The sequence below is a fragment of the Zea mays genome, chromosome 8 (genome assembly GCF_902167145.1).
Source record: "Zea mays cultivar B73 chromosome 8, Zm-B73-REFERENCE-NAM-5.0, whole genome shotgun sequence".
In the NCBI taxonomy this organism is placed as follows: Eukaryota; Viridiplantae; Streptophyta; class Magnoliopsida; order Poales; family Poaceae; genus Zea; species Zea mays.
This window is the reverse complement of record NC_050103.1, coordinates 124,492,995-124,565,083: the sequence shown is the minus strand read 5'-3', so window position 1 is coordinate 124,565,083 and position 72,089 is coordinate 124,492,995. Positions and strand designations below refer to the sequence as shown.

At 47.5% G+C, this 72,089-nt stretch overlaps 1 protein-coding gene, 1 long non-coding RNA gene and 3 other non-coding genes across 5 annotated transcripts; 4 read left to right on the top strand and 1 right to left on the bottom strand.

The window, feature by feature from the left end:
- Positions 1 to 15,504: 15,504 nt before the first annotated feature.
- LOC100278747 (21.7 kDa class VI heat shock protein) lies at positions 15,505 to 17,485 on the bottom strand. The gene is made up of 2 exons (NM_001151924.2): positions 17,013 to 17,485; positions 15,505 to 16,021 (listed from the first exon to the last, which is right to left on the bottom strand). Exons 1-2 carry the CDS (start codon positions 17,329 to 17,331, stop codon positions 15,768 to 15,770), a joined length of 573 nt encoding a protein of 190 aa, NP_001145396.1. The 5' UTR covers positions 17,332 to 17,485; the 3' UTR covers positions 15,505 to 15,767.
- A 636-nt stretch (positions 17,486 to 18,121) lies between these two features.
- Positions 18,122 to 19,031, top strand: LOC103635823 (uncharacterized). The gene is made up of 2 exons (XR_557645.4): positions 18,122 to 18,490; positions 18,676 to 19,031. It is a non-coding gene; the product is annotated as an uncharacterized lncRNA (long non-coding RNA).
- A 26,964-nt stretch (positions 19,032 to 45,995) lies between these two features.
- On the top strand, positions 45,996 to 46,093 carry LOC111590054 (small nucleolar RNA snoR31). The gene has a single exon (XR_004852344.1). It is a non-coding gene; the product is annotated as a small nucleolar RNA snoR31 (small nucleolar RNA).
- Positions 46,094 to 56,735: 10,642 nt separating this feature from the next.
- On the top strand, positions 56,736 to 56,817 carry LOC111589998 (small nucleolar RNA R41). Its single transcript, XR_004852295.1, has one exon. It is a non-coding gene; the product is annotated as a small nucleolar RNA R41 (small nucleolar RNA).
- A 112-nt stretch (positions 56,818 to 56,929) lies between these two features.
- LOC111590028 (small nucleolar RNA Z155) lies at positions 56,930 to 57,003 on the top strand. The gene has a single exon (XR_004852321.1). It is a non-coding gene; the product is annotated as a small nucleolar RNA Z155 (small nucleolar RNA).
- The last annotated feature ends 15,086 nt before the right edge of the window (positions 57,004 to 72,089 follow it).

Sequence of the window (72,089 nt, the reverse complement as noted above, 5' to 3'; positions counted from 1 at the left end):
CAGTGGAATCCACGATTTGATCGATGCGAGGCAGAGGGTAGGGAACCTTCGGACATGCTTTGTTTAGACCAGTGTAGTCTACACACATCCGTCATTTCCCTCCTTTCTTTCTCACAAGCACAGGGTTGGCAAGCCATTCGGGATGGAATACCTCTTTGATGAACCCTGCCGCCATCAGCTTGTGGATCTCCTCGCCTATGGCTCTGCGCTTTTCTTCGTCGAATCGGCGCAGAGGCTGCTTGACGGGTCAGGCTTCGGCTCGGATATCCAGCGAGTGCTCGGCGACATCCCTCGGTATGCCGGGCATGTCCGAGGGACTCCACGCGAAGACGTCGGCGTTCGCGCGGAGAAAGTCGACGAGCACTGCTTCCTATTTGGGATCGAGCTCGGAGCCGATCCGGATCTGCTTGGAGGCATCGCTGCCTGGGTCGAGGGGGACGGACTTAACCGTCTCCGCTGGCTCGAAGTTGCCGGCATGGCGCTTCACGTCTGGCACCTCTTTAGAGAGGCTCTCCAGGTCAGCGATGAGGGCCTCGAATTCGGCGAGGGCCTCGGCGTACTCCACGCACTCGACGTCGCATTCGAACGCGTGTCGGTACGTGGGGCCGACGGTGATGACCCCGTTGGGGCCCGACATCTTGAGCTTGAGGTAGGTGTAGTTGGGGACGGCCATGAACTTCGCGTAGCATGGCCTCCCCAGTACTGCGTGGTAGGTTCCTCGGAACCCGACCACCTCGAACGTGAGGGTCTCCCTTCGGAAGTTGGAGGGTGCTCCGAAGCAGACGGGAAGGTCGAGTTGTCCGAGGGGCTGGACGCGCTTCCCGGGGATGATCCCGTGGAAAGGCGCAGCGCCTGCCCGGACCGAGGACAGATCAACACGCAGGGGCCCGAGGGTCTCGGCGTAGATGATGTTGAGGCTGCTGCCTCCGTCCATGAGGACTTTGGTGAGTCTGACGTCGCCGATGACGGGGTAGACAACGAGCGGGTATTTCCCCGGGCTCGGCACGTGGTCGGGGTGATCGGCTCGGTCGAAGGTGATGGGCTTGTCGGACCAGTCTAGGAAGACTGGCGCCGCCACCTTCACCGAACAGACCTCCCGATGCTCTTGCTTGCGGTGCCGAGCCGAGGCGTTCGCCGCTTGCCCACCGTAGATCATGAAGCAGTCGCGGACCTCAGGGAACTCTCCCGCCTGGTGATCTTCCTTCTTGTCGTCGTCGCGAGCCCTGCCACCCTCCGCGGGTGGCCCGGCCCTGTGGAAGTGGCGCCGAAGCATGGCGCACTCCTCAAGGGTGTGCTTGACGGGCCCCTGGTGATAGGGGCACGGCTCCTTGAGCATCTTGTCGAAGAGGTTGGCACCTCCGGGGGGTTTCCGAGGGTTCTTGTACTCGGCGGCGGCGACAAGGTCCGCGTCGGCGGCGTCGCGTTTTGCTTGCGACTTCTTCTTGCCCTTCTTCTTGGCGCCGCGCTGAGTTGACGCCTCGGGGGCATCTTCCAGTGGGCGGCCCTAGGGCTGCTTGTCCTTCCGGAAGATAGCCTACCCGCCTCCTGGCCAGAGGCGAACTTGGTGGCGATGTCCATCAGCTCGCTCGCCCTGGTGGGGGTCTTGCGACCCAGGTTGCTCACCAGGTCACGGCAGGTGGTGCCGGCGAGGAATGCACCGATGACATCTGAGTCGGTGATGTTGGGCAGCTCGGTGCGCTGCTTCGAGAATCGCTGGATGTAGTCCCGGAGAGACTCTCCCGGCTGCTGTCGACAGCTTCGGAGGTCCCAGGAGTTTCCAGGGCGCACGTACGTGCCCTAGAAATTGCCGGCGAAGGCTTGGACCAGGTCGTCCCAGTTGGAGATCTGCCCCGGGTGCAGGTGCTCCAGCCAGGCGCGAGCGGTGTCGGAGAGGAACAGGGGGAAGTTGCGGATGATGAGGTTGTCATCGTCCGTTCCACCCAGTTGGCAGGCCAGCCGGTAGTCCACGAGCCACAGTTCCGGTCTCGTCTCCCCGAGTACTTTGCGATAGTAGTCGGGGGTCGGAACCGGGTCGGGAACGGCGCCCGTCGTATGGCGCGGCTGAAAGCCTGCGGACCAGGTGGTTCGGGCGAGGGACTCCGATCCTCCCCGCTGTCGTAGCGTCCCCCACGCCTGGGGTTGTAGCCTCGGCGCACCCTCTCGTCGAGGTGGGCCCGACGGTCGCGGTGATGGTGCTCGTTGCCGAGGCGACCCAGGGCCGCAGGCGCTGTGTTGCGCGTGCGCCCGGTGTGGACCGAGGCTTCCCGCATGAATCGGGAAGTCACGGCGCGATGTTCCGAGGGGTACCCCTGCCTTCGGGAGGCGGAGCTTTCGGCCCGTCGGACCGCGGCGTCCTCCAGGAGATTCTTGAGCTCTCCCTGGATTCGCCGCCCTCGGTGGTGGATGGCTCCGGCATCGCGCGAAGGAGCATTGCCGCTGTATCCAGGTTCTGGCTGACCCCACTGGAAGCGGGTGGCGGCCTCATCCTGACATCGTCGGTGATGCGGTGCTGGAAGCCCTGGGGTAGATGACGCATTTCTCCGGCCGGAGGTTAGCCCGCCCATTCCTGCCCGACGTCCCGGCGGATCGGCTCAAGTGCTCCTGCTCCCTCGTCGAGCCTGGCCGGCACCCCGCGGATTTGCTCGAGCTGTGGGTCATGACCCCCCGCCTGAACGGGGACCACTGCTAGCTCTCGTAGGATGTCAACGCGAGGCACAGGCCTAGGGAGATCACCGTTCTCCGGCATACCAAGATGGTTGCCTTCGGAGGGACCCCCTAGATCGACGTGGAAACATTCGCGACTCGGGCCGCAGTCCTTGTCGCCGAGGCTGCGGCTACCGTCGGAACAGTCGGAAAGGCAGTAGTCGCATGCGGTCATGAAGTCCCACATGGCACTGGGGTTACCAAGTCCGGAGAAATCCCAACAGAAGTCGGGCACGTCGTCTTCCCCGGACCCAGAGGACCCGTAGGTCGAGACGTCCGTCAACCGGTCCCAGGGTGACCGCATACGAAACCCCAGAGGGTTTGGACTCGCCTCTACGAGGGCGTCCACCAAAGCGAAGTCGCTTGGCGGGTCGAGGCTGAATCCAAGAGGCGTGAGATGGGAATCGATCGGTACCTCTTGGTCGACGGGCGGTGATGAAGTCACATTAGGACTGACTGCGCCGTCGTCTCAGGTACGAGGGTGACGCCCAACAAGCCTTTCGCGAGCGTGCTGGCGTCGTCCGTTTGCTCGGAATTGGCGTGTTGCGGGGAGACGGCGCTCGTCTTCGTCTCAAACGCGAGGTCGATGCCCGACGCGCCCCCCGTTGGGGCGCTGGCGCCGTCGACTCGCACGACAGCCGACGAGGCGCTGCCTCCTGCTTGGCCTTGGTTGCCCCGCCTCTTCCTCCGTCGGCGGGGGAGAGGACGGGGTGAGCTCGAATGTTGTCCTTCCGCCATGCGGGGAAGACACCGTCGATTCCGCCGCCGGCGGGCGGGCTGTCGGCCGCCATTGTCGTTGTCGCACGGCGGGGGAAGGAGTATCATGTCGTAGCTGCCGTCGAGGGACATGAACTCAAGACTCCCGAAACGGAGCACCGTCCCGGGCTGGAAAGGTTGCTGAAGACTGCCCATATGGAGCTTGACGGGAAGCTGTTCGTCAACACGCAGCAGGCCCCTACCTGGCGCGCCAACTGTCGACGTTTCGACCCCGGGGGGTCCCTGGACCGACGAGTAAATTGTCGCCGCGTGCCCCAGCCCAGATGGGTCGGCGCGAGACGGAGCACGAAGGGGGATCCAAAGGAGGGAGACAGGCGAAAAGGGGAAACCCACGGCCTTCGTGTTGTCCTGCGCCTAGGTCGGGTGCGCTTGCAGTAGGGGGTTACAAGCGTCCGCGGGGGAGAGAGCGAGGGACTACGCGTCGTCCTGTCCTCCCGTGCGGCCAACCCTCTGTAAGAGGGCCCTGGTCCTTCCTTTTATAGGCGTAAGGAGAGGATCCAGGTGTACAATGGGGGGCGTAGCAGAGTGCTACGTGTCTAGCGGAGGAGAGCTAGCGCCCTAAGTACACGCCATCGTGGCGGCCGGAGAGGTCTTGGCACCTGGTTTGTGTGGCGTCATGGCCATCGGAGGAGCGCTGGAGCCTGGCGGAGGGACAGCTGTCGGGGCTGTCGAGTCCTTGCTGACGTCCTCTTGCTTCCGTAAGGGGGCTGAGAGCCGCCGTCGTCATGGAGCGTGCGGGGCGCCATCATTACTTGTCTGGCGGAGTGAGCCAGATGTGACACTGGTCTTGTTCCTCGTAGCCTGAGTCAGCTTGGGGTAGGATAATGATGGCGCCTCCTGTTGACGTGGTCGGTTCGCGCCCTAGGTTGGGCGATGTGGAGGCTCTTCCGAGGTCGAGGCCGAGTCTGTCTTCCGTGGCCGAGGTCGAGTCCGAGCCCCTGGGTCGGGCGAGGCGGAGACCGTCGGCTGAGGCCAGGGCTGAGTCCGAACCCTGGGGTCGGGCGAAGCGGAGTTTGTCGTCTTCCGGGGCTGAGCCCGAGTCCGAGCCCTAGGTCGGGCGGAGCGGAGTTCGCCGTCTTCCGGGGATGAGCCCGAGTCCGAGCCCTGGGTCGGGCGGAGCGGAGTTTGCCATCTTCCGGGGCTGAGCCCGAGTCCGAGCCCTGGGGTCGGGCGGAGCGGAGTTCGCCGTCTTCCGGGGCTGAGCCCGAGTCCGAGCCCTGGGTTGGGCAGAGCGGAGTTTCCTATGGTGCCTGAAGCCGGGCCTGACTGCCTGTCAGCCTCACTCTGTCGAGTGGCACAGCAGTCGGAGCGGCGAAGGCGGCGCTGTCCTTCTGTCAGGCTGGTCAGTGGAGCGGCGAAGTTACTGCGGTCACTTCGGCTCTATCGACTGGAGGACGTGTGTCAGGATAAAGGTGTCAGGCCACCTTTGCATTAAATGCCCCTGCAATTTGGTCGGTTGGCGTGGTGACTTGGCCAGGGTTGCTTCTTGGCGAAGACTGGGCCTCGGGCGAGCCGGAAGTATGTTCGTCGCTGGAGGGGGCCTCGGGCGAGACGGAGTTCCTCCGGGGTCGGTTGCCCTTGCCCGAGGCTGGGGTCGGGCGAGGCTTGATCGAGTCCCTCGAATGGACCGATCCCTGACTTAGTCGCACCCATCAGGCCTTTGCAGCTTTGTGCTGATGGGGGTTACCAGCTGAGAATTAGGAGTCTTGAGGGTACCCCTAATTATGGTCCCCGACAACTAGCCAATTCATTCATCATGGCTTCTAGAGGCGTAGCACAAACATGGTATTCATCACTTTGTCCAGGGTCAATTAATAGATGGCAACAACTCAAAAGGCAGCTACTCACAAGCTTTTAGGATTTTCAGACCCATACTGCTAGTGCGACTGGATCCGTCGCTATGATTTCTTACTTCGAGCAGCCCCATATTAACGGACAGTAGCTTCGTTAAGATTGGAGTAGTCATTGAGGAGGAACTTGGTGGCACTATCGACAAACATAGCGAGCGTATCACTGATGTTGCAGACATAGAAGGCCGGGTGATCATCGAGCAACACCAAGCCATTCATGTACTTCAAATCTATGACCCCGAGAGCAACGAGGAAGAAGACGCTAGAAGCAAGGTTTGTGTTGTTTTTCACAACTATAATGTTGATTATTTTTAAGCTCTATTGTTCGATTTGTGCACAAAGAATTTATATGGCAGTTAGAAAATTTTTAAAAGACGCCAAATAAATCTTGTAGGATAATCATGAAAATTAAAAAGACTATAATTGATTACTGGTACAAGAAGAATTATGTTGCCCCTTTACAAAATGAGTAGATGGTTCCTTGTGTTGAGGTAGATGAAGTTGTTGAATAGCTTTCTGCACAAGAAAATCAAGGAGAAGAAAATTCAGGGTGTATTGTTTAATCGATAGGTTATGGGCCTGTTTGGTTCAGCTTTTTTCTGACCAGCTTTTCTTAAAATCTGGCTGTGAGGAGAATCTGGCTGTGGGGAGAATCCGAGTATCATTACTGTTGGGGGCCTTCGGCTTCCGAAGGTCCTCAAAAACGTGATTTGACAATGTTTCTGGAGTATAATACATGAGCAGGTACCTTCGGACATGAACCCTTCGGACAAGTCAAAATTGTTGTATGAAGAAACACAAAGAGAACGAAGGATGGAACAGAGCCGAAGCTGTGCACAAGGAAGCTTCGGCATGATGGCAGAAAAGTGGAAACCGACTTAAAGAGGAAAAGACTATTTAGACCCTGATAGATTACTATAGAGTTATTATCAAAAGCAAAGGGCATGAATGTAATTTTACATGGGCTGCGACCCGTGCCTATAAATAGGTGAACAGTACTCCCGTACTGTTCACGCGGACTTGGCATTTGCTTTTGCATCACGCTTGTACTTTTACCTTCTTTCAAGTCAAAGGTATATTTGTAACCCAACATTATTCCTATTCTACTATAGCAATAAAATAAAAATGAAAATGAGTTGATAATAATACATAATTATTCATGTTATCTTTTATATTCCATGTAATTCCCTTTTCATTATGATATGTAATGTTTATGAAGGTATGTCCTTCATAACCTTCGTCCGAAAATCATTATATCTCAAGGGAAATAATGCTTCGAAGGGCGAAGGACTTTAACGTTTAACGTTTTCTGTGTTGCCTTGTTCTTAACTCTTAGCATTTGAGAACAAGTCCCCAACATTGGCGCCCACCTCCGGTGAACTCACTTCCACTTTTTGAGTTTCGAACACCTTCGGCAAGCATCGACCTCCGTCATGCCGCCAAAGAAAGCTTCAGCGACAGGGGCTGCAGCTCTGCAGCCGCTGGACCCGAACCAGGAGACCCTTTCTCTTCGAGAGGCCCGAAGCCAGAAGAGGAAGGCCAACAGTCCAACGCCCCAGGAGGACGACTTGGACCAAGAGATCAGGAATATGGAGATGCTCCATTAGCAAGTACAAAGGAAGAAGGAAAAGATGGCTCGGCTAGCTGATCTGCAAAGGCAGATAGATGAAGCTTCTGAAGAAGTTCGTCATCTAGCTCAAGATGAGCAGAATCGAAGGCCTCAGCACAGAGAGCTTCATCAAGAGGGCTTCTTCAACGAGGATGACTGGTATGAGGATTTCCATCATGGAAATTTTGCTTTTGATGATGCTTCTCCTCTGTCAGCAGAACTGCAGGCTACACCTTGGCCCCCGTCTTACAAGCCACCCCAGCTTCCCATGTACGACGGACACTCAGACCCGAAGCAGTTTTTGATGAGCTACGAAGCAACCATATCTTCGTATGGTGGCAATACTGCAGTCATGGCGAAGTCTTTCGTCATGGCTGTCAAGAATGTTGCACAAACCTGGTACTCCTCTCTTCGGCCAGGAACAATCACGTCATGGTAGAAGCTGAAGGACATGCTGATTACCAGTTTCCAAGGGTTTCAAACGAAGTCGGTCACCGCTAAAGCTTTATTCCAGTGCACCTAGGATCACGAAGAATACCTTCAGGCGTATGTTCGAAGGTTCTTGTGTCTGAGGGCACAGGCACCAACGGTGCCCAATGAAATTGTCATTGAGGCCATGATCAAGGGGCTTCGGCCAGGACCTACGGCCCAATACTTTGCCAGGAAACCCCCTCAGACCCTGGAAAAGCTGCTCCAAAAGATGGATGAATACATCCGCGCTGATAATGATTTTCGTCAAAGAAGAGAGGAAGCTTACAGGTTCTCCGAAATGACCAAGGGCTTCAGAGGGAGAATCCACCCAAGACATGTAAGATCAATCCATTCCACTCAAAATGATGACAGAGGAAGTCAGCAACATCGGCCACAATACTCCTCTCAGGCTTCGGGGCAACAACAGAGCTATCTTCGGCCGCCAGCTCCAAGGGGTAGAGGCGCCAGGGGCTTCGAAGGAAGATTTGGGGACCAGCCCAGGAAAATTTATTGCTTATTCTGCGGTGAGGACAAGGGCCATACTACCAGGATGTGCCATGTCACCATCCAGAAACAGAAAGAGATAGCAGAAGCTGCAGCCCAATAGAGCCAGCCGAAGCAAGTTATGCATACTACTTCATATCACTCACCGTACATTCCAGAGTATGTGGGTAACCATCCTGCAGCTTCTGTTGCTTCGGCAAGCCAACCTCAGGCGTCTTGGCAACAACCTCCACCTCCACCACCAATGTAACGAGACCAGCAGCCAGAAGGGAGCCAACACTCTCATCAGCAACGAGACTTCAGAGAGGAGTCCGAAGCTCGCACAGTCAATAGTACTGTGCCAGAGTCGAAGCACATCTACTAGAAGATATCCTACCTCGGCAACAGTTCTTGCATTCGTTTTCATTTTTCGTTTAAATAAGGAACAATCATTAAAGCTTAAGTTTTTCTTCTCACTTTCAATTTCTTGTAACAGCTTCGTTTTTTACCATAGTGAAAATATATCTTCTCCATAGATTTACGGCGTCAGAAAAATTGCCGAAGAACGAAAGCTCGGTCTTAAGAGCTCGTGATTACAGAAAAAGTCATTCTACGGAACGCAGCGTAAGTTGCCAAAGTTACAAAAAGTCGTTCCTAAGGGAGCGCAGCGTAATTTTTTTGCTCAAAAGTCGTTCCAAAGGGAATGCAGAGCTTACAGCGAAAAATAAACGCTGATTCCGCCGAAATAGAAGGCGAAGAAGCTCCTAAGGGAGGCTTACAGCGAAAAATAAACGCGGATTCTGCTGAAATAGAAGGCGAAGAAGCTCCTAAGGGAGGCTTACAGCGAAAAATAAACGTTGATTCCGCCGAAATAGAAGGCGAAGAAGCTCCTAAGGGAGGCTTGCAGCGAAAAGTCAGCACTGATCTTTGACACAAATATCATTTTGCATAACATCACATCATCACATCATTTGCATAGCATAACATCATACATCATATTGCATCAATGACGCAAGAAGGGGGTTCAATGTTGATCTTCGGAGATTGTTTCGAAGAAGCAGTGCCAAGGCACAAAATAATTATTGAAGAAGCATACCTTCGTCAAACTCTAAAATGAAAAGACCTATTGCTTACGAGGCACAATATTTTTTACGAGGATTGAATGTTTTTATGAAATATGGATATTCTTCACGAAGAATGAAAAGAAGGGAAGGTGTTTTTTCGCCGAAGGCTCAAAAACGGTATGTACGTAAAGTTTCATGTATCGTAAAGAATTGAGTTACAAGCAGCTTATATATTACATTCAAGGTTATAAAAATATTACACACTTTGTCCAGCAAATATTACATTCTCAATGTCTTTACAATAGCAGCTAATCTTCTCTTAAGACTACTTCCGCAGCTTCGTTTAGTAGTTGATCAACAACCTTATCCATAATAGCTTCGGCCATTTTTCTAATTTCGTCATCCCCCTTTGCGTTGGGGTCCGCCAATGGCTCGGCGGGCTCTGGGGGAGAAGATAGTGCGGCTGTGTTACAAAGTGTAAATAAGTCCAAAATCATATAATTACAACATAAAGTCAAAACTTAGTAGTCAATACCTATTCGCCTCTCGAGATCCGCACTTTTCTCAGCGGCCTCTGCTACATTTCTAGCGTCGTGAATACCTTTTTCACTTTTCCTTATAATTTCTTGAGCCATCTCCCGGCCACCATTTTCCCAGATGTCGGTGAAAAATTTACCACCAACCAAGCTTGCTTCGGCCGAGGGGTCTTTTATATCTTCAGAAGATAAGGCGGCCTCGGCTTGTGCCAAGGATTTCACATGATCGCAGCCTCTACTCTCCAAAATAGTGGCAATCCCCCTAGCACCCGAAAAGGCACATACGTCTTCGCGGCCATTCAAAACTTCCTCAAAAGCTTCGGCTTCGTGGCTGGTCCATTCAATTGGGCCCTCGAGGTCGCCCTTTACGAAATTTTCCTCGCTTGAATACGCGCCAACGTTGGTGAAGCTAGTTTTTATTTTCTTTACACACTCTATAGACTTTTCATAACACCTTTCCTTGGATGCACGAAGTTCTTCAACGTTTTTCTCTAAATGATTTGTCCATTGTTCACTGATTTCTCGTTTAGCTTCTGCAACTGCGCATTTTTCTTTAGCTTCGGCTAGCTGTTTCCGAAGATCCTCAATTTCGCGCTTCTGGGCCTCAGCTTGAGCTTTGGAAACAGCTTCGTCTTCTTTTATTTTAATCACCAATGAATGTAATATTTTATCTTTCTCAAGACCTTCGTTCCTTAGCTCAATTACTTCGGAACGAAGGTTGTTTAAAGCCATGGCGCACCCTTCATCTTCGGCACTTTTTTGCGCTCTGAGGGCATTGCTGAGAATAAGGCCCTGCAAAAGGAATGTGATATTAAGAAATAAACACACGAATTTTTAACCACACAAAAAGTGTATTTTCTCACCTTTAAGATGTTATATGCTAAGTTGTCGACCAATTCATCTTTTGACAAAACTGAAAGCCCATCTTCTAGAGTTGGGAATCCGAAGTTTCTTGCCATCTCCCGGCAGACGGAGATCTCCTTGCTGTCTGGGAGGCAATACAAGAAGTCTTCTTCTCCGCTGCCATTGAATATCAACGCCCCTTTCGGATATTTCAATTTTTGCGCATAAAACTGAGCTTCTCGCTTTTCTTTTTCAGTCAGATTTTTACCCGAAGCATGACGTAAGACATAGTTGGGAGCTTCGGAAGATGCTTCGGGAATAGGGATGGCGGTTTTCTCAGATAAAATTTCTTCTACAGATTCTTTTTCTGTTTCTTTTCCAATTTCCAAGAATTCCCTCTTGGCAGGCTCTGAAAGCCCAGTTTCAGTTTCCACTTGGTTTTTGGCAGCTTCGGCCTCAATTTCTGTTTTTGGAGCTTCGACAGCTATCTTCGAAGTAGAGCTTGAAGATTTTATTGTTTCTAGCACATCTAGCACGTTAACCATTCTCTTTCTCTTGGGAGTTGTTGTAAGGTCCTTTTGTGCCTTCGGCGTTGGCATTGGCACCTCAACTCTTGCTGAAGGACTTAAAACTTCCGACGTATTTGTTTCTTCAGCCCTCGGTTCTTCCATTTTTTCCGTCTCTGGCATTGCGGCCAGCTCTTCAATATTCTGTAGATGAGTAGGCTCTTTGGCTTCAGTGGCCGAAGAGGTTTCACCGACAAACTCAGGCACTGTGGCCGTCTCAATATAGCGTGGTCGGTGCGTAAGAACTTTCATCTTTTTTCTCTTCGGCGCTGGCTCACTAGGAGCGGCCGAAGCAACTTCCTTCACAGAAGCCGTACCTTTTCTTTTTTGACCCCGTATTGGGTAACGATAGTCAGGATAGACGAACCCAATAGCATCAAAAACTCGGTTGAGTCTTTTCTTCTTCCGGCCTCCGAAGGCCGCAGATAGTGCAGTATCTTCTGCCTTCGAGTATGGCCCAAGCAGTTCATTGCTTGTAGCTTCAACGCATTTCAACCAATCGTCTTCTTGCTCGATAAATTGGTCTACGAACCTGAAGGTATATTTTAGTCGAACCAGGCCACCTTCGTGTGGGTTGTTGATGGTTTCCTTCGGCATTTCCCAGTTAGCTACCAATAGCCATATCCTGTAGGCCACGTGCTCTTGAACTAAGTCCCTAGTCCCGATGAAAGAGCAGACTATGCTGAAGGCCCTCTGGCACTCTTCGGTTGCTTCATCCATTTCCACCTTCGGTTTCCGAAGGCCGAAACGCTGCCAGATAGGGCGCATAATGATATCTTTAGTATCTTCTCGTGCCTTCAAATCGTTTTTCACATAGAACCATTCCTTCATCCACTCTCCAGGCCATCTCTTTCGAAAGGTTGGCACGGGACAGCTTGACCCAGATCGAGCACCGAAGCTATAACAGCCAAAATTGTTATGATATTGTTCTTTACCCCAGGGTTTCGTCTCATATAATAGCTCATGCATATTGCAGAAACATTTTGCATTTGACTCCAAACCTTGGCTCTTCACGGCCCATACAAAGATTCCCATCCTTATGATTGCTTCGGGAGTAATTTGATGAAGGCAGATTTCAAATATCTTCAAAACTTCAACCACGAAACTGCTTAGAGGAAACCGAAGCCCAGCCTTGAAGAAGCTTCGGAAGATCACGACTTCATTTTCCTCGGGAGTAGGACAAGTTTTCTCTCCTTCGTTAGCCCTCACAATAGACAAATCCCGAAAATATCTACCTCTCATATTGGCAAGATGGCTTTGTTTAATGGTTGATTTTCCAAAAACTGCATGGCTTGGCCACCAGGGTCGATCTTCCGAGTCTCCCCCCCCACTTTCAGCATCATAACTGTCACTATCACCAGTATCTTCAGATAAACCTTCTAAAATTTCCCTTGTAATCTTTTCTGTATTTGTCTTTGATATTGATTCAAGAAAGCCAAGATTCTTCTCCTCAAGAAGGCTCAGCTTTGTTTCAGCAACAACTTTCTTATCTTCAGACATCTTCGGAAACGCTAAAACCGCTTTTAAAGCCGAAGCTTAAAAAACTTACAAATTAAGCAAGACTTGTTGCGTAGGAGCTAAAAACTGAGTAAGCAAGGGCAGATGGCAAAGAAAGCATACCAAATGACATTGCAGTGTGCTCTTATTTATACATCTGGCGCATTGAGAACAGGTGGGCCCCGCTTGACATTGACTGTTGCTATTCTAGCAAGAGGATGAAGGTGTTTTTTCGGACCTTCGGCTTAGGCCCTTCGTCCATATCGCAATCTGAATTTATTATCCTAATAAATTAATATTGCGAGGGGCTACTGTTGGGGGCCTTCGGCTTCCGAAGATCCTCAAAAACGTGATTTGACAATGTTTCTGGAGTATAATACATGAGCAGGTACCTTCGGACACGAACCCTTCGGACAAGTCAAAATTGTTGTATGAAGAAACACAAAGAGAACGAAGGATGGAACAGAGCCGAAGCTGTGCGCAAGGAAGCTTCGGCATGATGGCAGAAAAGAGGAAACCGACTTAAAGAGGAAAAGACTATTTAGACCCCGATAGATTACTATAGAGTTATTATCAAAAGCAAAGGGCCTGAATGTAATTTTACATGGGCTGCGACCCGTGCCTATAAATAGGTGAACAGTACTCCCGTACTGTTCACGCGGACTTGGCATTTGCTTTTGCATCACGCTTGTACTTTTACCTTCTTTCAAGTCAAAGGTATATTTGTAACCCAACATTATTCCTATTCTACTGTAGCAATAAAATAAAAATGAAAATAAGTTGATAATAATACATAATTATTCATGTTATCTTTTATATTCCATGTAATTCCCTTTTCATTATGATATGTAATGTTTATGAAGGTATGTCCTTCATAACCTTCGTCCGAAAATCATTATATCTCAAGGGAAATAATGCTTCGAAGGACGAAGGACTTTAACGTTTAACGTTTTCTGTGTTGCCTTATTCTTAACTCTTAGCATTTGAGAACAAGTTCCCAACAATTACGATTACGTGTGGAGGAAGATAAAGTTGTTTATAGGGCTCAGGATCTAGAAAATGACAGATTCGATTATGTGTTTATGTTGATTTTTGATGTTTTTTCTCCAACGAATTTTATAGAAACTGGCTGAAAAGCTGAGCGTTTGGCAGTCCGCAACAACTTTTGGTGACCAGAAGCTGCTAGAAGCCGAAACAAACAGGGCCATGTAGCATTTTTTTCTTTAATTTACGAATTTTTAATTATTTAAATATGTAAATGTTGTAATACCCATAATCCTTCATTTTTAGGCTTATTTGGCTTGTTCTAACTCTACCAGTTTCTATTGCTACAACCGAGCGCACATTCTTTGCAATGAAGATTGTTAAGACAAGGTTGCGGAATAGAATGGATGCTGATTATCTAAAAGATTATTTGGTGCTTTACGTTGAGGAGTTTGCCATAAAGTATAGATGGCTTCTATGATATAAAGACACACAAATTATGTCTAAAATAAAAAAGTCTAATTTATTATAAAATTTTAAATTATAAATCTCTCAATACATGGTGTATATATAAATTATAACTAGCACATATTATATGTTACATATTTTTGTAAACACGTAATGATTTGTAGACTGACCGACCGACAGGACAGGACGACTAGGAAACCTCAGTTGATCCTGGTAATTCAGCAGTTCCACGGACGTTGAAGGAGTGGAGGAGGCCCATAACATCTGCCTTCACCGAAGGCCTAGCAGCCGTGTAGAAACTGGGCCCAAACCCCAAAGCCGCCGAGGCCGGGCGCGCTGGAGGGGTTCATGGACTTGACGGCGACGACAGCTTCAGCCTCACTGAAATCGGCCCCTGGCAACAGGATCAGCCAAAGATACATTGCTGCTGGCGATGCGCATGGAAGGAATTCTCAAGAACAGCCGCCGACTGCTGGATATTTAGGTCCGTTAGGCACAGCTCCAGCTCCTGATTCTAAGCGAGGATCTGGAGGAGCCGTGCCAAATGGGTATATTTTTAAACTGATTCTCATGTGAAGCTGAAAGATCGGGAGTCGTTTTTGTGAAGAAAGGTGGGATCTAAGAGCAACTCCAGTAGTTCTCTAAAAGACTTCCTAAATCAATAATTTAGATAGTTAACATGAAAACTATTCTCCAACAGTTCTCTAAATGAACTTTCTAAATTTAACAACTTGTCATCTAACCTCATTTTCTCTCTACATTTGGCAACCATTTAACAACTCTCTAAACAAAAATGTTGACTGCATTATATAGTTTTTGTGACTTATTTTTTAAGTGGATAGGTACAAAACAAAATTACAACCTATATTTATTATTGGAGAACTCATATTTTTTTACTCAAAAGTTATTTAGCAACTTCTTAAATCTGTGATTTAGAGAGCTAAAATTTACATGACTATTGGAGTTGCTCTAAAAAACCTGCTCCACCATCTCTTAAAACAGCTCCTCAACCAATCAAATATGGACCTCCTCTTAAAGTTTGATCGAAATTACCCGCAATTGCCATTAGACAAAAACATAACGAGCTAATTTATGGATTAAACATTTGAAACCATTTTATGCACTATTATGATGGGAATATTTTATATGTTATTGTTTCATATTTTTTTTCCGTATATACATCCTACTTATTGGTTTGTAACAAAGTTGAACTGCAAAGGGTAAAACAAATAATCGCCACAGACGACCAACTCTCAGAAGACAAGAACCAGTTTACTTACCAAACGGTTTAAAAATGATTCTGATTTTCTAGAAGAATCAGGAGGATCAACTCTTCACGAGAATCAGGATCTGGAGCTAAAGAAGTAGGAGCTGGAGCTTTGCCAAACCACCCCTGAAAGATGTTTGGCTAATGATTTCTCTGAAGAATAGTAGAATATATATCCTGACGAACCGAAAGCGCCGGTCTTCCGTCAGAGCTCTGATGCTCGATCATGTGCCTGATTGGAGGATAAAAACGACGAGCTAGGGCGATAGATAGCCTTCAGGCCGAAAGAAACTGGAGAATCTGAATCCGCCTTTCGGAAAACCGCGACCTGTGAATTTATAAATTCACGAACTCATCGATCTACCGATCCCGGAATCATCTCTATACGGAACAGTGACACTGCTAATTAGCTAGCCAATTGAACAGCTGGCACTGAAGAACATATCACATGCATCGTTTTTCAGTGACACGCACGCATGCAACATGCTGCGACGATCTCTATCTAGTTCGCTCCATCTCTGCGTCTCCGTATCTTGCAAATTTTTTTATCAACAAGATTATGCCGTCGTTTTCCATTTCTGCCTGCTGCTGTTCGAAGAATAAGCTGTCCTCCTCCAATACCGCGGCGAGGTTCCGATTCTCGGCGGCGTCAGGCCGTGGCCTGGCGGGCATCGGCGGTCTTGGGAACCCTGATCTCCAGGGACCCCTCGCTGTCGTCGAAGCATGCCTCCACTTTCCTCCACTCCGCGTCCTCTGGCAGCTCCACCCGCCGGACGAAGCCGTGCTCCCACCACCGGCCCGCGCGCCAGTCCCGGCCGTCCGCCGGCGGCGCCCGCCAGAGGCCGCTGATGTCGACCACCTTCATCGCGTCCCCGCTCACCTCCACGTCGCATCTCCTTCCACCTGAATAAAGAAGGAGAGGGCGGAATAAAAAAAATCCATCTTTTTCACCAGGGCCCACGATGATCGATGTGGACTGCGGTGTGCCACACGCAAACGCAACGAATAATTCTTGCGCAAAAAAGCAGTGTTCTAACGTTTCTGTAAACGATAAAGCAAAAGGAAGGTAGTGGGGAAGAGGATGATACACATGACTTAGGCCCCCTTTGGCAGGGTTTCTAACAGCTTCGGCTCTGGCTCTTCTGGCTTCTTGGCTTCTATAGAGGAGCCAGAGCCGTTTTGTAATTCATTTGGTAAAACAGCTTCTCACGTGGAGACGGTGGCAGAGACTGTAATTTCGTGAAACATTATTGTGTGCCGGATAGAAGGAGCCGTTAGAAGCCTGTTTTCTCGTGCTTCGGCTCCCAATAGCAAAACGGCTCTGGCTCTTTGATGGCTCTCGGTGAGGAGCCGTTTTTTTAAGACCGTTTGGTACGGCTTCACGAAGAGCCACAAAAAGAGCCACCGAGAGAGCCCTGCCAAAGGGGGCCTTATTGTTGCTTTCACCCTCTCTTTCTGGGCTCTAGCAATAGCAACCGCTAGTTGCAAAATATCTATCTGGAAAGCTGTAAAGCATAGCATTTGAATACTGAAGGATGGATGGATGGACGGCACACTGCCAATGCGATTTTACTGTCACGCCGGCTCGCTCAGTAACGCATTAGCTGGTGGAAGCGGAACACGCAGCATCAAAATTCACAGATACTAGCAACTACACGGAAGCATATTGTCACAGAGTTCTAAATCTAATCTACAACCGCTGAATGGAAATAATCTCATATCAATTTGCAATCTGAACATTTCAGAGGAATATTAAATGTTGATGTTTCTTTCTGCTGAGTGTTCTAAAACCATAAACCATTATTTCGCGTCTTGTACAAGCATATCCGTTAATCCATGAACAATGTGCACAGCCATGTGGAAAGCATGGAGCTAGCAGTAGCAGCGATCGTACCTGGCACGTAGGCTGTGAGGTAGTACTCGGAGTCGGTCTCGGCCCAGTCGACGGCGGTCCTGGCGTTGCCGCGGCGCAGCGCGGCGAGCAGCACGTCCGGCTCGAACTCCCACAGCGGGAACGGGTCGGCTGGGTCAAAGAACTTGCCGAACAGGAACGGGCTGAACAGGGACCCATCCGCGAACACGGCTTCGGCGCCGGCGCCCTGCACGAACCCGCTGAACGTGTTCTCCAGCAGCGACATGCGCCACCTCGGCGTCGCGGCGTCACCGCCGGCCGGCAGCAGCTGCCGGACCTCGATCGCCCGCCGCCCCGGCATGGCTGGCTGCTCAGGCTGCCGCGGGGAAAGCGCGCCTAGAGGGAACTGACGGTTTATAGGAGCGGCGCCGCCGCGGTGGAGCTGGCCTTTGGGGAAAGCAGAGGATGGGAGGCGCGATTCCGTCTGCCGTTCGCTGGCTATGCCATCGATGATTCCCGCCTTTTCTTATTTTCGCCACATATATACTGGACATACTGGGCTGCTAAAGTGTGAACAGATTCTTGCCCGGTCCATTTGTAATCCCTTATCAATTTCTCAATGCGCTACATTTTCAGAAATGGAATTCACAAAGCCAAGTTTTTACAAAAGCTTTTACCTAACCAGCTGAACAAATAAAAGGGCGGAAGTATGACATAAACTAACTAAAAAAAAATACTAAACAACATTAACTATTGTTTTTGGTCTATTCATAGTGACAAGATATCAAGCAACAACCTCCAATGTTCTTTATCATGAAAATCGACTGATAGTTCACCAATCTACGAGCCCCACGATCTAACGCTATGATATGTGGCTATATTTTTACGCCAACAGTTGGCAACCATCATATAAAACTCTAATCAACAATGGCGAGCCAACGCCTATGCAACATTGACAGTACAAGTATAGGAATAAAATTTGAAATTATAATAAACCTTATAACCAGAGGCGGATATTGGGTCTGGACCACCTGGGCTGTGGCCCGGGTCGTAGCCAAAAACAATTTTATATAGGTAGTAGACATTTTGGCCCATAAAAAACTCTAACAGGCTTCTATCTGTTTTCTGCATCCAGCGTCGTGTCTGTCACCGTGCGAGGGCACCAGCCGCCAGCCGCAACCCGCAGGGGCGCTAGCAGACGAGCAGAGCAGGCTAGCAGCACTGCAGCAGTACCACAGCGGCGCAGCGCAGTCTGCAGCCGGCCAGCCGCAGCCCGCAGGTAGGGGCGGTAGGCGCATCGAGCGCGTAGCCGCCAGGCGCCACCGCGCCAGGGGCAGGGCACGAGCAGCGGGCAGCGGCCAGTCGACCACCGGCCACCGGCCAGGCCAGCGACGCGCACACGCCGACGCCCACTACACTCGACCACTCGCGCAGGCCCAGTGACCAGCCGTCCAGCCGCCAGCGTGCTGTACTGCTGTTTCACTATTCCAGTTCCAGGCTTCCAGGTTTCAGGCCAGCGTGTAAGGGCTTCTCATTTTCTCAATTTTTTTTACTAATTACTAGTGAACAACGAGGTAAATACTAGATTGTTAAATGTTTCTATGACTGATAGTAGTTTGACTCACTTATATATTTTTGCAATCATTAGTTATATTGTCATGTTGTATCTCTTATTTTATACAAATATTGAACCTTTAATGTGTAGGTTAAAATTCACGTGCTAATGTTGATGAAGTTATAGAGACGGAGAAGGACCAAATCGTCTCTAATTAGGTACTTTTATATTTTTAATCAAGTTTATTGTATTTTTAGATGCTGAATTGAAGTAAATATTATCTTAGTTTATGTTTGTGGTATATTTAGTTTTAGCGGTATAATTAGCCGCACAATATATTAGGGCTGTTTAAAGTAACCTTCAAGTTTTATAGAGTGGCCCGGGACGTTAATTTTATAGAGCTCCGCCACTGCTTATAACTTTTTTAGATACATTAATTTTATGGGACAATTGTGATTATACTCTTGTCCGACATTGCAATTGTGATTTTATCCCTTATTTTTCAACTTTGTGATTTTACCTACTTGTTTTGAAAACAAAGTTGTTGTTTGTCCCTCCTCCTTAACACAGTTTGTCACACCCGGATTTCGGGGCACCAAGACCCGGGCGCGAACATAATCACCAGGTGTGCTGGGACCAAGTCTCACACATATGATGAATCATGGCACATGATCGAATGTCACATCTTTACTATATAATCGGAGTTTTGTACAAAATAAATAAATAATTACATTATATGGAGACAACGGTCCAGCAACCCAGAGTTGACTGGGAGACGACGGCCTAGACCACTCACGAACTCATCGCAGCATCCTCCAAGCGCCTCATCCTGCGGTACCTGTTCTTGACCTGTGGGGGGTGTGAGACAGCAAGAGTGAGCTCACATACGTTCATCGCTCAACAAGTTGTGGGGAATAATGTGCATGAACTCGGCAAAGGTGGGAGCTCACGTGAAGTGTAAGGCTTACCAAAGAGGATGGTTAGAGCTGAGCATTGCTTTTAAAGTTGGTCAAAATTTTATTAGCAATTACTAAGTATAAGTAAATACCAACCCAATTAAGTAGTAGAACAAAAGTAACAACCTCACCTGGGATGTAATGCATATGACAAATTGAGTTTAAGTTCCATAATTTAATCATGTGAGTGTCCGAGCCGCTCATGACCGTGAGCACGGCTAGTATACCAGTTTTACACTCTGCAGAGGTTGCGCATCTTTACCCACAAGTCATGTTACCCATCTGCCAAGGGATCGCGACTTCCCATACACCTCTACCGAGGAGGCGAGGCAGGGTAACACTACGAGGCCTTTACAAAGTTCCACTAGCTTCAGAAAACCCGCTACAGTTTATAGGAAGCTCCAATGCAGGAATCCCTTGCAGGACCGCCATCGCAGCAAAATCCTCCTGAGGGCCTCCCTACACTGACCACTCCCCTACTGCCCTTGCCCCTTTCGGGTAAGGTAGTCTTCCACTAGCTTTCCTAATTAATCGGCCAAGGGCGTCCCATTAAACCCTTGTGGTAGCACTGTTTTCCCGAGTGGTTCTCCATGTTCCAATTAACATAATGATCTTATCATGAACAGTAATAATAAACAGATAATAACAGTGTGATCATGAATAATGTATCTTCATACCCAAAACCACATAAAAGCACTAGCAAGTACTACCCAAAAAGTTCAGTGGTAAACAAGGTATAAAGATAATCAAACTAGGGTAACCTATTGGGTCCCATCAAAATTAACCTATGCAGATCATTATGATTAATTAGAACATGAGTGGGTAAAAGAAGTGATCAAGGGCACAACTTGCCTGGCACTTGAGATTCCAGTTACCAACTTGCTCTTCAGATGACACGTGACCTCGCTCTAGTCGTAGCAATACAAACAAACATTGTATAGGCAAAATTAACATTACACCAAACATAAGAACAAACTGCATAATAACAATCTACGCGTTGCTACGAGACTAACGCAACTGGAACGAGTCAAATCGGATTTAAAACGGAGGAGATACAAATTTTCTAAGGTTTATGTATTTGATACGAGATTAATTAAGAGATCAATTTTATTATTGTTTTCATGTCAAAACAGAGGCATTAGGTGATAAACAACATTATTACAAAATTATAACAATTAAAATGGATTAATTTGGACATCATATGAATTTTCTATGAATTAAACCAATTCTAGCATTTATTTCTACATTAAAAATCCAATTCTATATTTGTTTTTCTGATTTTTCTGACTCTCTGGACTGGGCGCACTAATACAGAGAAGTTCAGGGGCTCTGGCGCAAGAGTACCGAGACACATAGAACAGCACCCGAGGACTGCGGGTTGATTCAGTAGAAACAGGAGGTCTCTTTTGTGAATTTACCACGGTGAAGGGGTATCGTCCACCGTGGGCCACACGATCAGGTATCAGTGGCCAAGATTAGAGCAGCGCGATTATGAATCGGTATGAAGCCGGAACCCTCCGATCCCGATCCTGCGATCTAGATTCAGCGCCATCCTATCCCTATCGTGAGCCGCCGGATGAAGCACACACGACACTGATTAACCCGATCGCTACCAAGGTCGGTACAGAGTAGAAACCGTATGATCCAACATCGACGACTAAGATTTTAAATACTATGATCTACTTGGGTGCGTACGATCTGGGTTCGACGGTCACGATCCAAGACCCGAACCGGTATTCCCCAATCTGATCTAAGGCGTTAATTTACGATCGGACGGTGCCCGATCGACGTTTAGCTCACACATCCACCCTTCCCCCCACACGGCCAAAACCAGCCGGACACGCTTACGTCTACGGCGGCGCCATGGCCGGCGCGTGACGAGCCAGCGATTCCGTGGCGAAAATTCCCATCCGAGTCCTCCTACATCTAGAATAGCCTTAGAAGAACTCGAAAGGGCAACTTACCAGCGGTGGTTGTCGCCGACGCAGGCCAATCGCGAGGATGGGCGGACCCGCAACTCTGGTGAGCGATTGGTGGGCGCTGAGTCAGCGTTTCCGCACGCCAGCGCCACAGACAGTTTCCCCAAGGGTCCGCGCAAGGCTCCAGTCAAGCCCAGGGTTCCGGCGACGGTGAGGAGGTGGATTCCGCGACGGCGCGGAGTGGATTCAAGGCGAGGTCGTGGCTATCTCCCTCCTTACTGGTTTGGGTTCCGATTCGTGCGCAAGGCCGAAGCAGGGACGCGGCGCGGCGTTTATAGTCGCGGGGGTGTGAAGATTGTAACAAGAATCCCAAGATTAGTGGATCACCAGTGCCACGGCGCGCGGAGATATCGCGATTCTGTTTCGAACGGAGGTGGAAGACACGCTGATGTGTGGGACCTGCTGCTCAGTGAAGTGGAGGGTTCAAGTCGTGGGCACGGCCGCTTTGTGGGCCCAGCACGTCAGGCAGGTGCGGCATTCCAGTGGGCCCGCGTGTCGGCACAGGTATCCCCCCGGCAGCGCGCATAGGGCCAAATGGGCCGCACAGAGAAAGTGATGAAGTGGGCCGAATTCGTGGGAGCCAGCCCCAAACAGGGTTTCTTCTTCTCTTTTTTTCTATTTTCTTTTCTTTTCTTTTCCTAATTCATTTGAATTTGAATTTTGAATTCCACTTAAGTGCAAATTCAAGTTCATGTTAACTATGCAATTTAGTCACACCATCATATGGTGAAGTTATTCAGTTTTAATATTATTTTATATTGAATAATATTTCTTTCTTTACATTTTTATTCCCAAACTCTAAGATTTGAATTAGGTTTTAATCCTCAATTCACATCATTAATGTAACCTTATTAATATTTTCTTTATTATTAAATGCACAAACAATTAAACTCCAGCATGATGCATAATTTAATGGCTTTTATTAATCCTTTGTTTTTAAATGAGGTGTTCACTTGTGATAGTAAGTAGATACAACACACACATATAGATAAAGGAAAATAACTTTTCTCCTTTTATTTTATATCTACAAATTGGGTATTACAAGTTAGTGAGAATCTGAATCAGTGATTAAAAATTTAAAAACGAGAGGTAAAATCACAATTGAAAGGTGAGAGAAGATTATAATCACAATTGAACCTAAAAATAATGTTGAAATTTTCAGGGTTAATTATAATTATACCCTCTTTTTTATTTTTTAATCAATAATTTTAATTTTCACTAACGGTGTTAAGGAAGAGAGGCAAGCAGCAACTTCGTTTTCAAAATATTGGGGTAAAATCACAAAGTTAAAAAACGAGAGGTAAAATCACAATTGCAATTGCAAGGTTAGAGGAGTGTATAATCACAATTATCCCTAATTTTATTCAATGGAGGACCCAGAAATCTTCGAGAGTCTGTGCAAAGATAATACTCATACTGTAAACATATAACTTTGTCTAATTTTTACCTTGTTTAACTATATTTTACTGTTTGATGCATGTGTATAAGTTTATATTAACACTAATAGAGGAGCATGGGCAAGAGCCCAGGCTTGCCCCGACATGGGTCCGCCACTGATTTTATTATGCGGACATCAATGTTGTTGTTCTCACGAGAATCACTAGTGGCTTCTTTTCGTTACTTATACTTGTCAACCTCGTATATTCTCTTATTTTTCACTTTCGCTTCTCTCTAGGGCAACTTTAAGAGATTATTCATATGCTTTTTATATGGTCATTGAAATTTTGGTAAAAACCTTTAAACCTGTGATATCTTAGTCTCTGGGATGGTGATATCCTGACCCAATGCTTAATAGAATTAATAGAGTATTCATATCAACGAGGTGCATTTTTTTCAAAAGCATATCTCGTAAGAATCTTCAAATTAAGCGTGATTGGCTTGAAGCAATTTAGGATGGGTGACCGACCGGGAAGTTTTCTCGGGTGCACATGAGTGAGGACAAAATGTGCATAAAAGGTTCGTGTTGGTCTGTGAGGACAATATATGATCATAGAGAGCTGTTAGGAGTAAGTACCGCCGGTCCGGAAGTGGACGAGGTGTTACAAATGGTATCAGAGCCGACCCCTGCGGTTTCACGGGACGTGTGTGGGTTAGGGGTTCGGGTATATGGCGCATGGCGCATGTGGGCCCAGAGAGGTCACATGACATGGCATATGGCGACACTAGACACACAGATGTGGCTAAGAGGGGAGGTTCCTGGGTTGGGGTTGACCGACGAGGACGTCGGTCTTCTATAGGGGGTGGATTGTGATATCCTGGCCCCTGAGATGGTGATATCCTGGTCCAAGGCTTAATAGAATTAATAGAGTACTCATATCAAAGAGATGCATCTTCTTTTTTGAAACCTATCTCGTAAGAACCTCCAAGTTAAGGGTGCTTGGCTTGGAGCAATTTAGGATGGGTGACCGACCGGAAAGTTTTCTCGGGTGCGTATGAGTGCTATAAGAGCTCTTGACTTGGAGGTTCCCGGTCGGTCACCCATACCAAATTGCTCCAAGCCAAGCATGCTTGACTTAGAGTTTTTACGAGATAGACTTCTGAAAAAAAGATACACCTTGTTTTTGTGTACTCTATTAATTCTATTAAGCCTTGGGCCAGCATATCACCATCCCAGGGCCAGGATATTACAAAACCACCTCTTGAATTAGATATTTAAATAAAAATCTTCAATTGTAGATTTCTTGTTAGCTAAAGATTTAGAGAAGGATGACTAAGAGTATCTCCAACAATACCTCAAACTGGTGCCTTAAATTGAAATATAGGGCTCTGCATAGTAAAAACTACTCGAACAGTGTCTCATTTAATAAAATTCGGTAAAAAAGTTATAAAGCACTCTCTCGAGTGCCTCAAATATACTGTATCGTAGTGGGCTGCCCTATAATATATATTTGGGGCTTTACTATTGAAGCATAATATTTTGGTGGCGCCCTAAGTTTAATAAAATTTACTCATTTAGGGTAGTTTTATAGATCGCGCTGTTGGAGATGCTTTAAGCAGAGTTAATATATGACACATAAAAGTGTTAGATTTTTTATGGAAATGAGTTTACAAACAATAATTTAGAAAATAAATATCAAGAATGCTACTACATCCGTTCTTAAATATATGATGCTGGATAATTTATTTTTAATAAAACACGTCAAGTCAAGTAAAATCCCAATCCACCACACGCGTTTTCGATCTTAAAACAAGGGAAAAATACTGGAGAGGATGTTTGGTTTTATAGCTGCATTCGACCATGCCAAACAACGCCATCAATAGCTATAGTTTTTGTGACGGTGAATGGCTGCTAAAACTGATTGATCTATTGAGAACTACGTTACCACGAATCATCAGATCCGCTCCCTTCCCTCCCGTCAGCAGTAGAGGCGCAAGAAGATGTAGAGAACCCGTCTCCCTTCCCATAAGCACGACAGAGGAAACACACGAGACACTGGATATAGGGTTGGGCCTCTGGCCTCTTTCTGATCTCCATTCCATATGAGGGGTACAGGTTCTATATATAGAGACGTGATAGCCCTCAGGGCTATATTCGGTATTTGCCCACATAACCCTTCATTAGGGTTTCTCAACACTCCCCCTTAGGCGAATACCGCGACCAACACATGCCTCGTTAAAACTCCAAAAAACCCAGTGGGAAAAATGTGGAGAAAGAGTGCATGGTGATACAAATTGCATTTGCACTTTGTTGCCTCGTTAAAAACCTAATGTGAGAAACTTCAAGAAAACTCACCAAGGGAAAAAGAGTACAACAACTGTGATCGGGACAGATTTCGATCCTTTGGGATCTAGATTCTATCGAATCTTCTACAAGGGCTAACTTTAGAAATGTGCTCCCCCTGATCCTTACAAAAATGTATCAATAAGGCAAAACATCTTCTTCTGGAAGTATATGCACATAAAGATTTAGCAAACGGATTGCATATCTTTGCAAGGACTATTTCAGGAACTTTACCTCTACTCACTTCTAGGACATACGAGGTAAGTGCACGTATCAATATAAATAAGCCACTTTGACTGATGGTGTTCGATCGACTGGATCTATATATTTGATAGAAAGTTCCATAAATGTTCACATATTGATCATCAAGCTCACGCCTTCAAGGCATAGAATATGACATTTCTTGTCTCACGGTTGTGATCAATATAAACATTCGCTCCCCCTGACGATGACATCTGTCAAAGTCGTTATCCCTCATTATTCAAGCATATTCTTCAAGATATATGTCTCATTGTTCATCTGGAATAACGAGAATGGATGAGGTTGAGGTGCTATCATTTTCTATCTTACACCACAATTTATACATAGTTGTGCAAAGCAAATAACATGTCCTTCAATAGGACTTAGGGGATAATATAGTTGCAATAGTACATATTCTAAATATGACATATCGCTCGAGGCGTTCATCCATTGCAACATCTATGATGGTGTAACAAAAGTCCATCTAAGATCCTAATCCATCAGGGATTTTTCATCGATCAGATATATCGTTATAGTCTGTCATTCTGGCATAATGGGGATATTTTGCCAGTAACACCTAAACCTTATAGGTTTCTGCCATCGGGGCTTTAGAGGATACCGTAATTCCACATCTAGTGAAAATACCATGAGTAAAACTCGTGGAATGCACATGTGCTTATTCGGTGAACTTCAAATCCTTTGGTACCTCATCTTATACCTTTTTGGGTCTGTATGGGTCTTTATCCCTTTATAGGGATTATCAAACTTTGGTGTTTAACACAAACTTTATTTCTTCTGGAAGGTTCTAGCTGGGAACTATAATCTCAACTATGAGATATTCTCTCTACACTGGAGAGTGGTCATTCATCAGGAATGTATTATCCGGTATGAGATTTATATGTTGCATATTTATAATTCAAAGATATGAGTCCTCCTAGGATCTCATGACGGATCTTTAGAATCCTATTAACTGCATATTATAATTCATGCCATTTGCCAGATATATTACATAGTGGAACTGTGTTTATTCAACACATATGTGGGATGGGTCTCTCACTAGACCACTTGAACCATCGCATTCACCACACATTATTTCAATAGTGCCCATAAATGTCCAAACATCAAGCTCGCGACTTTCATTTTGCGATTCTTGGTTCAGCCTCGATTGCATTTATCAATGACCCGATAAGAGAGCTTAAAACACTCATGCCTAGGACTTTGTTTTGGATCCATTTGCAATCTAGAGAGGCAATATAGGTGTCGACATATTTGTCTCCCACATTTAATAATGATCTCCGTTATTTCCCAAAACGAAAGATTCATTGTTCCGTATTCCCAGCACAATGATATTGCGCGCATTGCTAGGAATTTCATCAAGATGAACCTCTTCGTGAGGCAAATCACCATCATGGTGAACTAATCGGATGAGAGTTATCACAGACCACGTGAATCTGTAATCAGAACATATGCTTTGACTAAGGCTAATGAACCATATTCGCAGGCGTCCCCGAGAATAGATCAAATACCAATAAGTCAAATGTGGATATGATATTAATCCCGGGTATATCCACATCTACATCAGGTAGAAGCATTCAGACCAATATGGTTACTCCTCAACGATTTCTGGCAAACTCCATATACACAGGAGTACACACCGAACGACATATTCAGTTTGACTTTTGTGCGTTTAATAGAATATTGAGGCATTACACTATATGGGCATTCCTCCCCCTAATGCCGAGATGTTCTAAAAGCATACATATAAAATCCCCAACCACAATCATCCAGTTGTGGCCAATGTATGCTGTTGTGGTGATTTATTTGGGAAATCTTACGCACAATACAGATAGGGGTTTTATGCAGTGAGCTTTGGACTTAGATTAATGTAGTGGCATGAATACTACATATTTGTCCTTCACATGAAGGGTTAGTCTCAACATCCAGCGAGACACGCAACAACAAGTTGCTTCATGGTTACAATTCTGCAAACTTATTGTTATTATTAAAAATGCACAGTCAATCATTAAGATTTAGACTAACATGCACAACACTATTTTATCCATAAGGCTTCTTCAGGGGCTCATGAATACCATTCGTCATTTGGAGCCATTAGTTGACTTCAGATCAACAAGTAAAATGACCATCAGAGTCTAACGCTCACAAAGACATTCACTGGTTGCATTGTGCTTTGAGGCACATAGGAAAATGTGTGTTTATATTGGTAGTAAAGTGCACGACATCAGGCCAATGCTGCCAAGCACAGATTTTTATATGCAGAGATGTATAGCCCAGCTCGTTTTATTATTGCCCATTGTTTACCCAATTACTCATACCGATCTGAAATTGGGTATCAATTTATGCAACATTTTTAGGTATTATAATTGTGAGAGAGAATTTATAACAATAGTTAATAATTTGTGATGATGCCAGCAGGACAAACATTTCTCCTCATATTATATACCAATTTGTTCTATAAAGCATTATTTCGATCTCTTCGTTGTTCGACAAAAAGAGAAGCTTTGGAATAGAACAGACAAGGCCAAGAATTCATTTTATCTGGGAAAATCACCATATAACTAGCTTTTGATGAAGCAAATGATGATAACTGCTTGGCAAGAACGAAACAATACTGGTATCCGCCTAGGATCCATCTTCAACAACAGATAGTACTGCTCTCGTACGAAGAAATCATCAGGAGTAGAGAGGATACAACAGGTCTCTACAAGATCTTCATATTTCTATCACAAATTACCATCACTAGTAGTCTAGTGGTCAAGACATATGACTCTTCTGGCTCCAAGGACCAAGGACATATTAATGTCTAATTTAGCTTCAAGCTCTGTGTTGATGTGGGATTTCATGGCTATTTTTCTACTCTTCTTACTTCTGTTAGATCATATATAGATTATGGTAAGCATGTCAAGGGGTGAAATCCAATGTAGTTCTGCTACATAAACCCCAATTTTATTTCCATTAAGTATTGACCTTTACCATTTGGCTTACTGTATACCATAGCAGTGAAAGAACTATCCCAAGTCAATTCAACGACTATAAGTATTTACAATTCTGAGAGATGTATGCAACACAATCATAGAGGTCCTGGATAGGACAAGTAAAGTGGTTCGACGGGAACACACAATGGTTTTTTCACACAAACATTGTGAAAAAAATTCTCAGAATTACCTTTCGATGTACTCGCAACTTCGTGTTGCTAAGGTACTAGCCATTTATCTCAAAGTTCGCTTCATGCCGTTCAGCGACAAATAGCAATGTGCCAACATCTGGTTGAGCAATGTATGACTGAGATTCTAGCATTTATTCATCTGATAAGGTCTTATTGCTTACTAATAAAATCCCAATTTGTGATGTTTTCTGTGCTAAAAAGGCTTTCATGCATTAATATTGAATTTCTTCAGATTACTTCGGGTAAAACTTTATGCACGAGGAGAGAGCAGAGATTTAACTTATCTGTGTTTCATTGTATTTCGATTTAATTTCCCAGATTTAATATAGTTGTTATGGCCACTTGGCGATATATATAAATATACGATGCCACACAACACAATCAAACAAAATATAGAGCGAAAACAAAATTGTTTACGAAGGTTGCACATAATGTGACTTCAGGACCTTGAACAACCCACCACAATCCACGCGAGTACAAGCTCTAGTGTATCTGGCGTCAACGCGTGTGCGACCATCAGGACTACGACAATATAGCAAGCCTTCGTAATAAGCGCAACAGGCACAATTATGGCTCGGTAATTGGGGTACACGATAAATCCACGCAACGTGCGCAACAGTGTGAATCATCTAGGCCCCTTTGGTAATGTTTTAGTAATTAATGACAACTACTTGTGGACTAACGATTCTTGGAGAAATAAGAATGCAGGGTTGGACCACATAGAAATAAGAATGTTGAAGAGTCATACGCATTGGTTGTGGATCAGATGAAGGCAAAGGTATAATATAGGTTTTACTTTTGCCGGTCTTGAGGAGTTTAGAGAAGATACCTGACCGGATTAGTAGGCTAGATAGCCGTACTATTAAGAGGGGTCAATGACTTAGATCTGTGTAAAACTTAGTGCCTCATAGAGCATCAAGTAGTTGCATTTGCATAAGGACTAACAGCGCTTCTCATTTCGTGAGTTAAAAGTTCATTCAAAAGCTTGTTTGAAACTTGAGAAGTCTTGGTCGCGCGGACTGTCCGGCCCTTGGGGGCGGACCGTCCGCGATCCTCCAGAGGGTCCGAGGTTTGACCATTTGTATTGACTCTGTGTTCTTTTGCACTGCGGACCGCCCGGGCCTTAGGGCCGGACCGTCCGCAGTCCTGACCAAAGGAAGGTGGCTTCGGGTCAGTCCCTGAATTATAGGCGGACGGTCCGCCTGTGAGGCGCGGACGGTCCGCACGTGTCTAACTCGTTTTTGGACAGGGACTGTGTGTTTTTATTGATTTGTACTACGGACGGTCCGGGGGACCAGTCCGGACAGTACTGTCTCTGGTCGCGGACGGTCCGGGATTTATAGCCGGACGGTCCGCGTGTGTTAACTCCGTTTGGTCCGAGGCTGGGGTGTTTGAAATTGCCAGGTCGCGGACGGTCCGACCTTGAAGGGCGGACTGTCCGGACCCACCTTTTGAGTCAACTCTGACATGTTCCAACGGTCATTATAGCCGTTATGGTGTACGGCGGACCGTCCGGCCCTAGGGCGCGGACGGTCCGCGCGTGCGCAGAACTGCCCTCTTTTGCACATAACGGTTGGTTTTAGATGGGGGACTATAAATAGAAGGGTAGCTCGTGTGTGAGACTTCTCTTGGCCATTCCTTGCACACATTGAGCTCATTTGTGATCCTCCAACTCACTCTCTCACACTCTTTGCTTGAGGTTGCATTCTAGTGAGAGATTGAGGGTTCCTAGTGCATTTGCATCATTTGGTGATTCTTGAGGCACTAGGTGGTACACCGAGCAAGCGTCGTTGGCTTGTTACTCTTGGAGGTTGCCGCCTCCTAGACGGCTCGGGTGATAGTCTCCGACGAGCTCTCCAAGAAGATTGTGGAGAAGCCGCGATGTTGATTGTGAGGGGTTCGCGCCTACCTCGCCGGAGCGGCAAAGGTGACATTAGTGGAATCGAGGTATTGAGTGATTTCTTGTCCACTTGGCTCAAAGATCAAGTCGTGTCTTGATAGAGGAGCAAGTGAGAGCTTGAAGTCCACCTCAACGTGGATTAGGGGTGATCGGCAAATCACCGATACCACGGGATAAATTTCGGTGTCTATTCCTTCTAGCATTACTTATTGCCTTGCAATTGATTAGTGTTTTGCTTATTGTTCTTCAAGTATTCAATCTCCGTAGTTGTCTTTCATACATTGTTTACTTATTGACACTAGTAAATTTATTCCCCTTGTTGTATTGATTAAATTTACTTAGTATTGTTGTTTTTAGTCAAAACCGTCTATTCACCCCCCCTCTAGCCGGTGCCCTAGATCCTACAAGTGGTATCGGAGCCGAGGACTCCATTGTTTGTGGATCTAATCATCCCGGAGTGGGACAAAATGGCTAGTAACAACAATGTGCACATTGGGAAGCCACCGCACTTTGATGGAAACAATTATGATTATTGGAAAATAAGAATGTCAATGCATCTTAGAGCAATGGGTGGAAAAATTTGGCCAATTGTCAGAGATGGATTTGTTGTATTGAAGGAAGATGAACCATCCGTTAGTGATAATGAGAATATCCTCACAAATGATCAAGCCATGAATGTCTTTTATGATGCTCTTGATATAAATGAGTTCAATCGTATCAAGAATCTCACAACCGCTCATGAGATTTGGGTAAAACTAATGGAAATTCATGAAGGAACTACAATTGTGAAGAGTGCCAAACTATATGTGTGCAAAGGGAAGTTTGAGCAATTTATTATGAAAGAAGATGAGAGTGTATCCGATATGTTCAATCGATTGAATGAGATTGTAAATGAACTCAAAGGACTTGGTTTTAATGTTCCGGATGTGGATTTCACACACAAGTTCCTTAGATCACTTCCGGAGAAATATGAGACTATTGTGACAATGCTAGTAAGGAGTGATCTATCTACAACCTCTCCAACCGAAGTATTGGGAGAAATTCTCACTCAAGATATATTTAAGAAGTCACAAGTCGATGCTTTAAGTTTGGCAAAGAAGGTGAAAAATGAATCTATTGCTCTCAAAGCAAAGGCCTCAAAGGCAATTGAAAAGGAAGATAGCAATGATGAAGAAAATGAAAGTGAGAGTGATGGTGACATGGCTTTATTTGTAAGGAAATTCAATAAATTCATGAAGATGAAAAGAGGTCAACCTAGAAGAGGTCAAACATCTAGAAGAAATGCTTTCAATGATAGAAAATGTTTTGAGTGTGGGGAACCCGGTCACATTGCCATGAATTGTCCAAGCAAGAAGAAGAAGGGCAAAGATGAAAGTGACAAGAAGAAAAAGAAATACTATAACAAGAAGAAAGATGGCAAAGCCTACTTAGTTGAATGGGACTCGGATGATAGCTCGGATGATGATGATGATGACACCTCATCCAAGCTTAATGCCGGAATTGCCATCAAGGAAGCTCCCTCACTCTTCTCATCCCCCCATTGCCTCATGGCAAAGGGAGATGCTAAGGTAAAAATCATCACCGATTTAAATGATATAAATGATGATGATGATATCGATGATGTTGATGATGATGGCTATTCATATGATGATCTTGTTAGAATGTTAGGTGAGGCCGATGACTACATGCACAAAGAAAAAGAAAAATTTAAGGCCTTGAAGGAATTGTATAAAAACCTCCAAGTGTCTTTTGAGGAGCTCAAGATCTCTCACAATGATCTCAAAGAAAATTGTGAGAAGCTTGCGGATGCTCAAAAATCATCTATTGTGCATGAAGTTGAGGTGGTCACTAAGGATGTTGGAGTCACTTGTGACTTACTTGATAGTCTTACAAGTGAACCACTACCTACTAACTCTATTTGTGATAAATGCAAAATTTCTCTCAATGATAATATTGCTCTTGATGAATCAAAAATTATTGTTGAGAATGAAGTGTTAGTGGATAGAATAAATACTCTAACTCATGACCTAGAAAAGGCATATGGTGGTAAGAAGAAGTTGGATTTCATATTGGGAAGTCAACGATGTTCTCTTAACCGTGAAGGTCTTGGATATGTTCCCAAGAAAGGAAAGAATGCTTTTGTAAAGCAAAAGACATTGTTTGTGAAAGAATGTGACAAAGTGTGTCACAAGTGTCACAAAAAGGGACATGTTAAGAAAAATTGTCCCAAGTTCAAACATGTATCCTCCACTTGTTTTGAGCATTGTTATGTTCTTTCTCATAATGCAAAAGGTGTTCATGCTAAATTTGTTGGTACTTCAATTGTTGGAAACAAAAAGAAAGCTATTTGGGTGCCAAAGACCTTGGTCACTAACATCCAAGGACCCAAGCAAGTTTGGGTACCTAAAAGAGATTGATTTCCTTTTGTAGGTAAACTACAAGGCGGGAGGGAATCATTGGGTGTTGGATAGTGGATGTACTCAACACATGACCGGGGATATGAAGATGTTTACCCAAATGAGTGAGGAAGATTGCTTAAATTATGATAGTATCACATTTGGAGATAATCGTAAAGGAAAGGTTAAAGGTTTGGGTAAAATTGCTATTTCAAATGATCATTCTATATCAAATGTGCTATTGGTTGAGTCTTTGAATTTTAATTTACTTTCCGTAGCTCAATTATGTGATTTAGGATTTTGTTGCAATTTCACAGTTGAAGATGTTATTATCTCTAGTGTTGACGGTAGCAATCTTAAATTTAAAGGTTTTAGACATGAAAATCTTTATCTTGTTGATTTCTCATCTAATGAGGCAAAGCTCACAACTTGCTTATTTTCAAAAGCTTCACTAGGTTGGTTATGGCATAGAAGACTTGGTCATGTTGGGATGAAGCAACTCAATCGGTTAACCAAGCATGACTTAGTTCGAGGCTTGAAAGATGTGAAGTTTGAAAAGAACAAATTGTGTAGCTCTTGTCAAGCCGGTAAGCAAGTGGCAAATACTCATCCAAATAAAAGTCAAATGTCCACTCATCGACCTTTGGAATTACTTCACATGGATTTATTTGGGCCCACATCTTTTGTAAGTATTGGTGGTAACTCTTATTGTCTTGTGATTGTGGATGACTATTCAAGATTTACTTGGGTTTATTTTCTACGAGACAAATCCAATGTGTTTGAAACATTCAAGTCATTTGCTATATTGGCTCAAAATCAATTTGATTTCGACATCAAAAAGGTTAGAAGTGATAATGGGTCGGAATTCAAAAATGCAAGGATTGATCAATATTGTGATGACAAGGGTATCAAACATGAATTCTCTTCCAAATATACCCCGGAACAAAACGGTATTGTTGAAAGAAAGAATAGAACTCTTATTGATATGGCAAGGTCTATGTTAGCGGAATATAATATATCGGATTCTTATTGGGCCGAGGCAATAAATACCGCTTGTCATTCATCAAATAGACTATATTGTCACAAACTCTTGAAGAAAACTCCATATGAATTGCTCATTGGTAGAAAGCCAAATATCTCATATTTTAGGGTATTTGGTTGCAAATGTTATATTTTGAGAAAGGGAAGCCGACTTTCTAAATTTGAGAAGAAATGTGATGAGGGTTTTCTTCTTGGATATTCATCAAATAGTAAGGCTTATAGAGTCTTCAACAAATCTCATGGTATTATTGAGGAAGCATATGATGTTGAATTTGATGAAACAAATGGGTCTCAAGATGAGAGTGATAATCTCGATGATGTTGGGGGAACTCAATTGATAAATGCAATGAAAACAATGGCCATTGGTGAAATAAAACCTAAGGAAGATGATGATGAAGATAGTGTAGTTGTTATTCCTTCATCCTCAACTATAAATGAGGAAGATCACCAAAGCCAACAACTCGATGAAACCTTGGATACTCATGATCAAGGTACTTCAAGACCTACGGTTCCTCCCAATGCTTCAACAAGCAACTATCAAACGGTATCAAGAATTCATCATTCCATTGTGAAGGATCACCCGGTTGATCAAATTGTGGGTGATATTAGTAAGGGTGTTCAAACTCGCTCTCGCATAGCTTCATTTTGTGAACATTTCTCTTTTGTATCTTGTATGGAACCTAACCGTGTAGATGAAGCTCTACTTGATGTTGATTGGGTGAATGCAATGCATGAAGAATTAAATAACTTCGCTCGAAATGAAGTTTGGGAGCTTGTTGAGAGACCAAAGAACCACAATGTTATTGGTACAAAATGGGTGTTTCGCAACAAGCACAATGAAGATGGTGTGGTAGTAAGAAACAAGGCAAGATTAGTTGCACAAGGATATACTCAAATTGAAGGATTGGATTTTGGGGAGACATTTGCTCCCGTAGCAAGATTAGAAGCAATCCGGATTCTACTTGCTTATGCTTGTGCACACAATATCAAGCTCTACCAAATGGATGTAAAGAGTGCCTTTCTAAATGGTAAGATTAGTGAACTAGTGTATGTTGAACAACCTCCCGGTTTTGAGGACCCCAAAAGACCTAACCATGTGTTCAAGCTTTCTAAAGCTCTCTATGGGCTTAAGCAAGCTCCACGCGCTTGGTATGAAAGGCTTAGGGATTTCTTGCTTTCCAAAGACTTCAAAATTGGGAAGGTTGACACTACTCTATTCACTAAAAGAATTGGCAAAGATTTATTTGTTTGTCAAATCTACGTTGATGATATTATTTTTGGATCTACTAATGAATTATTTTGTGAGGAGTTCGGAAAAATGATGTCAAAGGAATTTGAAATGTCTATGATAGGAGAATTGAGCTTCTTTCTTGGCCTTCAAATCAAACAATTGAAAGATGGAATTTTTATAAGTCAATCAAAATATTTGAGGGACATGCTCAAGAAGTTTGGCTTAGAAAATGCTAAGCCTATCAAGACTCCAATGGCAACAAATGGTCATCTAGACTTAGATGAAGGAGGTACAATAGTTGATCAAAAACTTTATCGTTCAATAATTGGTAGTTTGCTTTATATTACCGCATCTAGGCCCGATGTTATGTTTAGTGTATGCATGTGTGCTCGATTTCAAGCTTCTCCTAGAGAGATTCACTTGAAGGCCGCTAAAAGAATTCTAAGATATTTGAAGTATACTCCCAATATTGGTCTATGGTATCCCAAAGGTGCTCAATTTGAATTAATTGGATATTCGGATTCGGACTATGCGGGGTGCAAAGTTGATAGAAAAAGCACCTCCGGTTGTTGTCAATTTCTTGGTAGATCTCTTGTTTCATGGTCTTCTAAGAAACAAAATTCGGTTGCTCTATCTACCGCCGAGGCGGAATATATATCGGCCGGAAATTGTTGTGCTCAACTATTATGGATGAAACAAACCTTATTGGACTATGGAATTATTTTCAAGAATGTGCCTCTCATGTGTGATAATGAGAGTGCGGTGAAATTGGCTACCAATCCGGTCCAACACTCAAGAACCAAGCATATTGATATACGGCATCACTTCTTAAGAGATCATGTTGGCAAGGGAGATATCTCTATTTATTCCATTGGCACCGATGATCAATTAGCAGACATTTTTACAAAACCTTTGGATGAAACAAGATTTTGTTCTCTAAGAAGTGAAATGAATGTGATCGATATCTCTAATGTGACTTGAAGTTGATCACACATGTGTCGCCTTGCATCTTGGGTCTAAGTATGCTTTTTTTTATGCTATTTATTTGGTATTATTTGTGCATTTTTCATTTCTAATTGCTCTAGATAGTTTAGTTCAAAAATCTTGCATTTCTCAAATACATCATAAGTATATGCATGCATACCAACTTTTGGATTGGTCAAAATGTCCATATATGAGCACCAATTCGGATTCGGAATTCAAAATCAGAAAGTGGACAGAAATTGGAAAAATGAGTATCAGGCCGCGGACCGTCCGCCCATGGACCGCGGACCGTCCGCAGCATCAGGAAATGGACAGTCCGAGCAGCCTCGCAGACCGTCTGAGATCTTCAGGGCGCGGACCGTCCGCCGCCCCCGCGCGGACCGTCCGCGACAGGGCAGAAAAAGGGACAGAACCCGCAGACTTGCCAGTTGTGCCTATTCGGTTGTTCTCTTTTGCTCTCCTCTCGCATAGACTCTCTTGTGTCGAGTGTGCGCGGACCGTGAAGTGAAGTTGCGTGCGGACAGTCCGACAGCTTTCAGCACCATTCCCTCAACATGTCTTCATCACGGTATCTTCAAATCTTGTGGATTTAATCAAATTTCATCAACTTTGAGATTATTTGGGTTTCTTCTCTGATCTGAAATTGAGCAGTGGGTTTCAAAATCTGATTGGTGGGATTGTTAGTTCTTCTCAATATCAATGCTATGCAAAATTTTCAACTTATTTGGCTGGGTATTATCTGCAAAAACATCAAATTGAACACTTGTGGCGGCTAGGGTTCTTGGAGTCGCCCCTGGTCGGTCGCGGACCGTCCGCCTGGTGGACGCGGACCGTCCGGGCCTCTGGCGCGGACCGTCCGGCCCCCTAGCGCGGACCGTCCGGACCCTGGCAGAGTATTACCATTCCATTCCTTTTTATAAGTGGCGATTGGTATCAATTATTTATCTCTGGATGTCTGTCACCTTGTTGCAGTGGTTTTGGTGGTCTCCGCAAGAAACTTGCAGGTCGCTTTAAATCAAAGCGCCCTCGTGGCAATGATGATGATTATACACCGACCACTGATTCAGAGGCCCAATCCTCAGCTGGGGGCACTGAATCCATGGATGCTGAAGATTTTCTTCATGTTCATCCAGATTATCCCATTGATATCCAAGGATGGACTTATCCCAAGCGGCGATTTTCTATGGCTGAGTACTGCTCTAGACGGACTGTGAACCAATATGCTCTGCCATCAGATACCAATATTCAGTTTTTTCACACTCAGCTGCAGCTTGATGTCTTTTGGGGCACCCTGGTGGATACCAACTTTCATAAGCATCAGGTGATTGATTGGTCCTTCTTGCTCAGTCAATCAGTCATGGAGGGTCTTATCCCTAAATTTGAAACATGTGGGTTATATCAGTTTATGGGGCAGCGCACCGATTTCAATGAAATGGCAGTTAAGCAATTCTTGGCTACCTCAGAGATTGATGTTGCAGAAGAATCTATCACCTGGATGACTGGCTTCAAGCGATATTCTGCTTCTTTTGCTGACTTTGCTGCTGCCAACAGTCTGGACTATGGCACTATTTCTGCTGGGGTGGATCTATATACTGAAGATAACTTTGAGGATTTTGTGCAGTTTTATGAGCCAGCCAGGCTAGGTATACCCAGGAGATTTGGAGAAACAGCAGGACTCAGACATCATCCTGCTGTCATCAACAAGATTGCCAGAGTCACCATTCTTCCCAAGAGTGGTGATAAGAGTAAAATTCGAGATAAGTTCTGGAACATAATTCAGCACATCATGAATGGAGAAGTCATGAACATTGTTCTTTTCATGATGAGGCAGCTTAATGATTTAAAGATGGACAAGAATCAAAACTTGGCATATGCTCCATACATTATGGCTCTTATCAAATCCAAGACAAGATTTGAGGGCCCATGTGAGATTGTTCACACTCCATTCAGGCCTTTTAAGAATGAGATAGGGTTTCTCACCAGGTCACTCACTCCATTCCTAGATGATGAGGAAGACCCTGGCTATGAGGGTGGAGCAGCGCCTAATGTTGAGGAACAGCAGATGCCTCCTCCTCCACCTCCTCCTCAGCCTCAGCACTATTGGGAGCCTGCTCCAGGATATTTTGATCCTTATTTTCAAAACATGCAGCAAGGGCTGGAGACTCATATTGATACTCGATTTGAGGGGTTGATGTCACATGTGGATCACCGCCTCGATGACATGCAGTCTCGCTTTGACAGCAACTGGGATGCGCTCAACTCTGAATTTTCTGACTTTCGTGATCAAATTCACACTAATGTCACTGATCCCATCATGTCCAGGCTGAATAATATGCAACAAAGCTTTCAAGATAACATGGGTGCTCTCTCCAGTCAGTTTGATAATCTTTCTACAACTGACAACATGCATGATATCAGTCAGAGGCAGCAGCAGCTCCAGCAGGACTTTGGCCAGTTCTCCTCCCTGTTTGACACCTTCAGCACTCATTATTACAACATGCATCCTCCGCCGAGTGATCAGTAAGGCCTCTCCTTTGTGGCAATTGATGCCAAAGGGGGAGAGAAGTGATGAGAAGTCAGGCGTCTCCTTCAGGGGGAGTTGGTGGTTCTATGTGGACACTAAGACCATGCATATGCATTTTATCTTTTTCGTGCTGTTTTAGTTCATGTCTTATGCATTTGGAACTTGGTTTGATCTATTAACTCTATGTCGTATGTCTGTGGATTATTATCTGTAATATTCTGTGGGATGAACTATGTTTTAGTTCAAATTACTCTGTGTGTGGTTAATCGAGATGTGATTATAATTGCTGCGCTCACTCTACGAATCATCTCTTGTATGTCTCGATAACCATGTTTGTAGGAAAGTCTCCATCAAGCTCCAATATATTATGTGTGTTATATCTTCAACTTCAAATAATCCTGCACACACTTAGGGGGAGCCTTTCTTGCATACTGAGTTTCTATTGGGATTTATCTATCTTTTGGACAGAACTTCAATTCAAGATAAGTCCTATGAAACTCATCTCCAAAATCTATTTTATACCTTTGGTATGAGAGAGATTTGGAGAAACTAAACTTCTCTTTAATATACTATGTGGTGTTGTCATCAATTACCAAAAAGGGGGAGATTGTGAATCATCTAGGCCCCTTTGGTAATGTTTTAGTAATTAATGACAACTACTTGTGGACTAACGATTCTTGGAGAAATAAGAATGCAGGGTTGGACCACATAGAAATAAGAATGTTGAAGAGTCATACGCATTGGTTGTGGATCAGATGAAGGCAAAGGTATAATATAGGTTTTACTTTTGCCGGTCTTGAGGAGTTTAGAGAAGATACCTGACCGGATTAGTAGGCTAGATAGCCGTACTATTAAGAGGGGTCAATGACTTAGATCTGTGTAAAACTTAGTGCCTCATAGAGCATCAAGTAGTTGCATTTGCATAAGGACTAACAGCGCTTCTCATTTCGTGAGTTAAAAGTTCATTCAAAAGCTTGTTTGAAACTTGAGAAGTCTTGGTCGCGCGGACTGTCCGGCCCTTGGGGGCGGACCGTCCGCGATCCTCCAGAGGGTCCGAGGTTTGACCATTTGTATTGACTCTGTGTTCTTTTGCACTGCGGACCGTCCGGGCCTTAGGGCCGGACCGTCCGCAGTCCTGACCAAAGGAAGGTGGCTTCGGGTCAGTCCCTGAATTATAGGCGGACGGTCCGCCTGTGAGGCGCGGACGGTCCGCACGTGTCTAACTCGTTTTTGGACAGGGACTGTGTGTTTTTATTGATTTGTACTACGGACGGTCCGGGGGACCAGTCCGGACAGTACTGTCTCTGGTCGCGGACGGTCCGGGATTTATAGCCGGACGGTCCGCGTGTGTTAACTCCGTTTGGTCCGAGGCTGGGGTGTTTGAAATTGCCAGGTCGCGGACGGTCCGACCTTGAAGGGCGGACTGTCCGGACCCACCTTTTGAGTCAACTCTGACATGTTCCAACGGTCATTATAGCCGTTATGGTGTACGGCGGACCGTCCGGCCCTAGGGCGCGGACGGTCCGCGCGTGCGCAGAACTGCCCTCTTTTGCACATAACGGTTGGTTTTAGATGGGGGACTATAAATAGAAGGGTAGCTCGTGTGTGAGACTTCTCTTGGCCATTCCTTGCACACATTGAGCTCATTTGTGATCCTCCAACTCACTCTCTCACACTCTTTGCTTGAGGTTGCATTCTAGTGAGAGATTGAGGGTTCCTAGTGCATTTGCATCATTTGGTGATTCTTGAGGCACTAGGTGGTACACCGAGCAAGCGTCGTTGGCTTGTTACTCTTGGAGGTTGCCGCCTCCTAGACGGCTCGGGTGATAGTCTCCGACGAGCTCTCCAAGAAGATTGTGGAGAAGCCGCGGTGTTGATTGTGAGGGGTTCGCGCCTACCTCGCCGGAGCGGCAAAGGTGACATTAGTGGAATCGAGGTATTGAGTGATTTCTTGTCCACTTGGCTCAAAGATCAAGTCGTGTCTTGATAGAGGAGCAAGTGAGAGCTTGAAGTCCACCTCAACGTGGATTAGGGGTGATCGGCAAATCACCGATACCACGGGATAAATTTCGGTGTCTATTCCTTCTAGCATTACTTATTGCCTTGCAATTGATTAGTGTTTTGCTTATTGTTCTTCAAGTATTCAATCTCCGTAGTTGTCTTTCATACATTGTTTACTTATTGACACTAGTAAATTTATTCCCCTTGTTGTATTGATTAAATTTACTTAGTATTGTTGTTTTTAGTCAAAACCGTCTATTCACCCCCCCTCTAGCCGGTGCCCTAGATCCTACAAACAGGCGCAATTGTGGCTCGCGGCAGACAGACAGTGCTTACAGGGCATGCAAAAAATATGCGACTCAGGGATGGCGGTCTGACTCAACGGGAGCGATTCGATTAATAGAGAGCGCGACATAGCAATCACATGACGCAGCCAAGTTCGAACGGCACAAATATTGCGTCGTGTTGCCAGGGCACAGTCAATATTCAGCTAATGTCATAACTCAGTCGATTACTAACGCAACCTGATCGGCGTGTCCGAGTACCCACTATACAATTTAATCGCTCGACGTGAGTCCAAAATCTCAACATAATATAAATATTTAGAGCGATTTAAGTATGCACAATAAAGCCTTCATATGTATTTTAATTTTCTGCTAAGTATCTACTACAAGAAATAAAAGCAGAAAACAAACACAATAAATAATTAATGCGTAAACATAACACATCATGTGTAAAAGGCAATTTTTCATATTTAAGCATACATTTTTCTACTAATTATTTACTCCGAGAAATAATTGATTAAAGTAGAAATTGTAACATAAAACATTATTTATTCTACTTGTTATTTGCAACAAGAAATAAATAGAATAAAAACATGAAGCATGCATACCAATTAAAATTATACAAAAGTTAATTAATTCAACGTGAATTTATGAAAAAAAACTGTAAACTGCATTAAACAACTTGATTTGTTTCATCGGACATGCACGGTAGCTTTGACCGACCTCTTTTTTTAAATAGTTAAAAGTGTGCATGGGGCACATCAAAGCAACTTGACACTTTTTGTATATGATGGCATCCGCATGCGGAAAGTATTGTTTGCATGCACACAACCGCTTTAATCACGTATTTGGTGAGTTTTTTTTTAAAGTTGCACAACCCTCTCAACTGCAAGCCGCTTTGATCGGGAGCACATGCATGCATGCAACCCTCCACTACATTTTTCTTCCGCACCTACAAACGGACATGCAAACAACACATGTACAAACAGTGGCGGAGCACGACCCAAAAATAAGGTTTGGCAATAGTAAAGACACGTCTTACAGTAAAACAAAAGTTTAGTAAAAAACATCATTAAGAAGTACCTTAGATGAAGAACCCTCTGTAGATTATATGCCAAATCAACAATTTAACAAAATATAAGCTGTCAAACAAAGAGAAAGCATAAATTAGCATTAAAATAAAGAGCTAAATTTAATACAACAAAAGCAATAAGCCCTATCCTTTACCAAACTATATTCCAACCAATTATATTGCTAAAACAATCTTTTTGAAAGCAAGCAGGGCAGCAGGCTAGCAACTAGCAAGCAGCAAAAGCACGCTAGGGAAGAAGCCGTCTAGCAACTAGCAAGCAGGCTTGCAAGCAGCAACGCAAGCAGCTAAACCAAGCAAGCAGCCGAAGCAGGCTAGCAAACAGCAAACTAAGGGGGTGTTTGGTTGCCCCTGCTAAAGTTTAGCCCGGGTCACATCAAGCGTTTGACTTTCAAATAGGAGTATGAAATATAGACCCAACCAACTGGACTAGATTCGTCTCGTCTTTTAATCTTCGGCTGAGAAATTAGTTTTATAATCCGACTACATTTAATACCCGAAACGGAGGTTTAAACATTCGATGTGACAGGGGCTAAATTTTAGTTTGGGGTAACCAAACACCCCCTAAGCAAAGCAAGCAGCCAAGCAGTGGCGGAGTGGCGGTCTGACGGAGCATGGCCAAGCAGCAGGCTAGCAAGCGTCAAGCGAGGCTGCGACCTGCGAGGCGGTGGCTCGGTAAGGCGCGGGTGCGCGGCCGTATTCGGAATGGAGGCAGTCTCGGATGTAGCGACGAGCAGGCGGCCGGGCGGGAGCGGTCGGCCGTCTTGTGCGCGTGCCGGCGGCTGTGCCTGTTGTGCGGCTACGGAGGGAAGAAGTGAGGCTACGGCTGCTGGGCTGAATACCTATTTTACTGGGCCAAAAAGTTTTGCTCTTTTACTGGGCCAAAAAATTGAGGTATGGCGCGGGCCATACTTGGCCATAACGGGTCCTCCGCCCCTGTGTACAAAGCGGCAGTCAATCCACTTGCTGCCTCAGCACTATTTGACCGGGTTAAGTACATGGGAGTGCGATGATTTTTTTTCTTTGGCCGTGGTACTGGCTGGTCAACAGGACGCAACAGGAGAGAGGGGACCGCCGCCCAGGTGCATGTGCAGCAGGCAAGTGCCTCTGCGCAGATGTGACTGTCGGCGGGCGGTGAGGTCCTAGCGTGCTCGGCCTCTAGCGCGGGTGCACAGCGCGGCCCCAGCGCAACACGCATATTTCTGTATGCGAGATCCATTCAGTAGCGAGCGGCACATCCGTTCGGTAGAGCGGGGGGCAAAATCGACACGATCGCGTGTAGAGGAAGCGTCGTGCCCTGCGCTCACGTTGAAGACCTAGAGCGGGCGAGCCGGATCTTCACTGCTGCGGGCAGAGGTGGACCAGTGGAGGAGAGAGAGGCGCGCAACGTGCGACCAGGAGAGTCGATGCCGATTTACTTTCTAGGTAATTTATCGACGAAAAATTATACCGTTCGATTGCGTAGAGGAGTAATCGAAGACTGTCGCGTAGGACAGTTCGGCTAGGCCGGAGACCTGCCGGCTTGACGGAGAGTTGATGCAGATTTGATCCCGCAGCAACGTCGAGGTAGAGCATGCTGATAACGTATTGAGAACTACGTTACCACGGATCACCAGATCCGCTCCCTTCCCTCCCGTCAGCAGTAGAGGCGCAAGAAGATGTAGAGAACCCGTCTCCCTTCCCATAAGCACGATAGAGGAAACACACGAGACACTGGATAAAGGGTTGGGCCTCTAGCCTCTTTCTGATCTATATTCCATATGAGGGGTACAGGTTCTATATACAGAGACGTGATAGCCCTCAGGGCTATATTCGGTATTTGCCCACATAACCCTTCATTAGGGTTTCTCAACATGACCAACCAAACAACACCATCAATAGCTATGGCAGCTGCAGTGTAGTGGCGCCATGAGGTGGCCGGAAACCAAACGTTCCCTTAGCATGTATTAATGCTGTTGTCCGGACATAAAAACCGAACATTGTAACCGAAAAAAATTGAAACCGAAACCGAAAAATCAGAATTAGTCAAACGTAGTATTCTTCGGTTACCATTCTTCAGAAATCGAAATTTAGTTCGACTTTCGGTTTTTAGTTCCATTTAAACAAAAAAAACGAATTGTTAGCCCACAAACTCAGAATTCTATTTCAGTCCAAATGTGCATCTAGCACCTTCATCCCGCACATGGGCTGCTCGTAGCCTTCTCACGCCAGGTCAGCTGTGGCTTGCTGCTTGCATCCTTCTCGTGGCCCACGGCTGCCGGCCCAGGACTTCAGGAGGTAGGCAGATAGCCCTCAATCCCGTCCATTATTTTCAAATCGCCTGATCGTCTGATCAATGTCACTGGGCGATCAGACGATTAGTCACGATTAGGCGACAATCAGGACAATTAGTCATCCCTGATCGTCCCCTGGTCATCCTATATATTTCCATGACATATATAGCACTATATATCTCTACTGCTCTATAAGGTTGTACTGTAGGCGTCCACAACTGAGTGGCGTACGGTTCTGCCCCCGCTCTACTCCGCGATTCTCCCAGCCAATACGCGCAGATCTCGTCTCCTCCGCGGCTCCGCCATCAACGGAAGGTGGCCGAGGATCTCCTCCCCTCTCCTCCGCGATCCCCGTCATTGGTGCCGCCATCAACGCCCCCCTCGCGCCCTCCATTACCTCTGCTCCACGATCTGCCACCTCATTCGGTTTCGCTGAGCTCGTTCCCTCCGAACGCGTACCCGTCGCGACAGTTTTCGCCCCCACCGCGCCCAAGCTCACCGTCGTCGTGCACCGCGCCTCCTCCCCTCACCCAACGTCGGGGCCGCCGGCCACAAGCGCGCGCTCGCCCTGCCTCCTGCGCCTCCACCAGCTGACCTGGCTCCAGATCTGGACCCCGAGTTCGAGTCCTCGCTCGAGGCCATGGTGCTACTGCAGCGCTCCATCGCGGCAGTGGGAGCTACCCTTCAAGGTGGATGAGATGCTTAGCAAGGCCATGGTGGTGGTGGCATGGTCGACCGTATCGGCACGGCAGCATCGGATGAGCGGCCGCCGGCGGGATGCTAGGCGGAAGAGCGTCACCATCAGCCCGGAGCTGTCGCAGAGCCAGAACCGCATCTACCTCCATGACACCGTCAGTAAGGACCTCTTCTCTAGGAAGATCCGGGGCCAGAGTCGATGATGGAGTCCGAGAGGGCACCATCTCTCCTCCCTCGCTCGCCGGCCAATGGAACCGCCCACCCCTGCCATCCGCGCCCGGTCATGAGGAGGAGGAACATCGGGCCTGGGCGACACGAGCACCTCGTGGCCCGGGTGCGCGACGACGAGGGACCCGCTCTGCTCCAACCAGGTACTCGCGTCATCCCAGGCGCATCCCTCAGGCTGTGGTGTGCGGATCCAATCCTATCTTCCCCAGCCCGTGCAGCCCCGTCGTACCCACGCCCGCGGTTGCCGTTCGACAATCTCGCCCGCGAGATGCGTTGCGGTCTCCCCTAACCCAAGCGAGGCATGGCGACACGGAGCTAGAAGGGCGCTGCTGCAGGGTCGCCCTTGGTGAGAGGGTGGGGGCCAGGAGATCTGTTTTTGATGGGGGAGCCAGCGCAGGCGAATGGCTACCGGGGCGGAGGTAGCGGTCGTGGAAGAAACGATAGTGGGGGCGTCGACTGATGAGGCGGCGCATGCCACGGCCGGTGGCGGGGAGGATGCATTGCAGATGGAGGCTGGCTGTACCTGTTCCGATCCAACCTATTTGGGATGCAGTACTCGCGCAAGCGCTACTTCGTGCTCGAGGACGCCGCGCTTCGCTGCTTCAAGTCTGTGCCATCCTCCAAGGGCGAGGTACCCTATTGCCACCACTGAATAACTACAGGCCCCCTCCAATCTTGTTTCGTTGTTTTCCCTGATCCGTAATTTGATTTTAGTTGTTTTTTGTGCTCCGTGATTTGATTTTGGATAGTGAAGATAAACTGATGCATAATCCAGCACTTGATCCGAGGCCAGCTTCTGTCGAGCGACTGATGCACCGACATATCTGTATCTGAGTCCTTAACATCCTGTAATGGTTTTTACCATTGTTTTCTATTCTTGTGCTATTGAATTGCATCTCTATATTTTTCTTTGTAGTATCTGATGGCGAAACCTCGAAACAATCTTAGAACAGGTTCTAAATTGTATTACGTTCTTTTCAAATTGATAACGTGGTGATGAAAGATCGGGTCATGCTGACTTGTAGTTCAATATGGCCAGCAGCTCCAGCAGGGTGAGAAAGATCGTCATCAGGTTCTAAAGGATTTCTCAAAGTTGCTTGATGATCAGGTAATGCTATTAAATAGAAATATGTGCAAAGTCATTAGTTCAAACTCCCTGATCTGCTTTAACTTGCAGACTTTAGCTTCTCTCTAGATATTTGCCCTGAATTGTTTCTCTAGGACAGCAGTGGCTACCTATAAAAAAACAGGACGCTGCTCCGGAAGCTCTCCTTGGTTGACCTAGCGGGCCTCTCCTTGGTCGGTGCAATGGATACGGCTTCTCTGTATGTGGGGATCCCGTGTATGTGTGTGTGTGATAGATTGGCGTCATCGACCTGTATAACTGTGTTGATTTTTTATCTCCCTTCTTCCACAGGTGACATCCCCTTCCACAGCGGCTGCAATGTTGGGCTTATGGATGAGGGAATAGTGGCTGCAATGGCTTATCCTATTATCCATGCGACTTGTGAGTGAGTACAGGTGTTTAATCACTACTTCGAGGAGCTCGAAGAGGAGTCGCTGAGAGATAACTTTGTTGTTGTGGTAAGCAAATTTCAAGTAGTTCTGTTTGATGTGCGGCTACTGGGACTTGACAGAATAGGGTGCCATTTTGTGCTTACAGTATGAGTTGCTTGATGAGATGATGAATTTTGGGTACCCACAATATATAGTGGTGCGGAAGCCCAACACCAAGGGCTCCTAGGACGGGCGGCGGCCGCCGCAAGAGGTTACAGGTCAGCTGATACAATCCTGGATCTGTTTTTGCACTTTTTTCACTGATACAATCCTGCTACTTTTTAGTTGCATAAATTATAGTTTACAGTTCAATATACATATTAGTGACCTGCAAGCAGTAAAAATCACAATATTAGAAGATAGGAGTAGGGATCCTGGCATCACATATTACTACTACAGTTTAAGTTTTTTGCAACATTATAGGCACATCTACTGAAGACAAGCAGCTCTTATTTACTGCTACAGTTTAATTCTGGGATGTATTCACAATTCTGAACCTTCCAACTTTTCGATAGATGTCTACTTAGAATTTAAGTTACGGGCGGCGACCGCCGCAAGAGGTTATAGGTCAGCTGATACAATCCTGGATCTGTTTTTGCACTTTTTTCACTGATACAATCCTGCTACTTTTTAGTTGCATAAATTACAGTTTACAGTTCAATGTACATATTAGTGACCTGCAAGCAGTAAAAATCACAATATTAGAAGATAGGAGTAGGGATCCTGGCATCACATATTACTACTACAGTTTAAGTTTTTTGCAACATTATAGCCACATCTACTGAAGACAAGCAGCTCTTATTTACTGCTACAGTTTAATTCTGGGATGTATTCACAATTCTGAACCTTCCAACTTTTCGGTAGATGTCTACTTAGAATTTAAGTTTTGAGGATCTTATTTACTAGATTAAACTTCAGCAATAGACATTAATTTAGAATACCCAATTTATTGCAATCTACTTATCTGTCGCATAACTCTTTTTTAGTGTCTAGCTTATATACCTCTGCTCGTGCAGACAAGATATTGCTAAAGGAGGTGCTCGCACGGAGGAGGACCTCAATGTGGTGGGCATACTTTGCAGGTTGAATAGTTTCTAACCTTATTAAAGTCTCATTCTTGTAACATGAAAGTCATATATAGTTTTCTGAATGGGACATATTTTAACTAAACGAAACAATGTTTAACACACAAATTACTTGTTTAGAGCCTCCTCTCGTTCATAAAGATTGTCCACGTTTCTGAGCAAACTACTGTAATTTCAGATTTCTCCACTAATTTATGCAGAGAAACTATCAAAATAAGATCTTGTCAGCTCGTTAGTTTTGTGGAGCTTCTCTCGTTTTGCTAATGGTTAGTGATTTGTTTTTGGTTTGTGATAAGTCGGATGAGATGATCTTCGAGGCCACGGTGCGATCCGAGCAGGTTGGTGCGTAGGCACTCTAGACAATACAAATTCATCTCGTTTCTGGCGATTGTTTCTGATTTTGGCGTTCAGCAAGCTGTTATAGGGATTTTTCTAAACCGTGAGTGTGTTAGGAACCTTGACCATGAAATTCAATGTTTACATATACGTATTTCAAAATGTAGCCATCTTCACACATGTCGCAAACATCCTGTGTGCATATCAATGCTATCTTACTCCATGAACAAAGGCATCTTTCCATTGAAATATATTTACACATATATATGGTTTCTACAGTTCTTTGATTTTAATGGTTACCCATGTCCTATGAGAAGGAACCCTTCAGATCACTTCTTGATGACGATAAATAAATATTTCGAGGTGTTTATATTATGTGCTAAATCAAGGTCATTCTTTGTTCCTTGCTTGTATGTTTTCCTATGCTTTCAATAGGAACTTGAGGAAGCATCCACCCTTTTGGTACCAAGTGCGACAAAATTCATACAAACTTCAGTAGATTCTTTAATGGATCGAAGAAGTTTACCTAAAAATATATCAGTTATATTTTCCCCACCAAATTACAATGTTCTGGAATGACTTCTCTACACTTTTATGTAGGGTTACCATCTATTTCACACTTCATTCCTTTTACACTAGACTATTTTGTGCTATACGAGATGCTGAATGATCAAATAGCTAGCAAGGGGAAGAGCAATCGAGGAAGGAAGGCAAAGGATTCACCTAGGAGAAGCAAAATAGCATCCATAGTTTGCCTAGAATGTTAGAGTACTGGAATTCAAGTCAGCGGAGATGAACTTGAGAAGCCAAGCATTTATTTATCTGAGGTTTGGTGCACATATTCAATCTTCTCATGTCAGTCCCTGATTTTTCATCCAGGCAACTTTTTTTTTTCAATTTACTTTAGTGTAAAACAATTGTGCACCTGAATTGGTTGGATATTGGCACTTGCATATGTTTCGTTTTAATATGAAAGCAATCGAAGCTCACAAAGCTTGGCTGAAGAGTCCTGAAATGCTTGAAAATTGTTCCATTGGGCTTCATTTCCCTCGAAACATGTGGAGAATTATGAGGTAGTTTCAGAGGCACACTATTCATAATGTTCTGTTAATACAACTCACACCGTCTTCATTTCCCTTTGTAGAAGAAGTTGATGCCACTGAAGTCGCTTCCCAGATGTTCATCCCATGTTCTGTATGCCACCACGCCAACCTGATTTCTTGGTACTATTGTTTACTTGTTCTAATTCCCACGTTCTGAATCTGAAGTTCAAAGATGTCTCCAAACAACTAGAAGACATGGACGTAAGCAACTAACGATCTTTGTGAAAATATTATTTTTATTGGAGATATTCAGTGCAAAGCCCACTCACCAAATAATCGTGATGTATTCTTCTTTCTCCCATCTTGTTAGTTTGTTAGTCTATGCAATCTGCATCAAATAACCTTTTGTGATTTTTTGTTCTTCAGTTGATGTATACAGAGACATAAGTGTTACACTAATGTTGATTATTGTTCCATCTTTGTAAGCCAATCTTGCACCACAACATTTGCTGTAACTTAACCGTGTGGAATAAGATATATGCTGATAAACTCACACATATACCTCATATTATATCCATGTACAAGCAAGAGACAAGGAGATATTATTTTTTGTATGTACATGTTTAAAATTTTGGTAATCTGATGAACCATGATATTGACTTTATTTCCCTGATTTGCACTGTTTTAATTTAATATGATTTTTGAAAATGCAGGATAGCTTTGGTAGCAGGTTGCATGAAAGAAGCAAAGAAAGTCCGAAAACAATGAAACATCTAAATAAACTTTTCCCAAACAAAATTTTGATCTAGCTTCCACAGGTGATTATATCTATTGTCACACTCATTTGGTTGTTATTAATCATATTTTCTGACCTAAAGAATTAAATTTGCAAGATGAAGCCCTACTTACAGATTGGAAGCAGCAGTTGGAAGCAGCTCGCACGACAGGTGGATCTCAGCGCTAGGCAGGTGTAAGCGTGGTTCCAGAACACACATGTTCAGATAACACACATGTTCATGCTCATGCTGACCCCACATAGGTTCATATCGTCTTCTACGTGTATGTAGTTGTTTCTTCTTCAATTCTCTTTGTGGAGGTTCTTGGGCAGCTCAGACACCAGCTCGTCGTCGAGCTCCCCGAGGCTTGCCGCCGCGCTGCTGCAGCATGGCGACAGCAGTGCCAAGGACGATGGTGTGGTGGAATGACAGCGACGAGAGGGGGGGGAGGATCTGGAGAGAAGCACAAGGACCAAGAAGAGGAGAGTGCGATGGCATATATATTTTTCTATGTTCCTGTAGCGTGGCTAGGAAGAATCGTCAGTCAATGCCCCTTTTAACTTTTCCAAATGCAGAGAAACTCTGTTCCTTTAAATTGAACCTCTTCTCTACGTTCTGTGTAGTGAAACTCTCATCTAACTGAGCTTTGTTCCTTCGTTTGATTTCACATCTTTTTTTGATTCACCTGATGCACAAGTGTCAGCGTCAGACATGGACATCTAGCTAAGATATGTTCTTAGGCCATGCTATTATTTTGACAGCAAGAACCTATGGCCGAAATTGTGAGACTGACCAGTTGCAATGTCAATGAGTTAGAGTATTTAAGGGCAGAAGATATGAAGGAACAACCCTATGAGGCAAAACGTGGTAAGTTGATATCTCACTCAGTTTTTCTAAAGCTTCTTTTAGGTACGCTCTTAATCTTTTTCAGAACAGCGCCATAACCTACTAATAGTTGTTCATCTTTTTTCTCGTTGCCATGATTTTTATCTGGTGTGATAAAAAACTCAAAATCTTCTATGCCGTGATTTTGAGTTAAATGATTCTGGTTTGGTTCGTCAAGATTATGAAAAATATTGTGTCCTATTTTCTATTTGAGGTTTACATATGCCTGAAGTAATAGCCACATATTCAGACTCATGGTTCTTTTTGTTTCTTATTCCTAAAGCACAAGCCCCCTCCAAATGTGTAACTTGTTATGTCTTGGTACATAAGCTTCACTATGTCACTTGAAATTTTGTATGCGGTGAGTGCATTTATGTTTTGTATCCCTGAAAATGATGTTTCTTGTTTCGTGGGCATGAAGATGAGATGTTTCAAGTATTTCTTATTTGAATGAAACATTTATGGATGTAGTTCTTTAGTTTATTTAGCTTTAGTGGAGTGTTTTTCACTATATTTGAGCCAAGAGCTGATTGGTTTGGTGCAGAAGATGATCTTTTTTCTTACGTTCTGATACACATGTTCTGTTTCACCAGAGTTGACAAAAGACCCCGAACTCTACTGCACTGATTCTGTGTCACCCCTGCTGGGCTTAGGTACCTTGCTACATCTCTTTAATTCAAATTTCTATGTGGATATAAATTGATGCCATATATAATATAAATAATAATGGAATGGATGCTTCTGACGCCATAAGCAGCACATGTTATGGCCAACAGGTAAGCATTTGTGTCATGGCGATTTATCAGGTGGAACATGACAAGGATGGGTGTGGCTGGATTACAACAGGATTGAAGTCGATTGGCAGGAGATGATGCTACTTAGCAATTGTTCCCTGACTGTAACTGCCTACAAAGGTATCTAATATTTGCCTAGTGTACCAGTTTTAATGCTTCTCTCTGTCATGAGACTATCCCATTTTCGATTGGCTGATGTGTTCATTATGTATTTCACTGCATTTGTCAAGTTATTCGAACATGTTAACCTGATCGTTTCTATGATAAGATACATTGGGATACAAAACACAAGACAATGCTCAAGAGTAAACTTATTCTTGAAGATGAATTTGATTGGAGTTTACCTTTGGTGGTCTCAGGTTCAGATGAACATGAAAGGTCCAAACCGAGATTACTTATACTATTAGTTGACTGCTTAAATTTTCATTTTTATCTTTAGAAATCAGTGAACTTTTCCTGCTAATTTGTTCTTTTTAGTTGATCAGTCATGCTTTAAATTATATTAGATCAGATTTGCATCTAATGCAAGTCCTACAAATTTTTATTTTTCTTACCTCCCATCTACAGTAGTGAACATCATTAGCCTTGATTGAGACTTCATAGATGTTATGAGTGATCCAATGGCTCATGAGCGAAATGCAAGAAATATCTGGAAATTCATTTTCAAAGTTTGGGTGACAGAAGTTGAACCTTAGTCATGTGTGGCCATAGGAAGTTGGGTCACTAGCCACATCTATTAATGTTCCAATTGTGAGACTGAAAAAGGTAAAGAGAGTAGCAACAAATCCTTGTGCCATGCTGTTTTTTCTAAAGAAATCATTGAGGGTTGATTTTACTTTCTAACTGGAATGACAATACTTATATATGTTTCTTCTCAGCTGTCTTCCCAAGTTTATATACTTTTCAGTTTGCGGGTTCATCTTTCTCCGTGTTTATTATGGTTGTCAAACTAATAGAATGTATGGATTCCTGACACAACCTCGCTTCGCCAGCCAAGTATTGCAATATTTACTTATGTGTTTTAGATTCACCTATTTTACTGCTTTATTATGTCTGACTGTATCTTGGAACGCAAGAGATTTCATCGCTGACTGATCCTGCCAAGGTGGCAATAAATAAGAAAATAAGAGGAACTGATTGTTGTGTCTTTGAATTCTTTAGCTGGTAGTGTAATGGGATAAAAGAAGAGTGGAAGCCAGAAATCCTTGGCTGCAGGAGGCATATCAGCCCTGGTCCTGTACTTCGTCCACACTTAACTCCCTGTGAGAGCTGTCTCTGCATCATCGATTGGTTTAGGTACGCAGAATCCTCTTTTTTTTAATTCTGATCCTTTGGCTATTTTCTTTGCTTGGAAGTTCTACAGATCTGGATTCTTTCACATGACATCGTCGTTGATTCAGCTCACGTGAGTGCTGAGAATGGAGTAGGTTTAGTAAAACTGATGGGTCGTTGTAGCACTTAGTATTCTAACAGATTACATAGAGATGCCTACACAGTTCATACTTATAATCACTTGCATTCAATCCACATGAACACACATATTCTTTGCTTTACTACAGGTCTGCCAATCAGAATTTTTAATACAAATAATCATTTATTCCTGTTGTGTTCTTATGTCACTAACTTGTCCAATGAAAAAGAGTCAGGTAATAACCATTGTCATTTTTCTTGTAGGTATTTGACTTATTTGATACAAAACACAATGGAATTCTTAGATTTGAAGACTTTGCCCAGGTGTTGTCAGCATGGCACAAGGATTAGACTGCAGTGTCATCCAAGCATATACATGTCACATCATTAATAGAGAGCTACATGATTCTAATAAAAAGTGGATGTTGTGACTTGTGGTCATAATTATTAAACATAAAACATGGGAAGGTTTTGTCTACTTGTTTTATTAGGCTGTCTACATAGTTATAAGAATTCAAGAAAACAGATTACTAAACGAAATATTCTCTGGACATCAAGGACAAGCGTCGTTACGAGATGGCTCCACTCGCTGAGGCTGTTTTAATTTTTTGTTGAATCATGTTTTGTTCCTCACTGTTCTTAAATATGAATGCTGGTCCTTTGTTCCTCACTGTTCTTAATTATGGTTGCTGCTCCTTTGAAGTTCATGCGTGAGACTTGATGCTCTGAAGGCCCTTACCTCCTTGTGCACACAAGGTCTGAGATGATGGAAAAGTGAAATGAAATTGTGTTTGAGATCTTAGAAAAGGTTAGTTGGTAGATATTTTGCAAATATTTAGGAGAAAGAGTGTCGTCATATTTGTTTCTCCTTTTCCGCTCTTTAGAAATAATTTGTGTGATATTGATAATGTTTACCATACGGATTTTGTATATCATAGTGATGTTTATCGTTCCGTTTCTATGTTTCATACAAACTTTTTTACTCCCGTCGCAACGCACGGGCACTCACCTAGTAGATATATACTTATATAGTATAGAGACTTGCTCAGGACAAGCACAAGTATAGACAAGGCAGCAGTATAAATAGTCCAAAACAACAGTATGAATACTTAAATAGTCCAAAACAGCAGTATGAATATTTGAATAGTCCAAAACAGCAGTACATCTCTAGCAACAATTCTACATGAAACTATGAAACTGCAATTCTACAACTTACTAGACCTTGACCAAGAAGGCAACACCTATATGAGATCATCATACAACTAAAATCTGAAATCTTAACTAAAGTCTGAAACTCTGAACCTGAGTAATTAACGTGACTGATCGCTAACCAGACGAATAATCGCTACATATCACCGACTAGTCGGACGATATGGACGATCAGATCACCTGTTCGAATCGAACCCCCTTATCGAGCACTTAGTACCGATCAGCCCGACTAATCGTGATTAGTCGGACGATCTGAAAACAATGATCCCGTCATCACGCTTCAAGCTGGTATGTTATATCTCATCTCAACTATCTATTAAGTCAACAGTGTAGACCACAGCACAACCTTGCGCTTGCTCCGGTCCTCCTCGCGTTCACCCCCGCCCTTCACAGCTCCCTTAGGATGTGTTTGGTTGCAATGACAGAACGGGATGAGATAAGACGATCCCTCAAATAAGATTATTTGGTTCAGGGTCAAGGGTTGGGACAGGACTATCCCATACGATGCACTCGCACGCGCCGCCGCCCCTGGCCCACAATTTCCCCCTCCTCGTCACCACCTCGCCGTGGCCCAGTACCCTGCTCCTCGTCCTTGGTGCCGCCACCCCGCGCTCGTCTAAGATTGGCTCTTCCACCGCCCCTAAACTGCGATGCTCTTCCACAGCTAGCCGCGATGTCGATCCACGAGGTCGCCGCAGCCGCCCCTCACCGCTCGCATTGAACCCCCACCCGCACGTGATGGAGCTTGATGTAGGCCAGCCATCCGCTCCCCGCAAGCGTGACCTTTCGGCCAAATCTGCATAGTTGAGCCGACGACTGGTCCTTCCCCCTCGTTCCTCCACCCAGTGGGTGGTGGGTGCCTCAAAATTTTTGGCTCGTTGCGGGGATCTATTTGGTGAGTTGGGAGTTGGAGCTTTGATTTGGGGGTTTTCCTTTGGGAGGTCGTCTGATTGATTAGTGGTGATGTTTTGCTTTGTGGATGCAGTGACCGCTCATGTTGCGTGTGGATTTGGTTCAGGGGCAGACCGATGGAAGAGTGAAACACGGCGGTGATAGTGCAAGGTGGGACACCATTAGTGCTCTGTCTGGGGTTCGGTTTGTTCCTCTTGTAGATCTGGAAGGTACATTCTTTTTATCTTTCTCGCCTTTTCTTTTTTCGTCGGGTCGTAACTTTCCCTCTTCTTGCTACTACTAATCGTTATGGCTAATTTGTATGCATAGAGGGACTTCTTGATCTTAATCGTGATTATCAGTCCGAAATTCTGAACACAGTTGCACCACAATTTCTCATCTCTACCAGATTGTTTAGAGCCATCTAAGACAAATGTCACTACTCTTCCAAATGGCGTCAGGATTGCCTATGAGACATCATCGGTACTGCGTACTGCCATCTAAGACAAATGTCACTACTCTTCCAAATGGTAAGACAAATGTCACTACTCTTCCAAATGGCGTCAAGATTGTCTAGGACTAGGAGACATCATCGGTACTCAGTACTGCCCTGCTCTCCTATTTTTTGTTTTGTTTTTCCTTTCTTTTCCATGACATCAATGTTTTCTTGTGGACTTAATTCAAAGCCCAGCAACATATATGGGTCAATACATTGACCATGATTTCATTTACGAAATGCCGACTCATCTAGAGTATCAATCTGTTAGAGAGAATGTTCTTCAAGAGCATAGTGAATCAGACCCACTTACAGTTAGTTTGTGAGGTAGAAGCAATTGGAGGAAATGTTCGCTGCTAAGCATTATTATTCTTAAGGGGTTATGAGTGATTTACTTCAAATGTGTTGTGAATGTTCTTTGGATAACTTGACCGATTTATTGATGTAGCTATGGTTTGTAATTTGATGTGGTAACATAGTGGTTAATGGGCATGTGATTCTTATAAGCTATAACATTAGCTTACTGCTCATGGCTAAAATCGTCATGGATATAACTCCTGTTTGTCAATGTCCTCCCATTGGTTACTGGTATTCCCATTAGTATTTTTCCAACATTATTGTGTAGGCTCTTATTCTGAACATGTTGATTAGTATATCCTATAGAAGTAAAATGAAAAGCTGGCAAGAATTTGCCCGAATAGACCTACTTTCTAGATGATTATTGAGTTTTTTCTAAATAAGCAACATCCTTGTGTAGGCTCTTATTCTAAATATGTGTATGCATAGCCACTACACTGATTAATCAGATTAGGCAATCTTAAGTTCACGCTAGAGTTTAAGTTTATGTTATTTTGCATCATATTTAACCGCTTCTCATAAAAATCGACTGGCACGAGAGCAAGATGGTCCATTTATCGCTTCTAGTTGCTTCTCTATTTTCTCGTTGGATTTTGAGTTTGATTCTCTCTTTTCCTTTCTTGCTTTTTGTCGCTGGATCTGGCTGGAGGCTGTGATGACAAAAACTACCTACCTGTTTTCTGACTCATGACGGTAGAAACCAATGGATGCTTCTGAGCCTTCCTAAGATGTAGTATATGATCTGTCTTTTCTTTTTTGCGCAAAGTTCACTTTGCTTTCGATCTGTTGTCATCAGTTTTTTTACACCAAACAAGGTGGTGGGCAGTATCTTTGCCTCGTTGATGGGATGATAAGCCTTGCTGCAACTCGAGTGTTGACAAAAAATTCAGCCTACAATTATGTGATCAACTCCAAAATCTTGCCTTTTGAAGGATTCAACAAAATATACTTTTATTTTGTGAGGTAGAGGCCATTGGAGTAAATGTCCAACTTTGTGACTTTGCTTAGGAAATCAAAACAGTGTCCTTAGTCTTCCTATTCTGCTAGTTGGTTATGCTCTACTATGATACAATCAGTTGGTGCAGACCCATTCGATAGTATATTACTGTTCCTGAATTTTAGCTCATAATTTTGATACTATGTTATTGTTCCTGAATTTTAGTTCTTAATTTTGCCCATAAAGTTTATTATTTTCTTCTTAACTAGCTACTAAATTAGCAATTAATATGAAGGCCTTCTACTATTGTTGGTCATTATCCTTGATGGAAATCAGACTGATGCTAATTCGAACACTATAGGGGAGGAAGTTGCTTCAAGACTGTTGAACAGATAGCAAAGGTACCTTTGTTCTCATTTATCTTATGGCTTCATGAATTGGATAGATTTTACTGCTTACCTTTGAGCAGTTCTGTTGTAAAATCTAACAATTTTTTGTTGGCGAGCTGTGATTTCATTCAAACATTATGGTCATTGTTCCACTAACATGATTTTTTAGACCCAGTGCATACGAAGACTCTCACAAGCATGCATACACACCACCATCTTTAGCCTCAAATGGTGATGCTTTGGAATGTAAGTCCACCGTTCCAAGCTTCGGTTGCATATTGTAAACTTGTAATAATGGTGATGCTTTGGAATGATAGTGTTTTTGCAAGTTGAGTGCACTGCATGAGAATCTTCGACGTGTTCTTATGACCACTATGGATGTTGTAAACTTGTAATAGTATAGAAACATTTTTTATCTACAGGTGTTACCATCGTTCTACTTATTTGTACTAGCTGAATTTGCTAGAATCTATCATGAAATGCATTTCAACCACTCTTTTTCGCATGGTTTCTTGTGTCATATGTCTACTTTATTTTAAAATTATTTTTATGGGGAGCGTCCATCATACTGGCTTGTCATTGGACCCTTAAGTGTCATACAACTATTATCTTATACTATCAAATATGATTGATATACTGTTGCAACACACGTGCATTGTACTACGCCCGCCACACGATGCCCCCCTGCTCTCCAACCGTCCAACGCCGCTGGTGTCAAGGTCGCCCGCTCCTTCTCCACCGCCTTTCGCATGTTGGAGCTAGCCAGTACACGCTTGTCTTCGCCAACTGCCTTGACAGTGGCCTCAAGGTCGACATAGACGTCCGCTCCGCCATCTACAACATCGACCCGACCACCGGGGAGCGCCAGTGCCTCTCCGTGGGATCCTCAGCGCTGCCCTCCTTCTGCTTCCCCTTCTACCTCCCTTATGCCAGCCTTACCGTCGCCTGGGTCTACATCCTCCTCCGCAAGTGGATTGATGTCTTCTGAATCCACTCGTTCATGCTCGTCGTGCTCGTGCTCAAGCATCATTTTGTCATTTCGTATCTATGTTTTATACTAATGTTTAACTCTCGTGGCAACACACGGGTATATATGTAGTGTATTAATATGCCATGTGGAATACTAAAGTAATTGAACTTTTGTGCTCATATTCAGTGACCGTACACAATTGTTGCAGGTTGACATAGCAGTCCTAGTCTCCCATATAATTTTGTGGATGGTTTATTAGGCTCCATGCTTATATTGTTGTTCAGTGCATGGGCTTGCTAAGCACCTGACAAACTACAATGGAAGTTAGATTTTTTCAGTTAAACCGAACCAAACTACACGGTTAACCGAAGTTTCGGTTTTCTCTTTTCTAAACAAAATTTTGGTTGCCATTCTCTAGAAACCGAAGTTTAAAAAACCGAACCGAAAAACTTCAATTAACTAGTTGCCTAGTCCTATCCACATGCATTCCCTGTGTCGCCGCTTCTCATCCAACGAGGTGTCCGGAAACCAAACGTGACCTCAACTTGTATCTATGTGTATTCCCTCTGATGTCGCTTCATCATCTACCATTCTTGCCAATGAGGGGGAAATAACATGAACTCCTTTTATTTCATCATTAAAAATTAGGCTTGTATTTTTAGTGGGATTTAAGTTTTCTATTATTTCATAAAACTACAGAAATGATAATGGGTTTGTTTGGGTGTTAGAGGAATGGATGGGATTGGAGGGGCTAGAACCCCTAATATTCAAAATTTAATAAAAAGAGAACTATAGCCCTTCCAATCCCTTACATTCCTCTTGCTCCCAAATATGTCCTAAGAGACCAGGAATAAGTTTTAGGAAAACTAGGAACCAGGTAGAACTGTTTGAGGGACCTCAATGTATGTAAGCTTATTAACTAAATAATAATCAACACACATAATTCACTAGTTACTTCATGTGATCTTTCATTACCCTATTGCGTAGAAATTAGAAATAGGCAGTGAACCGAGTAATTAACTCATCTGATTGTGTGAAATTACAAAGATGTTCGAAAGAATCATCCACAATCTAAACTTGGATTTGTGTACGTTGTATGTTAATCTGTTGGACAAGGAACAACATCTCACATTGGTATATATATGTAGGAGTTGATTCTGAGAGTACTAGGGCACTGGCAGTGGCTCCCCACTGCAGGATTTGGACTCCAAGTGGGGCCAAAACACCAAACACCGGCTGTGCGGAGGCAATCCAGCGAAAGTTGATTCGACGCATGTTTCCTGATCTCTCTGGTCCTATGTACCGCCTCTAGTCTTATGCGGCAAGTGGAGCATTAGTATAGGCATTGGGGTGGCCGTGCAAGAGTACTCATGTGCCTAAGCACCTAACCTTCCTCCTGCTAAATCACATCTTTGCCTTCTTAAGCACGCTTCGTGTTCCTTCGATAGCTCTGAAAGTTGCCTAGAGGGAGGTGAATAGGCGAAACCTATAAACTGTAAACTTTGAATACGAACTTCACCCGGGTTAGGCTTAGAATTAGAATGAGTATGGAGTGTGAAAGAGAGTTCTTCTTGCTATGAGTTGCTCAATCAATGCGGATAACTTTAGGAGCCAACTCAAAAGATTGTGAGCAAGAGAACTTATAGAGAGGAAGAGAAAGAATCAAATCGTAAAGTAATAATTGTCGGGGACCATAATTAGGGGTACCCTCAAGACTCCTAATTCTCAGCTGGTAACCCCCATCAGCATAAAGCTGCAAAGGCCTGATGGGTGCGATTAAGTCAGGGATCAGTCCACACGAGCGACTCGATCATGCCTCACCCGAGCCTAGCCTCGGACAAGGGCAGCCGACCCCGAGGGATTTCCGTCTCGCCCGAGGCCCCCCTCCAACGGCGGACACATCTCCGGCTCGCCCGAGGCCTTGCCTTCGCTAAGAAGCAACCCTGACTAAATTGCCGCACCGACCGACCGAGTCGCAGGAGCATTTAACGCAAAGGTGGCCTGTCACCTCTATCCTGACACGCGCCCCCCGGCAGAGCCGAAGTGACCGCCGTCACTTTGCCGCTCCACTGACCGGCCTGACAAAAGGACAGCGCCGCCTGCGCCACTCCGACTGCAGTGCTACTTGACAGAGTGAGGCTAACAGGCAGTCAGGCCCTGCCAAAGGCACTATAGGAAGCTCCGCTCCGCCCGACCCAGGGCTCGGACTCGGGCTAAGTCCCGGAAGACGGCGAACTCCGCTCCGCCCGACCCAGGGCTCGGACTCGGGCTAAGTCCCGGAAGACGGCGAACTCCGCTCCGCCCGACCCAGGGCTCGGACTCGGGCTAAGTCCCGGAAGACGGCGAACTCCGCTTCGCCCGACCTAGGGCTCGGACTCGGGCTCAGCCCCGGAAGACAACGAACTCCGCTCCGCTCGACCCCAGGGCTCGGACTCGGGCTCAGCCCCAGAAGACGACGAACTCCGCCTCGCCCGACCCCAGGGCTCGGACTCCGCCCTGGCCTCTGCCGAACGACCTCCGCCTCACCCGACCCAAAGGCTCGGACTCGGCCTCGGCCATGGAAGACAGACTCGACCTCGGCTTCGGAGGAGCCTCCACGTCGCCCAACCTAGGGCGCAGGCCAGCCACGTCAACAGGAAGCACCATCATCACCCTACCCCGAGCTGACTCGGGCTGCAGAGAACAAGACCGGTGTCCCATCTGGCTAGCTCCGCCAGACAGGCAATGATGGTGCCCCGCATGCCCTGTGACGACGGCGGTCCTCAGCTCTCTTACGGAAGCAGGAGGACGTCAGCAGGGACTCAACCGCTCCGACAGCTGTCCCTCCGCCAGGCTCCGCCGCTCCTCCGACGACCACGACATCACACCAGCTGGGTGCCAAGATCTCTCCGGCTGCCACATCGGCATGTACTTATGGCGCTAGCTCTCCCCCGCTAGACACGTAGCACTCTGCTACACCCCCATTGTACACCTGGATCCTCTCCTTACGCCTATAAAAGGAAGGACCAGGGCCTTCTTAGAGAAGGTTGGCCGCGCGGGGACGAGGACGGGACAGGCGCTCTCTTGGGGCCGCTCGCTTCCCTCACCCGCGTGGACGCTTGTAACCCCCTACTGCAAGCGCACCCGACCTGGGCGCGGGACGAACACGAAGGCCGCGGGATTTCCACCTCTCTCACGCCCGTCTCCGGCCACCTTCGCTTCCCCCCTTCGCGCTCGCCCACGCGCTCGACCCATCTGGGCTGGAGCACGTGGCACACTCACTCGTCGGCTTAGGGACCCCCCGGTCTCGAAACGCCGACAGTTGGCGCGCCAGGTAGGGGCATGCTGCGTGTCGACGAACAGCTTCCCGTCAAGCTCCAGATGGGCAGTCTCCAGCAACCTCTCCGGCCCGGGACGGTGCTCCGTTTCGGGAGTCTTGAGTTCATGTCCTCCGACGGCAGCTACGACATGATACTCCTTCCACCGCCGCGCGACAGCGACAATGGCGGCCGACAGCCCGTCCGCCGGCGGCGGGACCGACGACGTCTTCCCCGCGTGGTGGAAGAACAACATTCGAGCTCGCCCCGTCCTCTCCCCCGCCAACGGAGGAGGAGGCGGGGCAACCAAGGCCAAGCGGGAGGCTGCGCATCGTCGGCTGTCAAGCGAGTCGACGTCCCCAGCGCTCCAACGGGGGGCGCATCGGGCGTCGACCTCGCGCTTGAGACGAAGGCGAGCGCCATCCCCCCGCGACACGCCAATCCCGAGCAAGTGGACGACGCCAGTGCGCTCGCGGAGAGCTTGCAGGACGTCGCCCTCGTACCTGAGACGGCGGTGCAATCAGTCCCCGACGTGACTATGTCGCTGCTCGCCGACCGAAAGGTACCCACCGATTCCCATCCTACGTCATTTCGACTCAGCCTCAACCCGCCTAGCGACCTTGCTTTGGCGGGCGCTCTCGTAGAGGCGAGTGCAACCCCTCTGGGGTTTCGCATGCGGTCGCCTTGGGACCGGCTGACGGACGTCTCGACCTACGGGCCCTCTGGGTCCGAGGAAGATGACGACCCCAACATCTGTTGGGATTTCTCTGGATTTGGCAACCCCAGTGCCATGCAGGACTTCATGACCGCATGTGACTACTGCCTCTCCGATTGTTCCGACGGTAGCCGCAGCCTCTACGACGAGGACTGCGGCCCAAGCCGCGAATGTTTCCACGTCGAGCTAGGGGATCCCTCCGAAGGCAATCATCTCGGCATGCCGGAGGACGGCGATCTCCCTAGGCTGGTGCCTCGCGCTGACATCCCGCGGGAGCTAGCTGTGGTCCCCGTTCCGGTGGGGGGTCACGACCCACAGCTCGAGCAAGTCCGCGGGGCGCAGGCCAGGCTCGACGCGGGAGCAGGAGCGCTTGAGCCGATCCGCCGGGACGTCGGGCAGGCATGGGCGAGCCAACCCCCGGCCGGAGAAATACGTCACCTGCCCCAAGGCCTCCAGCACCGCGTCGCCAACGACGTCAGGGTCAGGCCGCCACCCACATCCAGTGGGGTCGGTCAGAACCTGGCTGCCGCAGCGATGCTTCTCCGCGCGATGCCGGAGCCATCAACCACCGAGGGTCGGCGAATCCAGGGAGAGCTCAAGAATCTCCTGGAAGGCGCTGCGGTCCGACGGGCCGAGAGCTCTACCTCCCGAAGGCAGGGATACCCCTCGGAATCTCATGCCGCGACTTCCCGATTCATGCGGGAAGCCTCGGTCTACACCGGGCGCACGCGCAACACCGCGCCTGCGGCCCCGGGTCGTCTCGGCAACGAGCACCATCATCGCGACCGTCGGGCCCACCTCGACGAGAGGGTGCGCCGAGGTTACCACCCCAGGCGTGGGGGACGCTACGACAGTGGGGAGGATCGGAGTCCCTCGCCCGAACCACCCGGTCCGCAGGCCTTCAGTCGGGCCATCCGACGGGCACCGTTCCCGACCCGGTTCCGACCCCCGACTACTATCCCAAAGTACTCGGGGGAAACGAGACCGGAACTGTGGCTCGCGGACTACCGCCTGGCCTGCCAACTGGGTGGAACGGACGATGACAACCTCATCATCCGCAACCTCCCCCTGTTCCTCTCCGACACCACTCGCGCCTGGTTGGAGCACCTGCCTCCGGGGCATATCTCCAACTGGGATGACTTGGTCCAAGCCTTCGCCGGCAATTTCCAGGGCACGTACGTGCGCCCCGGGAATTCCTGGGACCTCTGAAGCTGCCGGCAGCAGCCGGGAGAGTCTTTCCGGGACTACATCCGGCGATTCTCGAAGCAGCGCACCGAGCTGCCCAACATCACCGACTCGGATGTCATCGGCGCGTTCCTTGCCGGCACCGCCTGCCGAGACCTGGTGAGTAAGTTGGGTCGCAAGACCCCCACCAGGGCGAGCGAGCTGATGGACATCGCCACCAAGTTCGCCTCTGGCCAGGAGGCGGTCGAGGCTATCTTCCGAAAGGACAAGCAGCCCCAGGGCCGCCCATCGGAAGATGCTCCTGAGGCGTCTACTCCGCGCGGCGCCAAGAAGAAAGGCAAGAAGAAGTCGCAAGCGAAACGCGACGCCGCCGACGCGGACCTTGTCGCCGCCGCCGAGTACAAGAACCCTCGGAAGCCCCCCGGAGGTGCCAACCTTTTCGACAAGATGCTCAAGGAGCCGTGCCCCTATCATCAGGGGCCCATCAAGCACACCCTTGAGGAGTGCGTCATGCTTCGGCACCACTTCCACAGGGCCGGGCCACCCGCGGAGGGTGGCAGGGCCCGCGACGACGACAGGAAGGAAGATCACCAAGCAGGAGAGTTCTCCGAGGTCCGCGACTGCTTCATGATCTACGGTGGGCACGCGGCGAACGCCTCGGCTCGGCATCGCAAGCAAGAGCGCCGGGAGGTCTGCTCGGTGAAGGTGGCGGCGCCAGTCTACCTAGACTGGTCCGACAAGCCCATCACCTTCGACCAAGCTGACCACCCCGACCACGTGCCAAGCCCGGGGAAATACCCGCTCGTCGTCGACCCCATCGTCGGTGACGTCAGGCTCACCAAGGTCCTGATGGATGGGGGCAGCTGCCTCAACATCATCTACGCCGAGACCCTGAAGCTCCTGCGCGTCGATCTGTCCTCCATCCGGGCAGGCGCTGCGCCCTTCCACGGGATCATTCCCGGGAAGCGCGTCCAGCCCCTCGGACGACTCGACCTTCCCGTCTGCTTCGGAACGCCCTCCAACTTCCGAAGGGAGACTCTGACGTTCGAGGTGGTCGGGTTCCGAGGAACCTACCACGCGGTACTGGGGAGGCCATGCTACGCGAAGTTCATGGCCGTCCCCAACTACACCTACCTGAAGCTCAAGATGCTGGGCCCCAACGGGGTCATCACCGTCGGCCCCACGTACAAACACGCGTTCGAATGCGACGTGGAGTGCGTGGAGTACGCCGAGGCCCTCGCCGAGTCCGAGGCCCTCATCGCCGACCTGGAAAGCCTCTCCAAAGAGGTGCCCGACATGAAGCGCCATGCCGGCAACTTCGAGCCGGTGGAGACGGTCAAGGCCGTCCCTCTCGACCCCAGTGGCGACACCACCAAGCAGATCCAGATCGGTTCTGGGCTCGACCCCAAATAGGAAGCAGTGCTCGTCGACTTTCTCCGCGCAAATGCCGACGTCTTTGCGTGGAGTCCCTCGGACATGCCCGGTATACCGAGGGATGTCGCCGAGCACTCGCTGGATATTCGGGCCGGAGCCCGACCCGTCAAGCAGCCTCTACGCCGATTCGACGAGGAGAAGCGCAGAGCGATTGGCGAGGAGATCCACAAGCTAACGGCAGCAGGGTTCATCAAAGAGGTATTCCATCCCGAATGGCTTGCCAACCCTGTGCTTGTGAGAAAGAAAGGGGGGGAAATGGCGGATGTGTGTAGACTACACTGGTCTCAACAAAGCATGTCCGAAGGTTCCCTACCCTCTGCCTCGCATCGATCAAATCGTGGATTCCACTGCTGGGTGCGAAACCCTGTCTTTCCTCGATGCCTACTCAGGGTATCACCAAATCAGGATGAAAGAGTCTGACCAGCTCGCGACTTCTTTCATCACGCCCTTCGACATGTACTGCTATGTCACCATGCCATTCGGTTTGAGGAATGCGGGCGCGACGTACCAGCGGTGCATGAACCATGTGTTCGGCGAACACATCGGTCGCACGGTCGAGGCCTACGTCGATGACATCGTAGTCAAGACAAGGAAAGCTTCCGACCTCCTCTCCGACCTCGAAGTGACATTCCAATGTCTCAAAGCGAAAGACGTCAAGCTCAATCCCGAGAAGTGTGTCTTCGGGGTGCCCCGGGGCATGCTCTTGGGGTTCATCGTCTCCGAGCGGGGCATCGAAGCCAACCCGGAGAAGATCGTAGCCATCACCAGCATGGGGCCCATCAAGGACTTAAAAGGCGTACAGAGGGTCATGGGATGTCTCGCGGCCCTGAGCCACTTCATCTCACGCCTCGGCGAAAGAGGTTTGCCTCTGTACCGCCTCTTAAGGAAGGCCGAGTGTTTCGCTTGGACCCCTGAGGCCGAGGAAGCTCTTGGGAACCTAAAGGCGCTCCTCACAAAGGCACCTATCTTGTTGCCCCCAGCTGATGGAGAATCCCTCTTGGTCTACGTCGCCGCGACCACTTAGGTGGTTAGCGCCGCGATTGTGGTCGAGAGGCAAGAAGAGGGGCATGCATTGCCCGTTCAGAGGCCAGTTTACTTCGTCAGCGAGGTACTGTCCGAGACCAAGATCCGCTACCCACAAGTCCAGAAGCTGCTGTATGCAGTAATCCTGACGAGGCGGAAGCCGCGGCACTACTTCGAGTCTCATCCGGTAACTGTGGTGTCATCCTTCCCCCTGGGAGAGATCATCCAGTGCCGAGAGGCCTCGGGCAGGATTGCAAAGTGGGCGGTGGAAATTATGGGCGAGACAATCTCGTTCGCCCCTCGGAAGGCCATCAAGTCCCAGGTCTTGGCGGACTTCGTAGCTGAATGGGTCGACACCCAGCTACCGACGGCTCCGATCCAACCGGAACTCTGGACCATGTTTTTCGACAGGTCGCTGATGAAGACGGGAGCCGGCGTGGGCCTACTCTTCATCTCGCCCCTCGGGAAACACCTACGCTATGTGCTACGCCTCCATTTATTGGCGTCCAACAATGTGGCTGAGTACGAGGCTCTGGTCAACGGGTTGCGGATCGCCATCGAGCTAGGGGTCAGACGCCTCGACGCCCGCGGTGACTCGCAGCTCGTCATCGACCAAGTCATGAAGAACTCCCACTGCCGCGACCCGAAGATGGAGGCCTACTGCGATGAGGTTCGGCGCCTAGAAGACAAGTTCTACGGGCTCGAGCTTAACCACATCGCTCGGCGCTACAATGAGACTGCGGACGAGCTGGCAAAAATAGCCTCGGGGCGAACAACGGTTCCCCCGGACGTCTTCTCCCAGGATCTGCATCAACCCTCCGTCAAGATCGACGACACGCCCGAGCCCGAGGCGCCCTCGGTCCAGCCCGAGGTACCCTCGGCGCAGCCCGAGGCACCCTCAGCTCGGCCCGAGGCGCCCTCGGTTCAGCCCGAGGTACCCTCGGCCTCCGAGGGCGAGGCACTGCGCATCGAGGAGGAGCGGAGCGGGGCCACGCCTGATCGAAATTGGCAGACCCCGTACCTGCAATATCTCCGCCAAGGAGAGCTACCCCTCGACCGAGCTGAGGCTCGGCGGATAGCGCAACGCGCCAAGTCGTTCGTCTTGCTGGGCGATGAGAAGGAGCTCTACCACCGCAGCCCCTCGGGCATCCTCCAGCGATGCATCTCCGTCGCCGAAGGTCAGGAACTCCTGCAAGAGATACACTCGGGGGCTTGCGGCCATCACGCAACGCCTCGAGCCCTTGTCGGGAATGCTTTCCGGCAAGGCTTCTACTGGCCTACGGCGGTGGCTGACGCCACAAGAATTGTCCGCACCTGCGAAGGGTGTCAATTCTATGCGAAGCAGACCCACCTGCCCGCTCAGGCTCTGTAGACGATACCCATCACCTGGCCCTTTGCCGTGTGGGGTCTGGACCTCGTCGGCCCCTTGCAGAAGGCGCCCGGGGGCTACACGCACCTACTGGTCGCCATCGACAAATTCTCCAAGTGGGTCGAGGTCCGACCTCTGAACAGCATCAGGTCCGAGCAGGCGGTGGTGTTCTTCACCAACATCATCCATCACTTCGAGGTCCCGAACTCCATCATCACCGACAACGGTACCCAGTTCACCGGCAGAAAATTCTTGGATTTTTGCGAGGATCACCACATCCGCGTGGACTGGGACGCCGTGGCTCATCCCATGTCGAATGGGCAAGTAGAGCGTGCCAACGACATGATTCTACAATGGCTCAAGCCTCGGATTTACAACGACCTCAACAAGTTCGGCAAGCGATGGATGAAGGAACTCCCCTCGGTGATCTGGAGCCTGAGGACAACGCCGAGCCGAGCCACGGGTTTCACGCCGTTCTTCCTGGTCTATGGGGCCGAGGCCGTCTTGCCCACTGACTTGGAATACGGCTCCCCGAGGACGAGGGCCTACAACGATCAAAGCAACCAAGCTAGCCGAGAAGACTCGCTGGACCAGCTGGAAGAGGCTCGGGACAAGGCCTTACTACACTCGACGCGGTACCAGCAGTCCCTGCGACGCTACCACGCCCGAGGGGTCCAGCCCCGAGACCTCTAGGTGGGCGACCTGGTGCTTCGGCTGCGGCAAGACGCCCGAGGGAGGCACAAGCTCACGCCCCCCTGGGAGGGGCCATTCGTCATCGCCAAAGTTCTGAAGCCCGGAACGTACAAGCTGGCCAACAGTCAAGGCGAGGTCTACGACAACGCTTGGAATATCCAACAGCTACGTCGCTTCTACCCTTAAGATATTTTCAAGTTGTTCATATACCTCGCACCCACGCAAAGTTTAGTCATCAAGGAAGGGTCGGCCTCGCCTCGGCAAAGCCCGACCCTCCCTCGGGGGCTAAAAGGGGGGAAACCCCCTCTGCGTTGAAATTTTCCTCGAAAAAAGATCTCTTTTGCCAGAATATCTTTCGTGCTTTTTGACTACTTCGAAAAGTGGATCCTGAAAACGACGGAGTACACGTAAGCAGCCAAGGCTGACCGAGCCGAGGGACTCCTACGCCTCTGGGATACGGATACCTCACTCATCACCTTCTGCGATAAGTAACTCGCGTTCGAATGAAGCGATTCCGCGGACCGAACAAGTCTTCACGTTTGGAAGCTCTTCTGCCAAAGCGATCCTTCGAGCCTTCTCGACTGAGTCGGTGACAGGGCCTCATGGGCGGGTGAAAGTGCGCGTAAGCGGCAAGGCCGGCCGAGCCGAGGGACTCCCACGCCTCCGGGATACGGATACCTCACTCATCACCTTCCGCGAGAAGCAACTCTTGCTCGCACAAACATCCCTGTTACCGACGAAAGAGTCCAGATACTCGAAACGAGAGGAAAGGAGACGCAGCTTTACAACACAGCGAGGGTGTGTATTCTGGCCTCGGCGGCCGCAGAAGGCACACGCTACAAGACACTCTGATCCTGCAGGCTCGGGTCTTCGCGCTGGAAGGGGGCTGTAGCACCCTCGGCATCGACGACACCTTCAGCAAGGTCCGACCCAGCCTCGGACGGCGACGCGGTCCAGGGACTTCTCCCGGAATCCGGCCCGAGCAAGCGGCTCGGCCGGTCGCCCCCGGGGCCTCGGCCAACCATCTTCCAAGGGCGCCAGCCCGACCCGAGGCCTCGGCTGATCAGCTCCGGCGTCGGTCCCGCTGACGGATAACCCGACTAGGCTCCGGCCAACCAGGTTTCGTTTTCGAGCCAACTCCGCCTCTGTTCATGCTGATATCGCTACCCTTGGCCTCGGCTCGTCGAAGAGCGGCCAAGGGGTCTCTTTAACTAAGCTAGAGGAGCCTCAGACAACAAGGCCGATCGAGCCGAGGGACTCCTACGCCTCCGGGATACGGATACCTCACTCGTCACCTTGACACGGGGCGACTCATGCTTGCTGAAGTGGTTCAGATAATCAACAGGCGAGACTTAGTGCTCGAAAATGAGGAAAAAACACGGCTCCGCGCCAAAATTACATACATGTTCAGGCCTCGACAGCCATAATGAACAAAAACACTGGCATTCAAAGTGCCATTACAAACGGAACTCCGGTTCCCCCTCCGCAGGTACGAACAACCCCACTCCATGGGGGAAGGCCTGCGGAGCAACGGAAGACCGACGAACGACGCGCCGTTACCTGCTTCAGCAGCGGTGACGACGACGACTTCTGCTCCGGGGGGGCCGAACAGCGGCAGCACTGACCTCAGGGCGGATGCTGCTGCCAGGAGGCCCCCGCCCCTGCCCAAACTCGTGAGGCAAGGACGGGCAGAAGGCCGTAGAGTTGGAGGTCGGTCCATGGCCGGCCTTGGCTATCTCGCCGACGAAAGAACCTCTTCAAGCTGCCGTGGCAGACGCCGGCACCGCGAGCGGCTCCGAAGCCACTCGCGTCCGAAAGCCGGGCACGCTGCAGCTGCCAGCGCCACGGACGACAACCGCCCCTCCCTCCCATCACTGAGTGAAGGAGCGGGCCACCGCCCACGCAGGGGCCGACCCCAACTCGGCACACTCCCCTCCCCAGCCTTGGTGATGAAAATCCTTGAGGCTGAGGGAGGGGCAGAGGCCGCAGCCCGGCTCGCTTTCCCCCACCATCAAGCTGGAGGTCACCATCTTGGGTGACCACCGGTGGAGGGGTGCAGCCGGGCTGCATGATGAAAATCCTTGAAGCCGAACGATGGCTGAAAGGTACCAACTCCCACGGAGTTGCGTCCCTCCAACGGCGAGGCGAAAAGACGGCGGGTATCCCCCATCCGGGGGCTTGGAAGGTGGAAAGACGCGATGCATAAGGGAGCGAGAAGACATGGTCGCCTTCCGAAAGGGGTCGCCCTCCTTTTAAAGGCAACTCTCCCTACGTGCGCCCCCAACCGTCACGGGTTGAGTCTTCTCCAAAGCGCTCCAAGGCCTTCCCCTGCGGCGCGGGGGCTGGGTCCCGCGTGTCATGCAAACCGGCTCAGAACAGAAGAAGCCAAACCGCCGCGCGTGGTGCACACGACCGCCCAGCGGTTACAAGCGACCCCCACTTTTGCCCAGACCAACGGGCGGAAGGGGCGGGCAGCCATGCAGGCGGCATGCAACCGCGCCAAGTGGACGCGCCTCTCCGACTCCCACCACGCCAGCGTGGAGGCCCAGGCCCACGCGTCACGCAACCGGCGCGCCGGATGCTGCATGCAAGCAACCGCACCGCCACTTGCGCCACCACCGCGCCTCCTCGATTGCGGAACCAATACCGCGACTCGAGGCGACCCAGCGCACGACTCAGCAGCGCCAGCCTGACGCGGCGGTCAACGCGGCTAAAAGTGGGCCGGCAGTAATGACGGTGGCAGGCGGGCGGGAGCAGCGGTCACGTCGTCAGCCAAGCTCACGTCCCATCCGGGGGCAGCAAGAGAACCCCCTCTCACGGCATGAAGACAGCGCGCCCGTGATCCGTTCCTCGAACGGCTCGCGCACGCGCAACGGCCGCCCCGCCAACCACTCGCCCCGTCGCATTAACTCCGCGGCAGGACAGGCGGCGCTTCTGGCAGGAGAAGCGGACGACGCTTCGCCTTCGCTGTAATAACCGCGCCAAAAAAGGTACGCCGCGTCGTTCGATTTCGTGTCCTTTTCCTTTTCTCCTTTTTCTCTATCTCTTGCAACAGGGACCGGGAAAAGGGGATACCCCGAAAAGGATCCTTCCCCGTGAAAGTACCAGGCTCCGAGCCTCCTTACTGACCAGGGGTTCGAAGGCTGGCCCCCCGAAGGGTTCAACAGCCGCCTCAGATCGCGTGGGCCCTACACCCACTACTGGTCAGAGGTTCGAAGGCCGGCCCCCCGAAGGGTTCCACAGCCGCCTCAGGCTACTCGGGCTCCGCGCCCATTACTGATCAGGGGTTCGAAGGCTGGCCCCCGAAGGGTTCACAGTCGCCTGAGACGCCGAGCGAGGGATGACCAGGGGTACGTTCGATACATAGCCGAGGCTCGGGCTGCGCTCCCGAGGTACCCTAGGACATTTCCGAGACCAGCGGGAGCGATCTTGTAACGGAATCCCATCGGAGGGAGGCATCGAGCCCTCGGACCCCGTCGCCAGGGGACCGGGTCCGGCAGATCACCCGCAGGTACTTTTGGGCGTGCCTCTGGGCCCCTAGCCGACCCCTAACGAACGGGGCACGGACGTCCACTCGGATTACCCGCTTGCAGCTCACCGGAGACACCATGTTCGGTGCCCATCGAGGGTAACATGGCGCTCTCCCCCCCTCCTCCTTGCGGAAAGGCGACGTAGGGGCGTATGTAAAAAAGCCAAGTCTGTCCCTGATCGCCCTCTCGCCCTGGGCGGAGGCTCGGGGGCTGCTCTCGCAAACCCGGCTCCGGCCGAACCGTTGACAGCGTCAACATACCAGCCCGAGAACTTGGGCCCCGACCGTACACCCGGGCTACGGCCAGTTCGCATGAGGGAACAACCAGACCAGCCGAAGCATTACGCAAGTCATTAAGACCTCGGAGGAGTGAAACCACTCCTCCGAGGCCTCGGGGGCTACACCCGGCGGGTGCGCTCGCGCGCACCCACCGAAACAAAGTGCAACCGAGAAAGGC

Bases quoted from the DNA above. Each gene is read 5' to 3' on its own strand.
- LOC100278747 (NM_001151924.2), bottom strand. From the start codon at position 17,331: ATGCCGGGGCGGCGGGCGATCGAGGTCCGGCAGCTGCTGCCGGCCGGC. The intron at 16,022-17,012 runs GTACGATCGCTG...TTCTTTATTCAG, and splicing joins CCTCACAGCCTACGTGCCAG to GTGGAAGGAGATGCGACGTG.